A 72,089-nucleotide genomic window follows, 5' to 3' on the forward strand; every position below is an offset into this window, starting at 1 on the left:
AAGGAGACAATATTCAGGGCACAACTGCAAAGTATCCTAAGGCAAAGGAAAGCTAGGAAGAATAGTAATAGGCCAATATGGCTCCATTGGGAGCTATTTAATGCAGCTATGGAAAAAGCTAATATTCTGGGATGTATTAACAGGAAGAGGTTATATGTAAGTCATGAGAGGTCCCACTCCGCTTGGCACTGGAATACTAAGTCCAGTTCTGGGCACTACACTTTAGGAAAGATGTGGACAAATTGCAGAGCAATAAAAAAGGTTTAGAAAACTTGACCTATGAAGAAAGGTTCCAAAGACATCTGATAACAGTCTTCAAATATGTTAAGGGCTGTTTTAAAAAGGATGGTGATCAATTGTTCTCCACGTCCACTGAAGGGAAGACAAGAAGTAATGGGCTTAATCTGCAGCAAGTGAGATTTAGGATAAATAAAAGGAAAAACTTTCAAACTATAAGGGTAGTTAAACTCTGGAACAGGCTTCCAAAAGAGGTTGTGGACTCCCCCTCACTGGAGGTTTTTAAGAACAGGTTGAACAAACACCTGTCAGGGATGGTTTAGGTCTACTTGGTCATGCCACAGTACAGGGGACTGGACTTGATGACTTCTCAAAGTCTCTTCTAGCCCTACTTTTCTGTGATTCTATAATGCTATGATCTAATCAAGTCAACAAATTAGCATCGATATTGGATTGGAATGAATGAATTAGTTAAATCATCAGATTAACACGACAAATAATTAATCCTTATAAATCCTAAGGTATCTAAGAGTGTGGCTGTCCATTTGGGTGTAAACCCCAACTAATGTATTTTATCCAAGTCAGTCTAATTTGTAACTTACAGCTGGTTAAATATTTTGATACCAAAACCAAATTACTATTATGTCTGAACCCAGGGCCGGTGCAACCATTAAGGCAAACTAGGCGGTTGCCTAGGGCGCAAAGATTGGGGAGCGCCAAAAAGCAGTGCCCCCAATTTTTTTTTACAGCGTTCCTGGGCTGGGCTGCCGGCGGCGCGCTGACACCTGCGGCTCAGACTCCCTCTCCCAGCGCAGTGGCTGCTCCACTTCTCCCGCCTCCCAGGCTTGCGGCGCCAATCAGCTGTTTGGCGCCGCAAGCCTGGGAGGGGAGGAGAATTAGAGCAGGAGCAGCGTGCTCGGGGAGGAGGAGGAGCAGAGGTGAGCTGGGGTGGGGAGCTGCCGCATGGCTCCCCGGGCCGGGGGGGTAGGGAGCTGCCGCAGGGCTCCCCACCCCAACTCACTTCTGCTACACCCCCTCCCCAAGCATGCCGTCGCTGCTCCACTTCTCTTGCCTCCCAGGCTTGCGGCGCCAATCAGCTGTTTGGTGCTGCAAGCCTGGGAGGGGAGGAGAATTAGAGTGGGGGTGGCGTGCTCGGGGAGGAGGCAGAGCAGAGGTGAGCTGGGGTGGGGAGCTGCCGCACGGCTCCCCGGGGGAGGGAGCTGCCGCGGGGGGGAACGCCTCAGGGCGGAGGGGTGGGTGGGGAGCTGCCGCAGGGCTGGGGAGGTGGCGCAAGGTGGAAGTTTCGCCTAGGGCATGAAACTTCCTTGCACCAGCCCTATCTGAATCACAACTCAGAGTCAATTATAAAGCTTCCGCCTTAGATTTCAATTCTTGTGTAGTGGCTACTAACCCTTTCCTCCCCTCTCCCAATAGCAATATTATGATATAGGCCTTGAAATCCTAAGCAGAAGTTTGACAACTCTTGTGTAGCAATTTACAGCTGACAGCTTTACATTTCTTAGGATCTGAAACACAGAACACACTTTAATGAGTATGTTTATGAGAAATATTCAGGGCCGTTTAAACCTGGGAAACTTCCTTTCCTGGAGCCTTCCCCATGAGGACTCTACAGCTATATCTACACTGCAGCTAGGAGATATGATTCCCATCAAGCTAGCATGCTAAAAATAGCAGTGTGGGCTTTGTGACATGGGCGACGGCTTGGGCTAGCCATTCAAGCTTGGAGTCAGGTGGCTAACCCGAGTCACTGCCTTTGCTGCAATATCCATGCTACTATTTTTAGTGCTCTAGCTCAGTGGTTCCCAAACTGGGGTTCGTGAACCCCTGGGGGTTCATGAAATGTTACAGGGGGTTCTCGAGAAAAAATTCCCTAATGGCGGACAGAGCTGTCCCTAGGGACCCTGGGCAACATGGGGCCAGCAGCTTGAAGCCCCTGGACTTCCAAGAGCTAAGCAGATCAAGGCAAGCACATCTATCACACTGAGGAGATTTAAACTTCAAGACTCCTTACAAGAAATGGAAAGGGAAGTGGATATTTTTTGCTGTTTTTAAAATTAAATAGGCAGCTAGTGTTGTTTTTAAAATTATTATGAAAAACAAGCTTAAGCTTTGTTGTAACGTGCGTTGTTTGCCTGGACTGCGCAAGACCTGAATGCTTATGTAGAAGGAACTGTTTGAGTTGGCTTCTTAAATACCTTTATGCTGTTTCACATCTGATACTCCTTGATGAAACATAGGACCCTTGTCTTATAACAGGCTTATTCAAAGTGATACAAGCTACAAAAGTGAGATCTTGGAAGAGTGTTGCCGTTTTCATAATGTAATAAAAATATTGTAATGATAAATAATAATTAATAATAAATAGTGTGTAATAAGCATGTCATCAAAACAAATTTTATATTTCCAAAATCACTGCTTTTTATAATTTATACTCAGGTAAAGGAGAAAATCCCTGGTTCACGAGACTTGTCATTTTAGTGAAAAGGGTTCACAAGTTGTTAAAGTTTGGGAACCACTGCTCTAGCTGAAGCAGGGCTTGCGCAAATCTGTCTACCTCCCAACTGCTTTTAAAATCCACCTCCTATGTAAAAGGAAGTAAACAGAACACTAATGAAATTTTCAGATGATACTAAAGTGAGTTGCACACACCACCAGTGAGGATAAGGAAATGCTATAAGGGCAACATAGTAAAGTATGAAGGTCCTATCTGTGCAGCAGTAGCAGAGGGCTATGGAAAGATTTTTTTCAAATGCTCAACACCCATAACTGACTCAGCTCTCCTGCAGGTATAAAGGGTCAGATAATTGAGTAGGTATTTAAGCAAGACTTGGTGCTGAAGATCCAATGAGGAAAGTCATGTCACACTATAAAAAGAGCTTCCTGAGCACCGGGGGGGAATGCTTCCAAGGAGTTGAGTTTAATGCAAGGGGGGGAAAGCCCCAGTATTCACCTACCTACCTAAATCTTGACAGGCAAGTTTTCTTGGGTACAGGGTTTTTGTTTGTTTGTTGTTGGATCAGGTGCCCCGCACCTAGCTGAGGGAAACAAGTATAGAGAGAAAATGACTTAGAAAATGTAGCTAATACATAGGGCAGAGGCTGCAGGGGAGGTGACGGGGAAGTCACCTGAAATATAAATATAAAGTGGAAAGGAAAAATAGAGGAAGCAGTAATGTTGAAAGAAGTTGAGGGGCAATAGGGGACAGCACATAAGATGGGCATTTGCAATATGAGATACTTCTAAAAAAAATGTTGGCATACACAGAGGCCTCAAATCAGGGAGATAATAGAGTCCCTCCATGTGATTATGGTGTGCCCACATCTGGAATAGTGAATTCACTTTTTGAGACCTCATTACCAGCAAAGTATTAACTAACTGGTGAGAGTTCAGAGAAGAAAATTAATTAGGGGCTTGAAGAGACTGACTGGACTAGGAAAGAGCTCAATGTTTACAATTTGATCAAGAAATGACTAAATGTACAAAACCTTTGTAAGGTGTAAAAAGCAAGAAGGGAGAATTATGATTCATGATCATACTTTTGTTTAATAGGGAACAACGTATTGAAACTCTGACCTTACATTTCTGTCCTGACAGCTAAAACACAGCTTGCCCATGCTCCAGTCCCGTCCTGTCTCAATTACTGAAACTTCTTATCCAACCTTCTTGATTCCCATCTCTCTCTGCTCCAGTCTGTTCAAATTGCAGCTGCTAAGATTATCCTCTGCATCTGTCAAGCTGACTGAGTTGCTCTCCTCTTTGAATCCTTGGCTCCCCCTTGCCTACTAGATCGGAGTTCAATTTGTCCTTACCTTTAAAAGCCCTGCAAGCTTCAGATCTGTCTTTGTCTTGGATCTTGGTTCCAAGGGTGTCCCCTCCATCTGCTTTCTTCTGCCAACAATTCCAGCCTCACCATTCCATTGCCTCTTCTCTGTCTTTGATTCCCATGCTTCCCTCCAGGATACATGGAATTACCACCAGGCTACTGCCCCCTCCTAATTCAAGTGTCTCCAGATTCTCTTACTGTATGAGGCCCATAAAGGAGGTTACAGCGGTGAAATGCCCTCGTGACCGAAACATTTGAGAAAGACTGAGAGAGAGAATGTTTAATATCCTATGTTAACATCTTCTGATGAGTTTTATAAGATTTCTACAGATGGGGAACTCCTCAGGCAGGGCTGTCTTTATTTGTGTTGTCTACAGAGCCAAGCACATCAACAGCACTTAATACAGTGGGCTAGAATATGGCCCAAACTATGGTGCTTTGTGCTGCAACATCAGCATTCCGGGTTCCATAAAGTTACCTCAGGAGGGCAAATGAAGATTCTCCCAAGGTAGGGAATCTCAAGGTGCTGTAGAGCTGGCACAGCCAGCCTATGCCCCTGTAGCCCACCTTCCTCCCAACCCCTACTGTAAGGAACATGCTGGGGGTATGAGTCATATGGGTCTTTTGGGACTTTTCCCCTCTAGTTCAGCACCCTCAAAGGAGTGAAACTTGCCCACAGTTATCGGTTCACTTTGGCACACGCAATTTGCACAGCAGAGACCATTTTTTCCCCTCTCTTTCTCTGACTATGGTAGCTCATGGTTATTCAGAACTGGGCCAGGGGGAGGGAATTCCTTCTTGACTTGATGGCCGGAGCATCTCAATATCTTCCCATTAACTGTAATGTTCCTTTTGTCTTTTCCTGGGTTGTATCATGGATCATTACTTGCATTTGGCTTTGTGTAAATACCTAGCTTTGGAGGAGCCGCAATCTGCTCTGAGGTATATTTGAAATTGTAGTACAGGTCACAAGCATATTACAGGTATTCCATATACACAGATACATAGATTCATAACCATAGTCTCTACATATTTATAAAGACCATCAAATTCAGAACCTTATTACAAGCTTTCATAAAAGACCTTACTCAACCTATTTTTATACACAATAACATTGTATACAACCAGTTGATTCAATTACTTACTCTTTGGGGTTCAGATCTGTGTTCTCCCCTTAGGAGATTGTCCCACTGATAGTCTCAGGATCAAGAAAAGGAAAGAGAATAGCCACAGAACACTGAGCTTTGTCCATCCGTAGCCTCTGCAACACTCCCTTTTGTCTCCCAGCCCACCCTTAGTTCCTGTGCCAAGCAGAGCATGGCTGGATTCAAGGATTGGCATCACTACTTTGCAACAATTCTGCGGGGGAAAACTTCACTGTTTGAATGTATCCTTTTTGGGGATATGTCTGTATTGTTCACAGATACAGTCCCATGTTATGAAGCCCACATGTAGACCTGAAGAATAGGCTGTTTACATCCCAAAGTTTTTAGTATAGTTTTAGAGTAACTGAGAGTGTATGGCACCTTCCAGCAGAGAAGGACAAAAATGGTGTCAGCAGGTGTAGCTGCCCTCCTGCTCTAAATGGAATCCACAAGCACACTCCTTTCCGGGGGTTTGGCTTTACTGTTGTTAATACCATTAACAACCATCTTGAAGGGGCTGCAGCTATGGTTGGAGAGCTGCAGACCAGGCAGTTGTTTCTGATGTTCTGGCATGTGTTTTACAACCACTTCCATTTCTCCCCTTTGTCCAGGGGAAGCTTTTATCCCATACCTTGTTCAAACTGGTGTAGTTGCCACTTCATTCCAAATTGCATACAGTTGCAATTTACTCCCTTTCTGGAGTTGGATTTATTATTAAATAGCAGTAAACCAAACATACATCTAAGCTGTTCCTATGGTTTTTCCTGCATGACTTTCCTCCCGCTCAGTCCCTTCTACCAAGATTGAGACCAACTCCTCTGACACACTGTTTGGAACTGAAAAGATCCACCTGCTACTAATAATCAGCAGTAATTATACTGCACTTTCCTGCAGGCTTCAAGCCTTTGTCATCAGGATGACTCAACAAAAGAGCCCAAGGCCCTTCATAAGGATGCAGGAATCTACAGCCCTCTGGTAGATGGTAATAACCACCTTCCGGATAAACCCTGGAGTGAGGTGAGTATGGTTTGTAATGAACAAATTGTTTGCCAAGTTTCACCTCTCTTACTGTTCTCGAATTGTCCATGAGCAGATCATGTTTCCCACATGTTCCTATATTATTTTAAAGTTATTCACTGAATAATGTCTGTGAATAATGCTTAGTCGGTAGCTTGCTCTTAAACAGTCCATTGCAAGTTTTCAGAATTAGAGCTAGGTTTGTTACATGGATCCCAAATCACAACCCAGGACTGCTTGCCTCCCACTAGGACGGCTCATCTCCCATGAATCCCAGTCTCTGCTATGTTGATGGTGCCTGTCCCAGTGGCCATGCTGGTCAGAACTCCTCTCCTGTGGCTGAGCCACTCTCTCAGCTTGGCTGCAAACATGTTCTATGCAGCTTCCCCAGGAGTGGCACCAGGGTTTTTGGTGCCCTAGGCGGGGGTCCTTCCGCGCTCCTGGTCGTTGTCGTCAATTCTGCGGCAGGGGGGTCCTTCCGCGCTCCCAGTCTTTGGGGCACTTCGGCGGCGGGTCCCGGAGCAAGTGAAGGACCCGCCGCAGAATTGCTGCCGAAGACCCGGGGCACAGAAGGACCCCACCCCCGCCACCGAATTGCCGCCCCCTCCCCCAAATCCTGGTGCCCTAGGCGACCACCTAGGTCGCCTAAATGGAAGCACCGGCCCTGAGCTTCCCTAGAGATCAGGCTCCATTTAGGTTCAGGCTTCATTTAGGCTTCCTCCTCCTCCTCTGCTCAAGGTCAGCAACAGCAGCAGTCTGTGGTTTGACCTAAGCCATATACCTCCTTTCTCCAGCCACACCCCATGCCAGCTAATTGGCCCAGAGGGCCTTGTGCTTGTGGAGTGGGGACCCCACAGCAATTTTGATTGGTCACATGATATTATTTCTGTTCTGTGGTTGGATGAGAATAATTCCTAGAATTATGTTCCCAGTGTGAATATTTATGAAGGAGAATTCAAAATTCCCTTCCCACAAGTATTCTGCAATATTCCCTTCAGATCCACAATTGTGGGGGACATTTCTACCAGGAAACTAATTTGTTTGCTATAAGATTTGTGGAAAACAAAAATATAAAGTGGTTCCAATACTGTCACAGAAAATTTATCAGAGAGACAAGATGGGTGAGGTATTATCTTATATTGGACTAACATCTGTTGGTGAGATACAGAAGTTGGTCCAATAAAAGATATTATCCCATTCACCTTGTTTCTCTAATATCCTGGGATCAACATGGCTACAACACTGCATACAGAAAATGTATGTCAAATTTACAGACTTTTTTTATTTAGGTAGTATTTACCCAACTCTGGGGAGGAAGGAGGGTCTTATAAAGACACTGACCATAGAGTAAAAACACCCAAGTTCAATTCCCGATTCTGACATATGCTTCTTGTATGACCTTCAGTCGGTCTTTCTGTGCCTCACTTCCATACCTATAAAATGAGGGATAAAAGCACTGACCTACCTCACAGTGGTGTTGAGAGGATAGATACATTAATGATTGGGAGGTGAGCAAAGATAGCAAAAAGTTGGAACTGAAATCATAAGAAAACACCAATCATAATTCACTCAGCCATGCACATAAAGGGACAGTTCCTATGCTATAGAAACATGCTTAATTTTCCCTTCATATTTTGGTACTCAGCGGCTCAGCTTTGAACAGCATTTTGGTGCTGGGTGAAAGGTTAGACTTTTTTTGTCAGAACAAAAAATCTTTCTTCTTAAAAACCATGTTTTTGGGGTTCAGTTTTTATAAAAAGGCCTCTATCTGCCTCTTAGCGCAGTACAACACCTAGCACGATGGGGCCTGATCCTCATTAGAACCTCTGGATGCTACTTTTATAAAAATGTTTATTTAAAAATAAATATTTACACTAATGGCTGTTGTGTTGCAGTCAATAGCTGAGTAGGGTTGCCAACTTTCTACTTCCACAATCCCCGCCCCTTATCTGAGCCCACCCCCCCCACCCTGCCCCTTCTCCGAGGCCCTGCCCCCTCTCACTCCATCCCTCCCTCCCTCTGTCACTCACTCTTCCCACCTTCACTCACTCTCTCATTTTAACTGGGCTGGCTCAGGGGGTTGGCATGCGGGAGGGGAGGAGGTCTCTGCCTGGGGGGCAGGCTCTGGAGTGGGGCCATAAATGAGGAGTTTGGGTGTGGGGGGGATAGGGCTGGGGGAGTGAGCTCTTGGGTGGGGCCAGGGATGAGGGATTTGGGGTGCAGGAGGATGCTCCAGGCTGGGGCCGAGGGGTTTGGTGGGTGGGAGGGGGATCAGGGCTGGGGCAGGGGGTTGGGGCGAAGGAGGAGGTCAGAGGTGCAGGCTCTAGGCGGTGCTTACCTCAGGCAGCTCCTGGAAGCAGCAGCATGTCCCCCCTCCGGCTCCTATGTGGAGGTGTGGCCAGGAGGCTCTGCGCACTTTCCTGTCCGCAGGTGCCACCCCCGCAGGTCCCAGGGGCCGTAGTTCCTGGCCAATGGGAGCTGCAGAACTGGACTTGGGGCAGGGACAGCATGCAGAGCCCCCTGGCTGCCCCTTTGAGTAGGAGCCAGAGTGGGGACATGCTTCTGCTTCCGGGAGCTGTGCGGAGCCATGGCAGGTAGGGAGCCTGCCTTAGCACCGCTGTGCCACTGACAGGACTTTTAACAGCCCAGTCAATTGTGCTGAATGGAGCCGCCAGGGTCCCTTTTTGACTGGCTGTTTCGGTCAAAAACTGGACACCTGGCAACCCGATAGCCAGGCCTTTAGAAGCAAGTGGCAGTATCTGTGAATATTCCTGCAGAAAGCCCCTTGGAGCTCTTCCTATCCCTTCTTCATGTGGCACAAGCCCAGCCCACAGCAGAACAGAGCAAACCAGCATGGGTAGATTGGGTAGATTCAGCTGAAGAGCTGAGACGTTTCTGCCTATGTCACTCAGTGTAAGCAAGGTAAGACTAGACAGAAAAATATTGAGAGGCACAGAAAATCCTCTGCGGTGCAGACCTATAGAGACTTGGGCAGTAGAGATGGGGCAAGAAGGGGTGTGGATAACACATAAAGATCATCTGCATTTGTCTTAGTGGTGATGAAAATGGACTGTGGTAATCAAAAGCCAGAGCCTGTGTCCTTATTCTATATCTTAACCAGAATACAGCCATGCCCTGGGAAGTGCTCTGTATAGTGTTTTCCCCAGTGATATCTCTAGCTTGTTCTCCTGTTACCTGCTGCCCTTGGCAGCGGAGTGTCTCGAATTGCTGATTTTCTTGTCAGGTGAAACTGTGTGAGATTGATTGTAAGGCTGGTTAGGTTCCTCCCTCTTCCCCCACCTTGGAAATACTTGTCCGCCAGAGGCAGGCCCCTTCCTGCATGCTGGACAGCTCCTGATTGACGGGTTTGGCAGAAGGTGTAATTTGTAACATGTAGGAAGGCTGACACGGATAACCAAGCAGTTTGATTTTTAGCTTTGCAGCTTTGTTAAAGGCAAATTGTTCTGGCTTTCCCATTGTTTCAGCTATGTGGTTAGGGAAGAAGAGTTGGGGGTTTCCGCAGCATGTACTGAGGAAAAGCAGAGTGAATGCCATTAGCCAGCAGGTTAAGAGGTATTAGATCTCTATGGACAAGGAAAGCAGACATATAAATAGTAAATCCCTTTTCAAATGAGACTTTAACATGACAAGGGCATGTATATTTATGCCAATCCACAGCCAGTGCTTTCCCCTTTGGCTGGTATCTGTATGGCTCAGTTTGTAGTGCTTACCTCTGGACTAGAAGGTTACAAGTTCAGGTTGAACCCAAAGCCAAGAGAGGCAGAATTATTCTGTATTTAGAGCACATGACTGAGACTTCAGGGTTCTAGTCCCAGCTCTGCCACTGACTTACTTTAACTTTTGGCAAATCATTTGACCCCAAGTATCAGAGGGGTAGCCGTGTCAGTCTGAATCTGTAAAAAGCAACAGAGGGTCCTGTGGCACCTTTGAGACTAACAGAAGTATTGGGAGCATAAGCTTTCGTGGGTAAGAACCTCACTTCTTCAGATGCAAGTCTGACCCCACTTCACCCATCTGTAAAATAACTCATCACCTGCAATCATTGATGTGTAATTACTGGAATATTGTGTCCAGTTCTGGTGTCCACACTTCCAAAAGGATGTTGAAAAATTGGAAAGGGTTCAAAGAAGAGTTCCCAGAATGACTTAAGGTCTGGAAAACCTGTCTTATAAAGCCTGCTCAAACATAGAACATCACATTCTTGAAACACCTGCGAGGCAACCTGTGACTGTATTTTAGTGCTGGAGCCCTGGATGCTCCATCTAAGTGACCCACCATTTGAGTAGCAACTATGTCTGTCCTTTAGTGGTAACCCGCTCCACTCAGTCTGGAGTAACCCCTTGTTGTCTGCTCCCTTTGTTCTTTCATTTTCTCTTTTTCACTGTTTCTGTGATGCTAATAAAAGCTGTTACTTTTCATGATTGACTGAAACCAACTTTCATCTGCCCTGTGCCACTCCAGCTCTGTTGAATCCTATTTCCTTTGATCTAGAGTGGAATCTCTCTCTCTCTCACTCTCTCTCTCTCTCTCTCTGCACCATCTAGCAGTTTTTAAAAACATTTTGACAACAGGGAACCTTTAGGCTGAAGTGTGTGTGTGTGTGTGTGTGTGTGTGTGTGTGTGTGTGTGTGTGTGCACGTGCGCACACAGGTGTGTTTTTCAACTGAGTTACACCACATTCCTCTTTCAAAGTACTGATTAGGACTGTGCATCCAGCCATTCAACTTCTCCTTTCCAAGAGGACTGGAACATTTATATTGCTTGTCCTTACACTGGAGAAAGAAAGAAACAGATGGCTAGATACCATTTTAACCAAACAAGGTTTCTGGATTGCATTTTGGCGATGGTGGGGTTTTGGATTCATATGAGGCAGCAAAAAGGATTCTTGATAAGTCAAACCCCTGATGAATAAACGCCATTATTTCTAACTAACAATGATGCCTAACCTCTTATGTAACGCCATGCCCACTCAGTGTGATGCTCTGTCCTCCTCTGGTGGTGCTTGGCCAACTAGAGATTGATGAGCCTGTCATAGCCATGGCTAACTGAGCCAGATCTTTTAGGCACTAGAGCAGGGATTGGCAACCTTTGGTACTTGGCCCATCAGGGAAATCCGCTGGTGGGCCGGGATGGTTTGTTTACCTGCAGCATCTGCAGGTTCGGACGATCACAGCTCTGACTGGCCACGGTTCACCGTTCCAGGCCAATGGGGACTGTGGGAAGCAGCGTGGGCTGAGGGATGTGCTGGCCGCTGCTTCCCGTAGCTCCCATTGGCCTGGAACGGCAAACCGCAGCCAGTGGGAGCTGTGATCGGCCGAACCTGCGGACACTGCAGGTAAACAAACCGTCCTGGCCCACCAGCAGATTTCCCTGATGGGCTGCGTGCCAAAGGTTCCGATTCCTGCACTAGAGGTTTGTGTTTGAAGATCTAGAAGTTCTATGTTCAGTCCCTGCTGCCAACAGCCGAAACAGGGGCACCGACATTACACTGATGTCACATCTCTTCTTGCTCTTCTCCTTCCAAACTACAGTCAATGCTGATCTTGCAACTCTTAAATAGGGCCAGATTTTAATACATGGACACTCTGGGTGTGGATCCCCTCTCTTGTTTTCTGTACAGAGTGAGGGTGTGTTGCCTCCATAAAGATGGATCTCCACAGAGTTCAGAAGGTGGGATGGAGGGAGCAGGAGAAGTGCTGCTCTCTGCAGTACCATCCCTTCCAGAGCTCAGCGGCTTCCATATAGAAATCTAGGTGGGAGTTGTGTTACTTCCTTCTGGACCCTTTCTGCAGTGGCTACTGATCACACTGGGGGACCCAGCGAATAGCAGTGCAGCTTCTGCAGGAGCCAGCAGGGCAAGCCTCCTTGTAGGACTCCACAGAGCCCTGATATCCATGGGGCTTGGAGGGGGAACCACCACCATCTGTGCTGCCCAAACTCCTCCCTCCAGAAGGAATGGTTCAAAGGAAACTCTGGGGTTCACCTTGGGGAGTTCTCCCCTCAGCTACCACACATTTGGCCTCCTCCCATAAATGTTCCTCCAGGAGAAACCGAACTGGGCCCACCCATCCACCTGCTATGTAAACCCACCCATCCACCTGCTTCTAATCAGCTTTGTTTCCCTTTTCAGGATCAAAGATTTGTCAGGTCCTGACACAAAATCAGTTTCTTGATTGTCTTTCCTGGTGTATTTTTTTTCCTTGGCCCTGTCATATATCACCAGTCAATCTCAGGACCACTGGAGTGCAGTGAGAAGGGAAACCACATGCACCTCTTGTTAGCATGCTCCACAGAGAGCTCTGCAGTTCTTGTCCGCTTCTCCTTGGATAGAAGAATGGTTGCCACAGCATTAAGACTTGAGGGTGAATAGGTTTAAACTTGGGAGCAGTTGGGTGGGGGGGGTTAGTGGGTCCAGCAGTGGATTCTCTCTCTCTCCCCTACCTAAACAACCAAGAAAGTACCCATGCAAATAGCTCTGAATGATCATTACAAAATTTTTAAATCATAATTATCTAGGTATTCAAACTACACTCATCACCAACTGGTAGGAATGTCCCAGTCTCTAATGGAGGGTTGGAATATTTATATAGGCACTGGCAATTCTCTTCCTGTATACACAGCAATCAGAGGTGTGACTGCAGCACATGTAGATATACCTGAGTTAGCTTTGATCTAACTAGCTCAAATAACAGTGACTCCCTGGCAGCATAGACAGCGACATGGGCTGGCCACCCCAATATGTACCCAAAGACTTGCATGCAGGCACTGAGCCCAAGCCACCATCCATTCTGTTATTTAAAACATGTTTAAAACAACCTCAAAATAGGAAGAAAAACAACATGGTTCGGAAGAGGATAGGCAGAGAAAAAGACCAATGCAATGAAGAGGAAAACTGATAGAGAAAGAAAGGAGAGAAGAGAATGAAGTGGTGGAGGATCAGTAGGGTGAGGTGAAGAATGAAGGAATGGGGCAGATCACTGTACCCTTCCAGAAGGCTTCTGCACATATATTATCTCTGTGCCAGGCTCTGAATGTTTATACCATTACCATTGCATTGATTTCCATTCAAGAAGGAAATCAGGCAGCAGAGTTTAAAAGAAATGGAGTCCTGCTGTTTCCATGGAAATCTCCCCTCTCTGCTGAATTAATGGAGGGTGCATCATGCTTATGCATAAAAGAAAAACAAATAAGGCTGCAGCAAAGGGAGCAGGTTACCTTTTCTATTCTGACTAAAACAAAGTTCTGTTTGCTTCCCTCATGTTCTTTCTCCTCCTCCCCTTCTCTCAGGAAGGAGCCCTTCTGCCCAACATACATCACTATTCAGTTGGCCAGTGACATGGACTGTTTCACCTACTTCAGGAATACCCAGTATAAACCATGGCTAGAGGCAAATTACAGGACCAATAGTCTAATCCTAAATAGCAAATCTTATGTTCCTTTGATGTATTCAGTCTTTCACCTCAGTTTTCAGGTTTGCATCTCTTCTATAACTGGACTCATCCTTTAGCTCTGGGCAATCTACACAGCTAATTTAGGGTAATCACTTTGATTCCAAATTTTCAGCCAGACAAGGACATATTAGTATGCCCCTGAAACTTTCATCCCCTTCAGATGTAAGCAGTCACCATGACCAACTGATTGCCACCTTAGAATCTAGTTCCCTCTTTCACTGTGGTGTAGCCTATTGGCAGAACCAGGCAAACTATGTCTGACAGACCTATGTCTAAGCTTCCGTTGGGCAACCACTCAAAGAAGAACTCCCATTTTGTTTTTGTTGTTTGAATCAGCACCAGCTGCCTAGTCTGACAGAAAGACACAGTGTCCACAAAGTTCTAGCAGCCCAAACAGTAGCAATGTATTACTATGTAAGCATTTGAAATATTTACATAAATAGCTGTATATACCATGGTGAGGGTCTTTGTCCTCCTGTAGTGGCTAGATGACTGATAGATATTTATGAGTCTGCAACTGCTTCCAACCCAATGAATCTGGTCCTTGAGGTCAAATAGTGAAGTCTCATTCTTAGAACCAGAGCCCTGGGTTCAAACCTTGAAGATGGCCCCCAGTGTGGCGGAGGAGAGGGCAGATGTTATGGCTTATGAATTATTAGATGTTATTACTTCCTGCACCCCATGGCTAGTGCTAAACTCTGGGGTGGTTTCACAGTCTAAAACTAAATTACTCCCTAATCACATGAGAGGCAAACCTCCTATTGTATTAACTTAAGGATGCAGAAAAAATATAATTTATAAAATCAGTTGTTTTTTCTTAATCCTTTTCTTAAATGATGGAAACATTAATTAGCATACAACAAAACACTGTCATCTTACTCACTAAGGTCTTAATTTGTCAAGTCCATTTCCCTAACCAGAAAGAGACTGACAGAAAAATGTAGATGAAAGATAAAATGCAGCAGAAGGGGGGAAATAATAGGTATGCTTTTTTATGGTCTGGTGGTGGGTGATCACATGATCACACCCATAGACCTTAAACGCATTACAATTTCACTGTGGTGGGGTATGCAAACCCCACACTAGACAACCAGGTGTTAAGGAGCTGCTCTGGGCTCATTCCGCTCTACCTCGCCACACGTTCAAGGCATGTACAGCCTGGAGAAGGAGATTAAAAAGGGAGAAGAACAGCTCCCTTGTGGGCAGAACAGGGAAGAGAACAGACCTTCAACCCTCAGCTCCAGAGGAAAGGGCTGATCGAAGGCAGGAGCTTCCCAGACAACCACTGTCTGAAGCACCCTCCTTGAGGGAAGGGAGGGCCAGATCCTGTTGCACCCTGCGAGGGAGTCATTCCCCTCCATCTCTTATTAATTCCGTTTATTGGCATTAATTCCCCTTGCTTTTTGTTCACAGACTACGCTGGAAGGGGAGAGACTTTGAAGTGACCTGGCTGGAAGGCCAAGTCACAGGAAGAGGCAGGCCACTGCAGAGGCAGAGCAGATCAGTGGAGAGAGAGCTGCTCTGCCATACCTGGCCAGAAAGAACCATCAACAGTGAGTCAACTACTTCATAACTCCTATCAGTAGGAAGCTGCTGATCCCATTATCACAAGGAATGAGTGAGCCCATTAGGGCTAGCTGGAAAACAAGAATTTTGTGTTATGACAAATTTCAAGGTGTCAACATTTTGTTTTCATTCCACCTCAGAACAATAACTAGACCTTTTAAAATTTTTCATCGAGAGAGTAAGAAAGAGAACCATCCAAAAATAGCCAAGGTCACTCAGTTGGAAGAAGGACTTGAACCTGCATCTCTTACATACCAAGAGAATACCTGTAACCAGTGGGCTATTGGCTAGTTCTAAGGTAGGTACCTCTTGTTTGCACCAGAAATTCCATCGTGGATCTGAGACCTTCCCCACATTTTTTTTGTTGAAACTGATATGGTTCTGAAAAAAGTTTCGGTTTTGACGAAACTACCTTTTTGCAGTGCAAAACCATTTTGTTAATAAATTCCCCACTGGCTCTCGTTCCCATTTCTGAGACAAAATTAAATGCAGCTTTTATGAGCATCTCCAGAAAGCTTTCCCTACTCTTCAGGGACATTTTAAAAATGGAAAGGTACTGCAGTTTTTCCCTTTGTTCTCAAGAAAGTCAAGCTGCTTGAACTTCTTGATGTCTCTGGCAAATTTTCAGAGGCGCAAGGAAAGGGAGGTGGGGAATTAGGGCCAAATGAAAGTTTAATAAACTCCCAAGGGGGATGGGGGGAAATGTTAATGCAATTACTGCTGATAAAATTTTGAGAGAGAGAAATTAGTACATAATCTTGGAATCTTTAATTATTGGCATGTTAATTACACAAAGCTATCCTCTTCTAATGAAAGGAAGAACAAATATGAGAAGTGTTGTTCCATTTAATCCAGAAAATGAGTATTGGAGGCCAAAAATTCTGATCTTACCCTTGTGTAAATCTGGAAGAACTTCAGTCAGTAGAGTCAGTAGAGTTACCTTTGATTTACACCAGAGTAACTGACAACAGATAGCAAAAATGCAATGCTGTAACAGAGCCTCAGAAGTAATGTCTGATACATCTCCCTGGGGAAAGCAGAAGTGAGCACAGAGGTGGGAGAGGTTGAGTCCCTTCATCCCCTGCCAGAAGTAAAGAACAATTAAATTGTAATGTACAATTTAACTCGTGCCTTTTCCTTGTTTGTTTCATTGTCTCCTTTCTGCACTGGAGCAGGAGAGGGCTTTGTTTCCTTGTCACACTATACAGATGTTGTTACCCTGCTGTTAATTGGAAACCAGAGGTAATTATGGGGATGAGGCCATTTCAGTGGTTTTTTTAGTGATGTATACAAAACATTCTAGTGTACACTTCACTCAGACACAAATTAGGCTGCTAATTAGGCGGCTGTTCAACCAGACAGGTCTGGTTACACTTAACCTGCTTACAAAGGCACAGAAATTAGAACTGACTGCAGAAATAGCATAGTTCACCTCTAGAAACGACTGCAACCCATTGAACAGCAAGTTGCCCTATCCTCTTAGGGTGGAGGCCTTAGACCTCTCCTCCTGTGATGGTTTCTCTTCTGCCCTTTGGGGACCACAAGCATACATTTTCTCCTTCAGGAAATTTCCTTGGCTTTTCCCATATGGGAGGTCCTGTGCTTGTTTTTTTTCCTGCAGTGGTTCTTCAGCACCATCCTTCTCTGAATAAGTCTTCATCCCCTTTTCTATCTTCACTATTGCACTAGGTCTCTTGGTGGTGCTTTCAATTGATCTGAATTAATTTTAATGGCAGATCTACAGTTTGGACTCTCAACTAGAGCTGGTGAATAACAGATTTTTCAGTTCATTGGCAATTTTGAAAAGTAAAAAACTGTTCTATTGAATGAAACATTTTTTGTTTCTATTTTGACATTTTAATGTTTTTGGATTTTTAAACAAAAATAAAGGAATTTTAAAATTAAAAGTAGTTTCAAATCAAAATGTTTCATTTGGAAAATGCTGAAATGGAAAGTTTTGATTATTTTTAAATGGGGTGGTCCTAAATGAACAAAACCAAAATGAACAAAACCAAAATGAAAGTGAAATGGTTCAGTGTCAATTACTCTGCATTTTTACCAAAAAAATGTTTGATCAAAAAATTTTACCCGGCTCTGCTCTCAATCCTTTTCTCCAAATTTCAGGAACATCCTGATTTTATTGGATAAAAATTCATGAAGACATGACTTGATACAACCCCTGAAATCCAGTACCTGTTTGATGATTCTTGGACCTTTCTTGCCGATACAATTTCAGATTCTCCATTTGGGAGTTCTGGCTTCTGTTCACGTGCAATGCCTTCTTTTCTACTGAAGGGAGCGGCAAGTTCCAAGTATGCTACAGTTTTGGCCATTCCTCTATGGAATATAAGCCATTCCTATATAGGAATATATAGCTGCAGTGGTGCAGAGGCATTTGTTTGAGAGTCTTCAGTTAGCACACCCTGTCAGTCACTGGTAGAACCCTGCAAACATCTGCTGATTCCTGCTGACACAGTGGGGCCAGCTGACACCACCCTGGATACAAAGGTAGATGGAAGTGGCTCACTGGGCAGAAAAAAGTAAGATCAAGGACAGAGGTCTTACAGGAGTAACCCTAAGAACAGCCAAACCTAGCAAAGTGGCTTGGATCTGGATTTAGACTGTTATTCATATTTTATCTTGTTAATAAACTAAACCCCTGGAAGGAGGTGAGTTGGATCTTGTATGGCATATGCAGACTTTCTCTGGAGCAGGGTAAGGACCCCATTTCTCTGGGCAATGCTGTATCCTAACTGGCCTCTTACCTGAACTGTTCAAATACAAACCCTAGACAACAAAACCGGGACGTTGCTCCAGAGAGATTCTTGGGCAGATATAGACCCCACTCTTTTTAGATTAGACAGCTTGGGATTCATACAAAGCCTTAGCATGAGGTGACTGTATTCCTGGAACAGGTTCATTCCCTAAGGGTTCATTCAACCTTTGATAAGTGTTTGTGACTACCCCAGACGCTAACAGGAAGTAATGCAGGCCTGGAGGACAGCACTGGACCCCCTCCCCCTTAGTGAGATACAGGAGAGTGAGCATAGAGAAAATGGAATATCAAGCCTTTGAAAGATGCCTAATTATCGTTTGGCTCGGTTAACTGCTCCATCAGTCAGTGTGTGGCGCTTCAGCGTTTGGCATAGGGAGGTTTTGTTTTTCTTGATTACAGATCATCATTTTAAGAAAACTATGAGAAAGGGGAAAAAACCACCAGTGAAATGTAGATTGGGGCTGCTGAACTGAATCCAATGCTATATTAATAATAATGAAATATATCCTGCAAATCTTTACATGGGTGGCTAAGCACTGCTTATGCAAGTAGTACTGCTGACTTCAACTGAATTACCTGGGCGAGTAAGGACTGCTCCTGTGAGTAAAAGCTTCCAGGGTCAGACTCCCAGGCTGGTAAATGGATTAATGTTCCTCACATTCCCATGGAGTGTGGGTCGCTGTCCCCTCTAGAGCAATGGTTCTCAACCAGGGGTATGCAGAGGTCTTCCACAGAGTATTTAACTCATCTAGATCAGTGTTTCTCAAACTGGGGGTTGTGACCCTCGGGAGGGTCACAGGATGGGTTTAGGGGGGGGTCCCAAGTGTAGGGCTGGCATTAGGGGTGGCAAGCAGGGCAATTGCCAAGGGCCCCATGCCACAGGAGGCCCCGGGAAGTTAAGTTACATACTTCAGCTCTGGGCGGCAGGGCTCGGGTTCAGTCCCACTACCTGGGGCTCCGGCTTCACACAAGTGAAAAACTGGCTCAAGTAGCACACTGAAATGCAAGTACAATATTTGTATTCCAATCGATTTATTTTATAATTATATGGTAAAAATGAGAAAGTGAGCCATTTTTCAGTAATAGTGGCTGTGACACTTTTGTATTTTTATGTCTGATTTTGTAAGCAAATTGATTTTAAGTGAGGTGAAACTTGGGGGCATGCAAGACAAAGCAGACTCCTGAAAGGGGTACCGTAGTCTGGAAAGGTTGAGAGCCACTGGACTAAGGGGCTGGTCGACATAGGAGGCTAATGTGCACACTAGCAACTACTCAGAAAGGAGAAGCTTATGCTTTTATGCTGAGAGATCCCAGGTTCAGTCCACATTGGAGACCCAATCAGGGGGATGGAAACTAAGATTTACAAAGAAAAATGAACAAAACAAGACCTGACAGTACAAAGCCCCCACCCCACACACAGAGCAGCAATGTTATGATTATCTGCTCCTCTAGGACATGACTGAGTTCTAGTGATAGCTAGGTTGTGTCTTCTCCCCACAGACCACTTTCCAGAGGGATTCTGTTTTAGGGGCAATGCCTGGGTGCCAGAACTAAAGAGGTGGTAGAAGAATAAAAGGGGACTCTGCAGATGTGTCTCTTATACTGTCAGGAAAAATAAATAAATGCCTCCTCTCTGCCCCCTGTCCTGCTCCCTTGCAAGAGCTGGTAGTGACCGAAGCTTGGCTAACCTGCCCATCAATTTAAACAATACATGCCCCTTGCAACAAGAGAGAAGGTTGAAGGTGGCAACTTAAAATAGATTTTGCTTGCACTTCAGTCATTTGTGCGGACACTGCTCACTTGTCTGTGCCTGCTCCTCCTGCGGCCTCAGAATTGTTTTCAGATTGGGCTGCTCTGTCCTAGCTTGTTGTCCAATCTCTCCACTGCTGCAGCAGCTATTGTTGTAGCTGTGCTAACGAAGAGTCTTTGGCGCACATGTCGGGGATTTTATCCAGCAGGGAAGAGGTGAGCAAGGTGGCCATCTAAGTGGCTCCAATTACATTTCAAAGTCAACACCCCCTTACAACGGCCTGGGAGGAAAGCCAAAAATTCACACCTTTGGAGGGGTGATTATCGGAGTCTGTCTGGCCACAATCTCAGGGAGTTACTGTCAGTGGTGCACTAATGTAGACTGTTGAGGCAGAAGAGCAGGAAAGCGGTGGGTTTACAATAAACACTGCAGCCGAGACAGTGAGAGGCCCCTCAGGCCAGGTCTATACTACACAGACCTATATCGGTATAACTACGTCACTCAGGGGGTGTGAAAAATCCACACGCCTGAGCGACGTAGTTATACTGACCTAAGCACCTGTGTAGACAGCATTGTGTTGACAGGAGAGCTTCTCCTGTTGCCATAGCTACTGCCTCTCAGGGAGGTGGATTAGCTACGCCAACGGGAGAAGCTCTCCCATCAGCATAGGAGCGTCTTCCCTTAACTGCTACAGTGGCGCAGATGCCCTAAGTTCACATGTTCTACCTGGCACAGGTTTATATATTTGGACTTCCAAAGAGATGGTCAACAACAGAAAAGTTGGCCGTGAGCCCTGTGAGGGGGTGGATCTCTGAGTGTCAGGGCAGGGGGCTGGTTTAATGAGCACTGGATCCCACCGACAATACTATATTGTAAAGTTGCCATGTGCTCCGCAACACGGTTCTTCAATTCCTTCTTCAGGAAGACATCAATGCCTTCTTGTCTTCATGGTGTCACATTTGCGGGGAGATGGTCCCCCTTGAGAATTCCTCTTTTCTCCCCTTCCTCACCCTGCCCTTTTTCTCACATAAACACTCCCCTGTGGCTGAGGAGGGCTGCATGCCTCAAGACCTCGCACGGGCAGTCTCTAGTGACCTGGCCATGCGCACCCTTTCCCCTTGGGATTGAGCATGCTGTTCCCCACTGCTTTCAGGCCCCACCAGCCAGTGGAGCTAGTTCCTGAGCCCAGCCTCTTAAACCCCCCTGTGTTAATTGTCTGTCCCCCCTGCTCCCCTCCCCCCACACATTCTCTTAACACAGTTAGTTCTTTCATGTTGCAGGGATGTAGCGATGGGGGAGGTGGGCCTCCAGGGAAAGGATCCTCTCATGACACTGCATTCTTAAGGTGAGGTGGGGGAGGGGGAAGGAGGCTTTCACCAGTTTCTGAGGAGACGGGAGAGTTTGGGCTGGGCTGATGGCTCTAGTGAATATGTGCCTGCAGTTAATGATACAAACTGTATTTGTATCTCCTTCTCCGTGCAGTGCCGCTTCTAAATTGGCCATGAAATGTATTAACTTTCTGACAGAGCAAATTATGAATGCATTCCTGGTGAAAGGTGATGGATTGACAGCCTTAGAGAATTAGGGCCATTTAGCTGCAGATCAGGTACAGCACATGAATGCAATAAAATCTTCCCCACATATCATCTCCCCTGCTCTACCCAAAACCTGGAAAAGATACAACCTCAAAGGCTGAGAGGGAAGTGAAGTCTCTCTGGCCTATTCAATCCTGGGCCTCTTTGTTTGTATTCCAGTAGCATCTAGAGGCTGCAACCAAGATCAGAGCCCACGGTATTAGGTGCTGTATGCAGGCATAATAAAAGACAGCCCTTTCCCTGATTTCATGACTGGGGTGTGGGCCCTCTGACCTAGTGGTAGAGCAGGAGTCTGGTCAGCTACCAGGAGGTCAGTTCAAGGCAAGCCAGACAGCAAAAACCAAGAGTCAGGTGTCAGGGTCAGATTATCAGGAGACGGTATTACAGGGAAAGCAGTCCTAAACAGGGAGATCCCCACTTCATGGACCACTTCTTGTTCCTGAGCTGGGTTTCTATAGAAGTTGTGAACCAATCTGAGCCCCTAGCATTCTGCCAGTTGGAGTCCAGGACTGGAGTCCTTTGTCAGGGTTCAGTTTCAGTTCTAGCAAATGTTAGCAGGGCAATGGGTAGCAGGTTGGAATTTACTCGTGACTTATCACCCTGTGGACCATGGTGCAAGGACACACACACACACACATACCGCCATCCCTGGTAGTGAAGCACTTCTGATCTAGACCAGTGGCTCTCAACCTGTGGTCTATGGACATCTGGGGATCTTCAGACTATGTCTAAGGAGTCCATAAAAGGCTTAGACTGACAACTGACTGAACAGAATTCAGCTATATAGACAGACAATAGATTTCTAAAGGGGTCCACACCTCCATTCAAAGTTTTTTAGGGGTTCGCACATGAAAAAAGGTTGAGAACCACTGATCTAGACAAGACAGTCAAAGGATGGGTGCTATAGCACCTAGACAAATTGCTCAGAATTATGACTGGCATATGTTATTTCTACAGGTTTTTATATTGTTGATGTACAGGTTTTGTTTGTGGTACATGTATGGTTTCTGCTGAAACTTCCAACCGGGAGATGTGGTTCATTTGGTGTAGACCAGAGGTTCTCAAACTGTGGTCTGCGAGCTCCGTTTAAGTGATCCGCAGATAGTTCCCTCTAAGGTGCGCACCTGAGTGGCCTCACATGAGAGAATGAAGGGCCACCCACCTAATTAGTGGAGCCGCACAGGTGTGGCTCCATTAATTAGGTGCCTGGACCCTGGAGAAGATGCACATGTAAGGTGAGGTGGTGGCCTTGGGGTGAATAGGGAGTAGGTGGGAGGGGGCAGTGGAGTGAGAAAAGGGGGAATTTGGGACGTGCGGCGCTGCTGTGGCCAGAGAAGGAGGCAACTTTCCCCAGCTCCAGGGCTGCGGCTGCCAGGGAGAAATGGCCCTCCTTCCCAGCTTCAGATCTGTGGCTGCTGTGGTGGGGAAGAGAATCCCCTTTTTCCCAGCCCCTGCTCAGGGGCTGCTGCGGCAGGGGAGAGAGGGCACATCCATCACATTAAAAAGGTAAGGCTACTGATATTAAAATATGAGTTGTGTGCTTTTATTTGTAGAACAAAAAAAGTTAATTATTATTAAGGTTTTATATATATATCCAAAGCACTTTACAATAGTTAGCTAACGGTACAAACAAGTGGTCTGCTGAGACCCTCAGCAATTTTCAAATGGTCCGCGGAAAAAAAAGTTTGAGAACCACTGGTGTAGACATTTGCCTATTACGCAATTGACTGAGGCCCACCAGCTCATTCCATACAGATTTGGATTCACTCCAGTGGCCTCGATGTAAAAATGCTCCATAAGTCACAATCCAGTCTCCATTTTTCGAGTCATCCACTGCCCACTTCACAATGTATGTATTCATTCATTAATGACTGATAAGAACTGTAGCACAGTACCCGTTAAACAGTTTTGTGACAAGCTGGGTTATATGCTGGAAACAGAACTCCCACTGCCCACCATTAAGGCATTGTGAGTGAGAGATATCTATCTGTCTAATAGCAGCTAGTGGAATTCCACTTCCCTCCTAAAGAAATGTCACCTTTGAAATTCAGAAGAGATTCTTTTATTTTGCTTTTATGGCAGTAGAGAGGCTTTCCACTCCTTTCCTCTCGGCTGCTATTGCTCAGTAGAGATTTCAGCCTCTTACCCTTTTCCCCCCTTCCCACAGGGGAGGGCAACGCCAGCTGGGTCTGTCTGTGTGAACACAGGCTATGTCTTGCTACTGATGGCAGAGCTCTCTGTGCACCAGTCTGGGGCTGGCAGGAGTCAGCTTGCATTGTTTCCAGCCCATCTCTTCCCAGCAGGGCTCTCTGAGGAGAGAGGATTGCCGGAGGAACTGGGGAATTTATGGGAGAGAGTGTAGTTATTAAAGTAGATGACAGATCAAGTCTTTTCTTTTAAAGTGTTGTCCCCTGAAGGGTTTTTGTCCTCAAGACTAAATAGTTTAATTTTTAAGGGCCCTTTTCCTTTCTTTACTTCAGTTCTCATTTTCTGTTTGTGTGTGCACAGAGAGGGACGGGGGGGGGGGGTGTCTTATGTTTTTCTAAATTTGTAAATGTAATGCTCATAAAAGGTCCTCACACCTGTTATAGCCAGTGCTATAGCACAGGCAGCTGCTATGCAAACTTCCTCCACATACACCCCTGCCACTGCACCTCTGTCTTTCTGTCCTGCATCACTCTCTGCTCTCTCCATGCTAGAGGGCTACACAGTTGTGCCTTGGTCCTGATCTGCAGCACCCTGTGCTATTCCAGTATTTTGGGGTTTTCAGAAATGGACTAGCCAGGTATAGCACTAAAGAGCTTGCTGCCCTGCTAAAGGCAGAGAATAGCTGAGGTAGTAGTAATTTCGCTGAGTCAAAACAGTTGCGAAGTTACCAGGGGCATTTTACCCATCATTTGATCAGCTACAAAGGCAGATATCCTAGTGTCCAGTCTTCTACTGCAAAAATCCGTTTTCTGGTCTCTGGGAGTGCAGCCCTTCTGGTGTCTGGCCTGATTCTTTAACCTGTCCCTCTCCTAGACCAGGCTCTGGGTTACACTACCCCATGTATCAACTGTGCTTACCCAGCAGGTCCAACAGGATTCAGCAGCTGGATTTCTTCCTTCAGGGACTGTGACCAATGGTGAATACAGTGACCAAGCTGCCTTCTTAAACCAAAGTATTGTTTTAGCAGTAGGAACAAAGCATTCAGAGAAAGAAAAGGATTTTCAAACAACAAGCAGTCTATGTGTCTATCTTAACTAAAGGCTTACCATCCCCTGATGGTAACCTGGGCAGGCCTAACTTCTTCAGACACCGCCAGCGGGGTGTCTTGTGTCTCAGCCTGGTTACCCCAAACAACTCCCTCTTTCTTTCACACCCCTTTTACACCCAGCAATAGTTATTTTGATCTCTTGCTTTCCCCAGGTCTTTTCCTGCCCTGGCATTGTCTCTTAACAAACCCCAAGTGTTTGCAGATAAGTGGTTTATCTTGAGTCAGTTTTTCTTTTCCTGCCTGTTTTTCCCAACAGTTCCAGCAAAGAAACAAGCAACAGGGCTTGGACATTGTTTGGATGAGTGGGAAGAAGCAGAAAGAGAGAAGATGGTGGTATTGTATCTTCAGCAGTGAGGGAAGGTTGAAGAAGAGAAGGCTTTGGAAGGGAAATAAAGAGCTTGTTTTTGTTATGTTGAGCTTGATCTGAAGGTGAGTTACACAGGATGGTATTACAGAGCAACCGTCAGATACATGGGACTGGATGGAGGGAACAGGTCAGATCTGGAGATGTAAATCCATGTGCCATGCACATGGAGATGGTAAGGAGTCTGTGCTAACTCAGAGGAGGTCACCCAAGGATAATGTGAGGAGGGAGGAGATTAAGGACAGAGGCCTACTGGACATCAGCACAGAGGGAGAGAGAAGGTACTCAGGTACCATTACAAGGGGCATGGTATAAAAACCTAGACAGACAGGACAGGAGCAGGAGCTGCCCAAGGAGGTGTTAGAGCAATTGGAGAGGGAGAAGAACCAAGAAAGGACTAAATTCACAGAAGCTGAAGGTGGAGAGTGTTGCAAGTAGATCAGTGTGACCTACAGTACTGGAGGCTGCAGACAGATCAAGAAGAATGAGGAAAGAATAGCGGTCCCGAGACTTGGCCAGGGACCTTGATAAGAGTGGATTTGGTGGACTGGACAAGGCAGAAGCCAGACTGACAGGGAGTCAGAAGAGAGGAAGTCAATTCAGCAGCTGTGAAGAGGTGTAAAGAACAGTAAATATGGCAGGCGACCAGCTTGGCTAAACAGTGAAATCCTTGCTGATCTTAAACGCAAAAAAGAAGCTTACAAGAAGTGGCAGATTGGACAAATGACCAGGGAGGAGTATAAAAATATTGCTCAGGCATGCAGGGGTGAAATCAGGAAGGCCAAATCACACTTGGAGTTGCAGCTAGCAAGAGATGTTAAGAGTAACAAGAAGGGTTTCTTCAGGTATGTTAGCAACAAGAAGAAAGTCAAGGAAAGTGTGGGCCCCTTACTGAATGAGGGAGGCAACCTAGTGACCGAGGATGTGGAAAAAGCTAATGTACTCAATGATTTTTTTGCCTCTGTCTTCACGAACAAGGTCAGCTCCCAGACTGCTGCACTGGGCAACACAATATGGGGAGAAGGTGACCAGCCCTCTGTGGAGAAAGAAGTGGTTCGGGACTATTTAGAAAAACTGGACGTGCACAAGTCCATGGGGCCGGATGCGAGGGTGCTAAAGGAGTTGGCGGATGAGATTGCAGAGCCATTAGCCATTATTTTTGAAAACTCATGGCGATCGGGGGAGGTCCCAGATGACTGGAAAAAGGCTAATGTAGTACCCATCTTTAAAAAAGTGAAGAAGGAGGATCCGGGGAACTACAGGCCAGTCAGTCTCACCTCAGTCCCTGGAAAAATCATGGAGCAGGTCCTCAAGGAATCAATTCTGAAACACTTAGAGGAGAGGAAAGTGATCAGGAACAGTCAGCATGGATTCACCAAGGGGAAGTCGTGCCTGACTAACCTAAGTGCCTTCTATGATGAGATAACTGGCTCTGTGGATGAGGGGAAAGCAGTGGATGTGTTATTCCTTGATTTTAGCAAAGCTTTTGATACGGTCTCCCACAGTATTCTTGCCGCCAAGTTAAAGAAGTATGGGCTGGATGAATGGACAGTAAGGTGGATAGAAAGCTGGCTAGATCGTCGGGCTCAACGGGTAGTGATCAATGGCTCCATGTCTAGTTGGCAGTCGGTTTCAAGCGGAGTGCCCCAAGGGTCGGTCCTGGGGCCGGTTTTGTTTAATATCTTTATTAATTATCTGGAGGATGGTGTGGACTGCACTCTCAGCAAGTTTGCAGCTGACACTAAACTAGGAGGCGTGGTAGATACAGTAGAGGGTAGGGATCGGATACAGAGGGACCTAGACAAATTAGAGGATTGGGCCAAAAAAAACCTGATGAGGTTCAACAAGGACAAGTGCAGAATCCTGCACTTAGGACGGAAGAATCCCATGCACTGCTACAGACTAGGGACCGAATGGCTAGGTAGCAGTTCTGCAGAAAAGGACCTAGGGGTCACAGTGGACAAGAAGCTGGATATGAGTCAACAGTGTGCTCTTGTTGCCACGAAGGCTAATGGCATTTTGGGCTGTATAAGTTGGGACATTGCCAGCAGACCGAGGAACGTGATCGTTCCCCTTTATTCGACATTGGTGAGGCCTCATCTGGAGTACTGTGTCCAGTTTTGGGCCCCACACTACAAGAAGGATGTGGAAAAATCGGAAAGAGTCCAGCGGAGGGCAACAAAAATGATTAGGGGGCTGGAGCACATGACTTATGAGGAGAGGCTGAGGGAATTAGGATTGTTTAGTCTGCAGAAGAGAAGAATGAGGGAGGATTTGATAGCAGCCTTCAACTACCTGAAGGGGGGTTCCAAAGAGGATGGAGCTCGGCTGTTCCCAGTGGTGGCAGATGACAGAACAAGGAGCAATGGTCTCAAGTTGCAGTGGGGGAGGTCCAGGTTGGATATTAGGAAACACTATTTCACTAGGAGGGTGGTGAAGCACTGGAATGCATTACCTAGGGAGGTGGTGGAGTCTCCTTCCTTGGAGGTTTTTAAGGCCCGGCTTGACAAAGCCCTGGCTGGGATGATTTAGTTGGGAATTGGTCCTGCTTTGAGCAGGGAGTTGGACTAGATGACCTCTTGAGGTCCCTTCCAACCCTGATATTCTATGATTCTATGGTTCTATGATTCTAAAGGAGTTAAGAAGGGAAGAGAAGAAAGGAGATGGGATGCTGGCTGGAGATCAGGTGGGCTTAAGAGTAGTTTTGAAGATGGGGTTATTCTAAAGCATGCTTATATGCTGAGGAGAAGAAGCCAGGAGAAAGGGAGAGGGAGGGGTTGTATCAGAGGCAAAATAGGTCTGTAGTTGGAAGGGAATGGGGTTATGGGGTCAGGTGAACAGGCTGGAGGTAAAGAGTGAGCATCATCAGAGTCAGATGCTGGGGTAAAGGGCAAAAGAGTATTCAAGGATGGGAGGGGAGAAGAAGAGGAGACAGTGGAAGAAGCTTATGCCAGAACCGATCACTCCTTGAAGGACAGAGAGCGCCTATGAACTATGCATACAAGGTTGCTGGGTGTCAGAGGGAATATTTTTCCAGAACCTTGAAGGAAATTGGACAAATATACTTTAAACAGATTCTGTTCCTGGTCACCTGTGTTTTAGATGTCTGAGCAAGGTTTGTTAGCTAATGTCAGACAGAAACAGTGAATGGATTATTTATTTTCCTGCAGGGAAAAGACTCAACTCCCTGAGTGTGTCCATCAAAAAGGGACAAGAGAGACTCAGCAGTCCCGTGCCAGTGGCTGTGGAGTTTAGGAATGAAACCCTCCTGTTGCTTTAGATCACATCAGTCAGTATTTGGGAGAAGGATGGTCTGGAGTTTAAAGAATCAGAATGGGTGTCAAGAAATCTGGGTTTTATTCCTGGCTATGCCACAGACTCCTTGTGTGACCTTGGAAAAGTCACATAATTTCTTTGTGACTCGGTTTCCCTATCTGTAAGATGGGACTAATGATCCTTACCTGCCTCAGGAAGGTGTTCTGAAGCTAAGCTACTTAATATTTGTGAAGCGCTTTGATATTCTTTGATGGAAGGTGGTATATTAATTATCAATTAACCTCAGTCCTTCATGGTGAGATAAAACTGAAAGAACATAGGGAATTTGCAGGCAAAAATCAGGGACATTTAAGTCTAGCCAGGATCTTCTGAAATAAAATTGCTGCATCCTGGGATGCAAACATAGTATTTGCCACTTTGTACCCCTTTCTTTTGTCTCAAGAGGAAAAGAAACTGGGAGGGAGCCTAGAGAATGCATTTTCCTGCTCCCTTCTCCATCCCACAAGACAAGTGAACATACAGTAGCCTACTTTAAAACATGCAGTTTCTCTATAGGGGGAGATGCAACCAATTGGGCTGAGACATGGGAGCCCTATGAAGTAGGGTAACCAGGTGTCCCAATTTTATAGGGACAGTCCCGATATTTGGGGCTTTTTCTTATATAGGTACCTATTACCCCCCACCTCCTGTTCCGATTTCTCACATTTGCTATCTGGTCACTCTACTATGAAGCAATCAGAGATCTCCTGCCCAGAGCCAGGAGGTGGCGGGCATAACTGTAGCCACTAGAGGCTGTAGAAACTGACCCTAGTCATGTAACATGAACCAGATCATGTGACTGAAACCAGGCACTAAAGTCCTGTTTCCTCACTAGCATTCCTAGGAGATAGGGTGGCCAGGTATCTGTTTTTTTTACCAGAAATTCCAGTCGAAAAGGAGACCTGACAGTGTCTGGTCTGATCTACTGATCGGACACCTGAATTCCGGCTACTGTGGATGGGGGAGGAAGGGAGGCGCCGGGTCATCACTCATGCCAGCCCCTACTCAGCGAGGGCCACTTCCTACATGTGTTGGGTGGCTGCAGCTCCCAGCCCCAGCTTTTCAGGCGAGTCCCTCCTGACCCAGGCAGAGTTGGGGAGAGGGGAAAAGCAGCAAGTGATGGGGGGAGGAGTGGAGCGAATGGGGCGGGGCCTTGGGGAAAGAGGTGGGATCTCGGGGGTGATAGAGGCAGGCAGGGCCAGCATTAGTGAAAATGGCACCCTGGGTGAACTTATATTTTGGTGACACCACCCCCCCCATCACTCCTGGCCTCCACGAGCTCCTTGGGCTTCCCCTACCCGCATTACCTCTGGGCCCCGCTGCCTCCCCCAGTGTTTAATTTGTATTAAAAGAGATGCCAGAGCTCAGACCCGGCACAAATTAGGTACTGGCAGGGCGGCCTGATACTGGCGGGTAGGGTGACCAGGTGTCCAGTTTTCGACAGAAACACCCGGTCAAAAAATGACCATGACAGCTCCAGTCAGCACCGGCAATGGGGCCGTTAAAAGTCCCGTCGGCAGTGCTGCCCGGCTAAGGCAGGCTAGTCCCTACCTGTTCCGACACCATGCTGCGCCTTGGAAGTGGCCAGCAGGTCTGGCTCCTAGGTGGGGGAGCTTCGTGCGCTGCTCCCTCCCTGAGCACCAGTGCCGCACTCCCATTGGCCAGGAACCGGGAGGGAGGTGCCTGTGGGCGAGAGCCACGTGGAGCCACTTGCGCGCCTCCGCCTAGGAGCCGGACCTGCTGCTGGCCGCTTCCAGGATGCAGCACAGTCCATGGTGCCAGGACAGGCAGGAAGCCTGCCTTAGCACCCCAGCTGCACCACTGACTGGGAGCCACCGGAGGCAAGCCCATGCCCCAACCTCCCTGCCCCAGCCCTGAGCCTCCCCCCCACACACAAATCCAGAGCCTCCTCCTGCACCCCAAACCCCTCATCCCCAGCCCCACCCCAGAGCCCTCACCCCTCCCGCACCCCAACCCCTTGCCCCAGCCCAGAGTCCCCTCCCACACCCTGTACCCCTCATCCCCGGCCCCACCCCAGTGCCAGCACTCCCAGCCCAGAGCCTCACCCTGTCCCACAGTCCAACCCCCTATCTGGTGCTGGTTGGATGCACAGCTCTGAAGGCAATGCCACTGCTAGCAGCAGTACACAAGTCAGGGTGGCATGGTATATGGTGTACTGCCACCCTGACTTCTGTGCTGCTGTTGTGGCTTGTGGTGCCTGATGCTCAGCATGGGGCTCAAGGTGGACTTTGCCCTGTCACACGGGGGGTCCATTTTGCGAGAGCTCACGGCCCTCCTGCAGCCCTCTGGCAACTCCTGGCTCACCAGGGCACCATTTCAGATTTTGGGAGGAAACTTTAACCATGATTCCAGGGACTACTTAGGCACCTGAAAACTCTAGGGTTTTTGCAGATAATAACTTAGGAATTTGCTGACAGTTGCTCTCTAAAGAAAAAAAATATGTACAAACTCCAATTAAAGCCACGTTTAAAGTTTATATGTAAATTTAAAACAATCAGGAGATAATACAGCAAGATATTTCCAATCCCAAACCTTGAGGTATCAATTCTGGAGCTTTAACAGATATTAGAAACACACGTTTGATACTTTGTACACGATATTTAGTAGAGATAAATAAAATCTGCTTACTTTCTCTAGCAGACACACTCTGTGTTACTGCCATTATCTACTCTATTTTAGGCAATTGTTTTTCAATAAAAAACATAATTTTAACATATATGATTAAGGTTTTTTTCAGAAAGGGAGTTTATTTTTCTAATTATTTTGACATTTAAGTTTACTGATCACAATCATGTATGTGACTCACTAACATTTGACTCCATCATTGCTATTAGTATCATAGTTGGAACTGCATTTGTTTTACAGATACAACTAAAAATACAATTTGAAAATAAGCAACCTTCATCTGCCCAGTGTCTAAAGTTATGTGTTTAGCTAATGTTTTTTAAACTGGCACTGCTAAGGTTAGTACAAGCTAAAGTTACATTTGATTGTACCACTTTAAATAATGAATGACAAAGCACAATATGATAATAAAAGTAATAATTATAATTACTTCGGCCAGGCCAGGTTAGGTATTTTAGAACTCACTACTCAAAGAACTAAATTTAAGCATAGGAGAGAAATAAAATTATGAAATGCATAGACCAGTCAAAAAACTAAAATAACAACACTTTAAAAGAATAAAATTACAGAGAATATATGTGTATTGCAGGAAGTACCAACAAGTAACAACAACAGAAAAAAGGACATAGGGGTTACAGTGGATGAGAAGTCGACAGTGTGCCCTTGTTGCCAAGAAGGCTAACGGCATTTTGGGCTGTATAAGTAGGGGCACTGCCAGCAGATCGAGGGACGTGATCATTCCCCTCTATTCAACATTGGTGAGGCCTCATCTGGAGTACTGTGTCCAGTTTTGGGCCCCACACTACAAGAAGGATGTGGAAAAATTGGAAAGAGTCCAGCGGAGGGCAACAAAAATGATTAGGGGGCTGGAGCACATGACTTATGAGGAGAGGCTGAGGGAACTGCGATTGTTTAGTCTGAGAAGAGAAGAATGAGGGGGGATTTGATAGCTGCTTTCAACTACCTGAAAGGGGGTTCCAAAGAGGATGGATCTAGACTGTTCTCAGTGGTACCAGATGACAGAACAAGGAGTAATGTTCTCAAGTTGCAGTGGGGGAGGTTTAGGTTGGATATTAAGAAAAACTTTTTCACTAGGAGGGTGATGAAGCACTGGAATGCGTTACCTAGGGAGGTGGTGGAATCTCCTTCCTTAGAGGTTTTTAAGGTCAGGCTTGACAAAGCCCTGGCTGGGATGATTTAGTTGGGGATTGGTCCTGCTTTGAGCAGGGGGTGGACTAGATGACCTCCTGAGGTCCCTTCCAACCCTAATATTCTATGATTCTATGAAAAATAATATAAGTATGTGTTGAGGGGTGAGTGTGAAAGAGACAGAATGTGTGAGCTGGGGGAGTGTGTGAGAGACCGTGCATTTCCCCTTTAAGAGAGCAGCACTCACCACTCTGAAGGAAAGCTCCTTCAGACACAGCAACAGCTCTGTCCCACTCTTGATGAGCCCTGTCCCCCCACCACACCCTGCTCTGTGGAGATCGGGTACATGGGGGGAGGCAGGGGATACCCTGTTATCAGTGCCCCTCCTATTTCTCCCCCTCCCCCATACATAAAATAGGAAGCTCCCACGAGCAGCTGGCCGGGGTGGCTCCAAAGCAGGGGGCAGGAGCCACAGGGCTGCAGACACCAGCAGAGCAGCAGGGGGAGGGGCACCCCTACTCTGGAGGTGCCCCGTTTATAATATAGGGTTACCATATTTGACAAATAAAAAAAGAGGACCCTCCATGGGGCCCTGGCCCCGCCCATTTCCCACCCCAGCCCCGCCCCAACTCCGCCCTAACTCCGCCCCCTCCTCCCTCCCACTCCCAGCCATGCAAAAAGGGCTGCCTGAGCGCTACCGGCTTCACGGTTTGCCGGGCAGCCCCCAGACCCTGCGCCCCCGGCTGGCGCTTCCCCAGCACAGCTGGAGCCCAGGAGGGGAAGCGCCCAGCCGGGGGCGCAGGGTCTGGAGGCTGCCCGGCAAACCGTGAAGCTGGTAGCGCTTGGGCTTTGGGCAGCCCCTATGCCTCCGGACTCTGCGCTCCCGGCTGGGCACTTCCCCTCCCGGGCTCCGGCGGCGCAGGGTCCGGAGGCATGGGGGCTACCCGCAGCCCATAGTGCTCGGCTTGTAAACAGAGCTGAAGAGTCAGGGGAGGAGCTGAGCCGCTGCGGCCGGAGGCTCTGCTCCTCCCTGACTCTTCGGCTCTGTTTAAGAGCCGAGCTGCCCGAGCGCTACCGGCTTCGGGCAGCCCCCATGCCTCCGGACCCTGCGCCGCCGGAGCCCGGGAGGGGAAGTGCCGGGCCGGCGGCTGGGGTCTGGAGGCAAGGGGGCTGCCTGAAGCGCTCGGGCAGCTCGGCTCTTAAACAGAGCCGAAGAGTCAGGGGAGGAGCAGAGCCGCCATTTTCCCGGACATGTTCGGCTTTTTGGCAATTCCCCCCGGACGGGGGTTTGATTGCCAAAAAGCTGGACATGTCCGGGAAAAACCGGATGTATGATAACCCTATATAACAGCGCCCTGGGCTTTTGCCCAGTGTGCCCATGCCTAAGGCTGCCCTGGGGGCATGGGTGATTCCGGCATTCCTGCTGAAGTATCCGTTTTTTAAATATTACAAAGTTGGCAACCCTACTAGGAGACATTATTACAGAAGGGATAGTACTGAGACTGGAGTACAATGTGCCTTATGGGCTAACCAGCACAGCACTGGTCTACAGCATGCCAGGCTCTGGCTGGCAGTAAGCTCCCTCAATCAGGCTGGCACTGAATTGAATCCAAGGGAAATTGGGACCTTTTCTACTACACCATCATGTCAGAAAGGTGCTAAGTCATTATTGTCATGGTTGGCTTTGAGTTGTACAGTCTGTCTAAGGGACCTCAGTGCTTAAAGACCAAACCAGCCCTAGCTCACGATTCTCTCCCCTATGGAGGGCTAATTCTGGCCTCTAACCTGACTACAGCCAGGGTGAACTCAGGAGGTTTGTGAATGCAATGGAAACCTGACAGCCCTGAAGCTTTGCATTCAATCGGAGCTTGACATTTTAAGTTCCCCTCGACTACCTGGGAACAAAGAGACCAGAAATATTCAGATCTACAGTGCTCTCCTTGATGTGCAGTGAAATAAAAGGAAGCATGAAAAGTCCTCTGCAGGGGTGCATGCTTGAGTGTGTGTGTGTGTGTGTTTTGTTCCAACATTAATGCCTATTGTGGGAATGGATAGAAAAGGATTAACGATGGCTATGATGAGCCAGCACTTTGTTTAAATCCGATCTCCGATCTAATCTCCTATTGACTGAGAAACATCACATAGGGACGTCTTGGAGGAATTAGCACAAATCCTTTTAAAACTCTTCAGTGACATCCCCCCCCCCCCCTTCATCCCCCTGCGCCTGTTGATGCTCTATTTGTAGCAGAGGACTTGGCCAGGGAGCATCATGGGTAATCAATTAAGATGCAAACTTTTACCATTTGAGATGCATTATGCTGGTCCCACTGACAGATCCTTAAACACAAACTAGATCTATCGCATTGTAAATGAATTCAAAAGAGGAAGATTAAAGAGGCAGAGATGCACAGTCTCAACACAATTCAACAAAAAATAAAAGCAAGCAGGAAGCAATGAAAAAAGAGGCAAACTCATTTGTAGCTAAACTTTACTCGTAGGCCTGCAGTTCCTCCCAAGGACTGGGTTGGGAGATAGGAGTTTGTGCTTGCATGAGCTAGAGTTTAGCCTAGGGGTCGGCAACCTTTCAGAAGTGCTGTGCCGAGTCTTCATTTATTCACTCTAATGTAAGGTTTTGCGTACCGGTAATACATTTTAATGTTTTTAGAAGGTCTCTTTCTATAAGTCTATAATATATAACTAAACTATTGTTGTATGTAAAGTAAATAAGGTTTTAAAAATGTTTAAGAAGCTTCATTTAAAATTAAATTAAAATGCAGAGTCCCCCGGACCAGTGGCCAGGACCTGGGCAGTGTGAGTGCCACTGAAAATCAGCTCACGTGCCGCCTTCGGCACGCGTGCCATAGGTTGCCTACCCCTGTTTTAGCCTTAAATTGAAACAATTAGGTCAATTTGGGGTGGGGTGAAGGCATTAAGACTTATCTACACATCTGTTGATTTTTACTTTGGGGCAGTTCCCTTTAAAATTTGTTTCCTTCATTTTCACTCTCCCAGAAAGAAATGCCGCAAGACAGGATGAATTAAACACAGTTGCATCTTTTTAGCATTTGGCATCTTTCTGGGGGCTCGAAGCACTTTACAGATGCTACACCACTGAGTCAAGGGATAACCACTAAAGTACTACCCTCTAGGGGTGAACTGCACATCCATTCTCCATATGCCAATGCACCTCACATTCCATTCCACTGTACTCACTCCATTCTTCGAGGAGATGGGCTGACCTCCATCTGAACTCAGCTCACACAGGCTTTGAAACAGGTATCAAACCCATTCACAGAGGTGAAAGTAAAGCATTGATAGCAATAGGTGCAGTTGTAGTAATTCATGGAATTTCTCCAATAATGGCAATTTCCCCCCCTCCCCCCATCTCCTTGTTTTTGTTCTCAGTACCTCTTTTCTCTCCTGCTGGGCAAAGGTGAGACCCACCTAGCACTCTGGCAAAAGGCTACAGGCGTGGGGGAAGAGAATAATACAGGAAGAAATTTTTAAATGATTCACATTCTTTTCTTTACCCTCTCTAACATTGGCCTTAACTTCAGTTTTAAGAGTTTTGTATTTTTGATGTCAATAAGTTGGAGGAACAAAAGTTTTGGTTGAAAAAGAAAATTAATTTGGCTCTGAAATCTGTGTTGTAGCTCAGCTGAGGCGCAGTAAGAGATATGTAGCCAACCACTGCTGCTCAGTAAGCGAGAGACCATCAATCAGACTCAAGGTTTCCACATGGATGTATGGCAGAATATCTATTAGAGTGCTGGGCCAGCCTCCGGGGCATTCCCAAATTCAGGAACAGGGAATCAAGTGTCACCTTCTAGGGCATATCGAAATGCAAAGCATGGGACTCAAGGGCCAGACCCTAAAGCATTTCCAAGCTGAGGGAGTGACAATCAGTTCTACAGCTATGTCTTCACAGCAATGAGAGGTGTGATTGCAGCCTGGCTTGGCATATCCATACTAACTATAATCTAACTAGCTCACTAAAAATTGCAGTGAACACATGGTGGCGTAGGCTGTACAAGCCCACCTGGAACCCTGGATACATACTCCCATTCCTAGCCCACGCTGAAGAGTCTTCTGTGCTATTTTTAGCCATGCTAGCTAAATTAAAGCTAGCTCAGGTATGTGTACACAAGCTGCAAATAACACCTCTCATTGCAGTGTAGATCTACCTTCAGTCTCCTTCATGGCACTGCAGTGGGCTAATCTCAATGGTACCCCCTCCCTGCCCTTTCGGGAGCAGCCGAAGATCTATCCCTATATCTGTATACATAAAGTTGGCATCTGCTAAAATACGTCTGTCATGTCTCACTTCCTTAGCTCTCACTATAAAAAGCACGAGTAACAATGGCTCATCTGCTGAGAAACTGCACTAAATACACAACTGCTAGAAACATACGTGGCCCCATTCCTTAAACTGAAATTGTCATGTAAGCCCCACCGGTGGGCTCCTCCATGTGTCACAGTTTAGAGCAGTTGAGGCACCAGAGGGAAAGGAGATCACTGGATTCAGTCACTTCCCATCTGTCTGCACACAGAGAGCTGGTTAAGGAGCATTTCCAGCAGAGACAAGAGACAGACGCACGTATGGGGGAATAAGAACATGCTTTGGATTCTTTAGTGGTTATAGTTTGATTTGAGTTTAATTTTAATAGTGGGATTAATTAGATGCTTATGAAACAGGCGGACTGTCAGCACTGACAAGACCCCGTCAGAGGGCAGGAAAATACTGTTCAAGCTTTCCTTCCGCTGCCAACACCCCTCACTCCTGATCCGTGGCACCCGCTGCTATTCCACCCTTGGGCCGTCATGCAGCTTTGCTGTTACACTTCAATCCTGCTCTGCAGCGCCCCCCACTATTCCAGGCCTGGGGGCCTACAGGGGTCAGCCAAGGAGCCTCAAAACTCAATGCTGAACTGTCATTCCAATCTTGGCTCCCCATCCAGCTCTGCTAAATACACTTCTATACCAATGCGCAGCAACCCTGATTTTTATAGTTCTCAATACACACTCTTAGAAAGCTTCTAAAGGCGGACTCAACACATCACCTGGAGTCACCCATTACCTGAAGCATTAAGGAGTGCAACACATGCAGAGTAACATAACAACAAGTGCTCCGCTTGTTTGCTGTCCAGGTTCAACAGTAGGGAAGATATAGCGGGGAAATCACTCTCATCACCACTACCATGTAGTGAGTTCTTGGGACAAACCCTCCAAAAAGAACACTGAGCAAAATCAACTAAACTTGGCAGCTTTCAGTTGTGAAATTATTTTCATTTTCCCCCTTCATGTGATAAGTAAATATTTCTACACTATGTTTCGGAGGATTTTTTTTTTTAAACCAAAACATTTTTATTGAGTTCTTAGCTATTTCCTATGCAAATCTTTTGCACAAAGCACTAACTGCTTCATCAAACAGCTACAGCTTAAACATTTGGGAGAAGATTTAAGTAGTTTGCAAGCCTCCAAACTAAACAAAATGATCAAAACAGGCCTGAAATATTGTTCTGCATCTAATCCACTTTGGAAAGCTCAATAGTCATTACAAAGAATGGTAGATTCATGCAGCCTCCAGGCGTTTGAACAAAGTATAAACTGATGCATATAATATAATGGCAAATACTTTACTTAACTAGACTCCAATCCAAATATCAGCTCTTATTCCCCACAACTACCATCTTGCATCCACTTCCATGGTAGTCCAGTGTTGCTACCTTCACTCATGGTCAGTAATACCGTACTCCATGTGTGGTCCCATGGAAGTTACAGAGGCTGCTTATGGACTAAGGTTCAAACAAATATTTCTGTTTTTAATAAAATATTCAAAAATCAATTTTTTTTCTATATATTTGGAATCTTTTGAAATTTTAGGAAAATGCCCACTTTTTCATATTTTTTTACTCCTCCGCCTCCATTTGCTCCTTCCTCCCATTTATTCAGTGGAAAAAAAGAAAATGAGTAAAAAAACAAAAAAGAGCCCAAGAGAAAGTGACTTGCATGCCTACATTTTCCAACAATTGCAAAACATTTTTTTTTTCAAAAATACTGACAAAAAATTGTTCAGAATTTCTTAAAGATAAAACATTTTGTCAAACAGGTTTTAGGTTTTTTTAAAGGCCATTTTAGATGAAATCCTATTTTTCAACAACAAAAGCTCACCATTAATAAAATTTCAACCAACTCTATTAAATGCGTTCTTACATTCTTTGCTTAATCGAAGACTTGGGTGTGAATTCAGGTGGAGATTGTCAATTTAGGAGCACAAGTCCACTGACTTTCCCTTAAGGACTTTTGAAAATTGTGTCTGCCATCCACGTGTTCTCTGCAACAATACTGGCTGAATTGTGGGGATCAGTGAGTGAGTTCGGTTAAAATGGGAGCAATTCTCTGGCTTCCAGCCAGGATATTAGAGGACCCCTGCAACCTTGAAAGAAACATCCCCAGGAAAACACAAAAGCAAAACATTTCAAAATAAAACTGCATTAAAGTCAGATGACAACCTTGAAATACATCAGAACTCTATCCTGCTGGCACACAACAACATCCAGCGTGAAGAGCTCTGTTTTCTGTCAGAGCTAGGGAGCTCAATCTCCACCTGCAGCTAGGTTCATTTCCATTTCAAAAACAAGTCCCAGTTTTTTTGGGGGGGTGTTTTGTTTTAAAGGATGCCATCTTTCTCCTCTCAAACCCTCCAATCACCACCGAAAACTGGAGAGACGAGAAATTATTGTAGGATACAATTTTGTACCAGTCTGAGTCCAAATATGTAGACTGATAGTTACACAGACACATGAATGCATGAGACATAAAGCTGGACACACACATACACATGCGTAGAAGCTAGTGATGTATCCATTTAGTTTCCTTCTTCTTTATAGATGTGTCTCCTGTTAGTCGTCTGTCACAGCCTGATGAAAGCAGGTGTGTAAGAAGTATTTCAATGCTACTGAGGCTTGTTTGTATTACATTAAGGCATCTGCTGGTTTAAAAAATGATGTTCCATGCTGGTTTGGATCTATCATTCCCCTCAGTATGCAGGACTTTTCTCCGTTTTTGAGACCTGGCTGGCTACGTAGCTTAGTGACTGATCTTAAGAAACTATCCTAAAAATTCAAAATGTTAGAGAAATTTAATTTGCGTTTTTTAAAAAAACAAAACAAAAAGTAGGCCATTGGTTTCACCGAGGCTGGGAATAATGCCAGCCACACACAAACTCACATACACGTATGTATTACACTGAGATGTTCAGTCACTCAAGTGTCTTGATATGCCTGTTTCTAACTTAATTTTGAACAGAAAGTGCTTTAAATCGAACGGCTTCTATTCCAGATTGTGCTGCTGTGACTGGGTAATTACTTTTCCTTCAAAAATGTTAAGAGCTCTTTGTAATGCAGAGAATAATGGATGGTCTGCAGCAAGACACAAGTAAATAAATCCATAAAAAGCTCCCCACACCCTTCCTTCCTCTTTCTTGCCATGTCACCTCCCAATCCTTGTTTTGAGTCTTCCCCTTCCTCGCTCCTATCTTCCTCTACATGTCTGAAAAAGAACCTTAGTCTAGATTCAATTTCAACCATCCCAGCTGCCAGCCAGTTCAAGGATAGCACTAGTAGATGACAACTGATGCCCTGACAAGACTAGAAAAGCCACATTCAAAAAGTTGTTAGTTAAAATATCAAGGCTTGTTGACATAAAAAGAAATGGGAAACATAAATAATAGAGCATTGAGTTGCTAAATGCAAAATCTAAATAAAGATAAAATCCAACAATTCTTCTCTCTTGCTAAGAGTCAAGCATCAGTAAAAATGTTTTAAACACTAGGGTAAATAGGGTTTAACACCTTTAAAAATGTTTGAGCAGATCATTTTCAAACCGAGGCTCCCTGCTAGCATCCACCATGAACCAACTAACCCATTTGTAAGCACAACCTTTTTTCTAGTCTAGACATGGCCTCAGAGTCATGGGAGAACTGCTGAAGCAGCTCGCTGAGTCTACTGAAGAAGCCTGCTGACTAGAAAAATCATCCATCCTGAATTAAATCTTCCAACACAGACTTCTGTTTACTAGGGGGTCTATCAATTCTCTCCTCTGTATGCAAATGTAACTCCCACTTAATTTAATAGAGGTTGCTCTTGCAGATCCATGGGAGAATAGACTGTATTCTCAAATGTTGATTGCAAAAGGATTCTGAGTGAAAGTCAGTTTGGATAGGTTTCTAGTTCAGAATCTTTCATTATACAAACTGAGCAGAGGGTATGTTTGTATGGTGGGCCTGCCCTCGCTTTAAATAAATATATAAATAAAAACTACACCACACCACAGCTGCTAGCCAACCAGGCCATTTCTCACAAAGCCATTCTTAATCAGAGCTTTGGAAGTTTAAAAATTTGAACTGGTTGGAAAATGCCAATTTTTCACTGGAATTTTTTTTAATTTGTTGTAAATGTCTGATGAAAATGTATCTGGTTTTTCAATTAAAATAAAAAATGAAACATTTAATTACTGAAAACAGTAAAAGTTAAAAAGAAAAGTATTTTGGTAAAAGTTTTCCGTTTTCAAAAATCAAAAATTGAGTATTTTTACCAAAAAGTGGACATTTTTACTGAAAAGTTTCCAGGTTTTGGTTTCTAGGATTTTTTGTTTGCTTTTGTTTTGTTTTGTTTTTTACTGAGAAACCAAAAATTTCAACCAAAATGAATTTTTTGTGCAAAAAAAATTGTTTTAGTTGAAATACCATTTTTATTAAAAAAAAAAAACTTTGGATGAAAAATTGTGAACAAGCTCTATTCAAAATGCAGTTGTGAATTTCTCAGGGTTAATCCGCTCTGCTACTCATAGATTGTGGGCCAGATTTAACCCTGCTGTATATTAAAGTTTAACTTAATTATACTAAGGATATTGAGCCATTTTCTTTATGTTTACATTTTTACTGCTGCTTGACGCTCAGCAAGAGAGAAGAGCTGGATTTTATCTTTGTTTAGATTTTGCATTTAGCTACTCACTGCTCTATTATTAATAATGTTTCATTCGTATTTCTTTCCTGTTTCTTTTTATTTCAATAAGCCTTGCTATTTTAGACAACACCCCTTTATCCTTCTACATGCAGGGCTGGAACCGGATGACAAGAATTTACATATTTTGAGGCTTTTCAGTAGGGTGACCATTTTTTCCCAAAGGGAAAAAGGGACAGCACAGAGAACTGGCCTGAGGCCCCTCATCTCCGCAGGGCCCCGAGCCCCCCCGCCTCCTGCCCTGCATGGGGCCGGCCCAAGGCCCCCCTCTTCTCCTTGCGTGCTAGTCTGTCCCTAGCCCCCCTGCAGCCTGCCCGCATGGGCCCAACCTGAAACCGCCCTCTCCCCTCCTGCACATGGGGCTAGCCCGAGGCCCTCCTCTGCCACCCACCCACACGGGGCTGGCATTGCCACTCATCCCCCTTCCCCTCGCATTTTCCTCCATGCCTCACTAGGGGGGTCATACCCCACGTTTTTGGCAAAACTGCATTTGTCCTGTTTGCTCTTGCCAACTGATCATCCGTTGGGAAGAGCAATTTACGTGACAAATGCCCAGTTTTGCCAAAAAGATCAGGACGACCGGGACAGGGCTTAAAAATGGGACTGTCCTGGCCAAAACGGGATGTATGGTCACCCCACTTTTCAGGAAGTTCATTGCTGCTCTTACATCATTCCACTGCCACAACACATTTAAAAAGTAAGTATAAAACCTCTCAGAATCCAGCTAGGTCTGATAATTCAGCACCTCAGACTATCCAGGGATGCAGGCTCTTCAGCATTCACAAGTGTGGGGCTTTGAGTGGAAGTGGCTTTTCTGATTTTCCACAAACACCCACACTCCCTCCTCCCCTAGGTTTACCCAAGAGAACATCTTATTTATAGTTCTATCTATGTAACTCACAGGTCAGTGTGAGTGATGCATCCCCCTCTGTGCCTGATTCACAGAGGATGTGTCTGAAACAGCCCCCAGCTATAGAGCCTACTCCTTTAGCTCAAGATGTCGAGACTCCAGTGTCAAGCTGTGGAGATCCCTGGTTCACTTTCTGGTCTGTTGGTCATGATGGCTGCTGTCACATAAGTAGGGTGACCAGATGTCCTGATTTTATAGCGACAGTCCCGATATTTGGGGCTTTTTCTTATGTAGGTGCCTATTACCCCCCCACTCCCTGTCCCGATTTTTCACACTTCTATCTGGTCACCCTACACATAAGTGGTGATTTGCCCTGATTTCAGGCAACAGTGGGCAGCCATTGGTAGAGCAGCACTGCTGCAATCCATGTAGGTGAGATAAGCAGCTGTGACATGCAGGGGTTCAGCTTCCCTCCGGATTGAAGCAGAGGCAGGCTCTGCTGGCACCAATAGTGACTATCTATGTCGGGAGTCTTCACTGGTGGCTGATATAATTGTCATAACACTCAACTTTCAAACTTGCCAGTGTGGGAGACCTGCCACCAAAATGTGTATTTTGTTGCATGTCGGTCCATAACTGACAGGAGTATAAATATTCTAACTATAAAACCTTTTTGAAAGAACGTTTTCTCACAGTGTGAATTAAATCAATCGGGTTCTTTTTAACGGAAAACTGGAAAAACTAATTCTTGTATCATGCAACTGCAAGGGTACCTGTAGTGTCTAGCAATTGGATAATATCCCTTTAAATAGTTTGGGAGCCCTCTAGTGGACTCCCTGCCCTTTATGACACAAGCCATTAGAACTCTGGCTGACTGTGTGAGGAAAATGGACTTGTTTGATAGATCAGTCGAGGACTGGGCAACTCATACCAAGCGACTGGAACAGTATGCGGTAGCTAATGATATCAGCGATGAGAAAAAGATGGCAGATTTACTGAGTGTAATGGGTGCAAAAACCTGTAACTTGCTGCACCGCCTAATAACTATTAAATCAGCAGACAAAACATTTGCTGAGCTAGTGGAAATTCTAGAAAAATCACCTCTCCCCAAAACCACTGGTGATTGCAGAATGTCTCCACTTTTATAGAGAAACTCAAGAAGAAAAAGAAACAATACTGAATATGTGGCTGGGTTAAGAACATTAACAGAGCTTTGCCAATTTGGAGACAGTTTACACGATTCAGTAAGGGACTGGTTAGTGTGTGGTATGCAGAATAAAGTAACCCAAAAATGGTTGGGTTGAGGCTCATTTGACCCTAAAAAGTGCACTAGCAATTAGATGGCTATGACAGATCCAGAGAGTTGTAACAGCATCATGAAATCTGTGCAACAAATACACTGGCAGGGAAGGAGTCAAGGCAGACAGCACAACTTGGCAAAGACTGTGTGATTTCATTGTGGGAAACAGTCTCTCAATACAAATGATTGTAGGTTCCGAGACAAACCCTGTAGAAACTGTAATAAATTAGGACACACACATAAAATGTGCAGGTCAGTCCAAAAAGCAAAACCATCACTTTCTAAGGCCAATACCAGCAGATTTTCAGATTCATCAACTTCCAGAAGACAACATCGACTCTTCTGAGAATGCTGTAGCCTTTTAAATCTGTTTAATTAACAAGAAATAAACAAAGTATTACTTGGAATCCTTTACGAGTGGCAGAAGTGAGACATAAAATGGAGCTTGAGAGGATCTGCTGTTTCTGTAATTTCACAGCAGGATTATCAGAGAGTATTTAAAAAGGTGAAGTTGCAGAAAATCTCAATGCTTCTAAAAAAATGCTTCTCATATACAGGGAAACCTTGCTCCTATGGGGATTTTTACAGTAAAGCCAACAGCATATGTAAACAGCACATGTTCAACCTCTAAGTTGTGAAGTGAGTGGGTCATGCATTACTTGATAGAGAATGGCTGAGCAAGATCTGGAACAAAAGACCACACAGAAAAAAACTTTTGCCCGAAATATCAGGTTTTTCAAAGTTCTTCCAAAAGCTTGCAACAAAACCATGAATTGGTCATCCAGGCAACTGCTGAAGCAGTGAAATGGTAAGATTTGCCACCAAACAGTCCACAAAGCATTCAGACTGTTAGTGTTGAAAAAGTGTGTTTAGATCATGTTATTGCCCATTATACTGCTGAAGAATCAAGTACTGCAGAAAAACAAGGTGGCTGAATGCTCACTGACTTTAAAACCTCTTATAGGGATACTAAAGACCTAGATGAAGAGAAGAGTATTGCATTCTTTTGAGATGAATTGGACACTCTAAGGACCCACAATAAAAAGCTTCAAGGTAAGTTGGTAGAAAAGAACAAGGAGCTGAAGACAATAGAGGTGGACTTAGAACTGCAAGAGAGAGCTCTAGAAGTTAAGATTGCAAAAAAGACAGCAGTTCTGGTGGAAGAAGTGTATCCTGCTCAGGGTGAATGTGATGTCATGTCTAGAATCACCTGGTCTACAGTAGAAAATTAGGTCAGTTTAACTATAACGGTCTGGGGTGTAAAAAAATCCAGATGCCTGAGCTGCCTAGTTAAGCCAATCTAAGTCTCCATGTAGACAGTGCTAGGTTGATAGAAGAATCCATCAGCCTCGCTACTGCCTCTCAGGGAGGTGAATTATCTATACTGACAGCAGAACCCCTCCCATCTGCATAGGTAGTGTCTACACTGAAGCACTACAGCAGCACAGCTGTGGCATTTTAAGTGTAGACAAGCCCTTAGAAAAGGCTCACCAACACAGTTACACAGAATTGAAAAAGGTGATGCTTACAGATTCATTTGAGGACTTTTGTAGGGAACTCAGTGTTCTTGATGTGAGCTCTGAAATCTTAGAGCAAAGAACCACAGTCAGTTCCAGATGCAGTTGTGACGCCTATGAGATGTTATCCTGAAAGAAGTAGTAAACCACCTCTCAGCCTTAATTTGTAACATGTTGTGTATTATTCATAGTTGTTATGATACTAATACATTTATAATATTTTGTATTCCCTTTCACGATAAAGAGGGAAGAATATGTAGTGTATGGGAATTGGCTAATAGCCCTTTAAATAACTCCTCTAGTCCGCCTCCCCATCTTCTATGGCAGAAGCCACTAGAACCCTGCCCAAGAAGCAGTGTACATCAATACCTAGACCTTATATATTTATACATAATTAATAAACACAGTTATATGGAATCCAGCTGCGCCTGTGTGGCTTCCCGTTATTCTTAAAGTTACGTAGAGAGCAAGGACACAACAATACCCATTAGAGTCTTCAGAAGGATTTGAACTATGATCTATTGTTATTTTTGTATTGGCTGTACATTTTATGAAAATGTCACTGAAATCATTTTTAAGTTTGGTCCAAATCTGAGTTGACAAGACTCCTTTAAAAAAAACAAAAATACCTAATCCATACTCAAATATCATATTTATGTTCTCTCTCCCATCCCTACCTACTCATATGAGAAACAAAAAACCAACTGTCAGGACTCGTCTGTTAGGTTGTAAGCCCTTTGGGATAGGGACTGTCATGTATTATAGATCTGTGTAATGCCCCGCACAATGGGGCCCTGTAGAAGGGCTCGGCCGAGGCTCGTCCCTCCGCGGGGCTGTGGGGTATCCCACCGCCTCACAATAGTTCGCTATGGGCCCATGCCCTGGGTCAGGGCGGGGCAGCAAACAGTCAGGAGCTCAGACCCTCAGGCAGGGCTGAGCCAATAGTTCAGTATGATCCCAGGCCCTAGGTCAGGGCCGGGCAACAAACACACAGTCAGGAGCTCAGGCTTCTGAGCGTCGGGTGCGAGGGGGAGACTGCCACCTGTGAGTGGGGTGGCAGGGGGGATGCAGGCCCACCCACTGCACTGCATCCCAGCCCAGGGTCCTAACAGCAGCCGAAGACTCACTGCTGCGTCAGTGGGGATCTTGATTGCAACACACTGACATTGGTTCTGGCCCTGCTGCGGCCAGGCCAGGGTCGGCTGTCGCCGGGCTACTTCCAGACTCCCCCTCGTAAGGTACCTGAGTTTGGCCGGTGTCCTCGGAGGTTTCCAGCACCATCGGTTCCTTCGGGTAACTAGCGAAGGGTAGGCTCGGCTACTCCTCGGGATAGCTGGCGAGGGGTAAGCTTGGCTGGCCCGGCCAGTCCTCGGGTCGACCGCAGCCTCCCAGCGTTTCCCAACCCGGAGCTAGGCCACGGGCATCTGGCCTCTCCAGTGGCTGGCTTTCAAGTGAGCTCTGCAGCGGGGCTTTTCTACTTCCTGTCCTGCGCCATGACCTCCGGGGGGCAGGCGCAGGACCCACTGGCTCCGCCCACGTCGGTGCTAGGGTAGACTCGTCCCTCTGCGGGGCTGTGGGGTAATCCCACCACCTCGCTACAGGCCCCCAGCCTGGATAATATCTCTAGGTGTTACTGCAACATAAATGTTTAATAGTAACAGTAGGCAAGCAAAGTTCAGCTCACAGAATCAAGTCTCTATCCTTCCCTGAAATGAAAATCTCCAGGCCATCTGTAATTGAAAAGGAATCTCATAAGAAAGCATGTTTTCTCACAAGATTTTGAATACCTTCAGGTCCCCCATACAGACCTCTGTCTCTTGAGGTTTGGGAGAAATTGTCATCTTCTCTGTGGAACAGCCAGTAGATGGAGAGTTGATGCTCTCTTTGACAGTGAATTATATAATTATTTGTTAGATAGCTGAAGGATACTGGAGATCAGCAATCCTGACTTCTGTCCTTGGCTTTGGGAGGGGAATGTGGTGTGACAGTTATAGATGGATAACCACATCATACATAATCCAAAAGGCAGTGTGTGTCTGAGTGGTTAAGACTTGTGTCTACCACTTAAGGACCTGCCTTCTAGTCTCAGCTCAGCCTGCAGTGATCTTGTTCAACCTCTCTGTAAACTTATTTGTAAAATTGAGGTCAGAGAAGTGGCTCATATCTGACTGTTTTGCTGGGATGGGAACTGTAGGCTTTGGTCAGTCATTAAGGCTGTGGCGTGCATACTCACAACCAAAAAGTGCTGGCTGCCCTCAATGTTTTTTTAAAAAAATGCAACGAACAGAACTCTTTTGAACCTGCAAAAACATTCTGTTGGAGTAGCATTGATCTACATTTTTCAGACAAAATTTTGTTGTTGTTGTTGAAGTAATGGCCCTTTTTTAAAAAAGTATACAATTTTTTCCCCACAAAAAATGACTCAGAAGTTTTTAGGGTATTTAAAGAAATTATTTTTGACATTTTCGCTTTAATTTTTTTTATTGAAAATATCATCAGAAGATTTTTGTTTACAAAGAAATCAGGGTTTCAGTACACAACATTTTGATTTTTGTAAACCAAAAAGTAAAATGATGATTTCTAGAACATTTGTGATGAAAATTTCAAGAAAAAAAAGGCTTGTGAAAAATTTCAGAAGACTGAAGAATAGGTTTGCTTCGAACTTTGTGAAATGAAAACAACTTTAAAAATTTTTTAGAATTCCCCGCCCCCCCCCCCCCCTTTTTCCAACCAACTCAAGGTTTGAGGGAAAGGTGACAATTTGAGAAGGGGGTGGGGGAAAGGAGGATCTTAGTTCACCCACCCGTAGTTTAAACACAAAGAATTCTTAAGAAGGCCTCACATAAGCAGAAGAGATGGTGCTCAATCATCCTTTCTCCCTAGTGCAGATATGAAAGCCCTGATTTTCAGAAGCGCTGAGCACCCACAACTCATTTAAAATCAGATGCCCGGGGCTAAATTTGATTCCATTGTTTGAATTTTTCCATTGACTTCAGTGGGGCTAAGATTTAGCCCGAACTATTTAGCTTCCCTTTCTTTTCCTAAGCAGGGAGAATGCCCTATGTCTCCTTACCCTTGCACTTAAAACCCTGGCAAGTGGGAAGGAAGAGGAGTTCATTGACAGTTTTCGAGAGCTGTCTTGATTCATTGGGCTAATGCAACCGAAACACGTGGAGACCTAGGTTAATATTCACATCGGGGGAGAGTCAAATGAGCTTGGTGACCTCAGCTTAGTTCCTAACTCATGCACATTTGTTCACATCAGGAAACCACCAGCCTATTCAGGAAGATTTGCAGTGTCTACTCATCAGATGCCAATAATCAGGGTTCAAGCTGAAGGGAAAGGTCAGGGAGCAATGAAGGCTAGCGAACAGTGATAACTGCAGTTCTGTCACTTGATCTATCCATGGAGAATGCAGAAAGGAAGACGAATGAATCATGTTAAAAGTCTGTCATTTATGTCTTGCCATGGACTGGACTAGCGGAGGATGCTGCAGGCCAGGACTGAGGAATATTGGCAGAGGGAGTGAGAGAAGCTTGTCCAGTGCTCGTTTATATTATGCCTGATACTAGCCAGCAATGTTTGCTCCTTGCTTTCATGAGCACCCAAAAGTTCAAAGCACCATATCTAGTTGACGTTCACAGCAAGGGGACATAAGTGGGACATTCCCACAGCTGTGGCCTGGGCATCAGCAAACCAGCCCTTGCCCCAGGTTATTAAAGTGACAGCTCATCACCCTCCTGTTCTTAACACTGAGTTGTGGGGGTGCACGCCAGGTAACTGCTTGAAAACTGGGTTTTCAAAATAGCTTTTTAATTGTCATTAACAGCCCTCCAGAAAATCTCCATTGGCAGCAGCAGAAGCACTGGAAACTCTGCAGAACAAGTCCTGCATGCATCGAAAGAGGCCATTCGCTACTGCTTGCCTCCCTGATTAAAGAGCCCACGTGCAGGAGTCACTTGAGGGCCAGCAAAGGTTTTGGGAGTAAAGTGAAAGGACGTTTAAATGGAAACCCAAAAGCAACAAGAAAGCCACACAGATATCCCCGCAGCCATTCTGAATTGACAATAAAAGGCAAGTGTCAGGTTTAATATTTTTCTGCTTTCAAGGTGGGACGCCAGTTTAAGCCAACTTAAGAAAAATATCAGCATGAAATACTGAATGGTCTCCACTAGGTAAGATTTCAGCACTGGAAATGTTCAGCACCCTCTGCATGAACTTGAGCATGGCTGGTTCACACTCACTTTCTTTTCCTTTGCAATGGCAATGGTGTTACTTTACCCATGGGCAAATTTTCAAAGGGGGTTCTTTTCTCTGCTTAATTCCCCTCAATGCAAACTTAAAATATACAAATGAATGGGTCTTATTTTCACATTTTTTGATGTGGTTTTGAGGGTCTAATATCTCTGGCTAGAGCCAGAGCATGCAGAGCTATGCAAGCTTCCCCATGCATATCTCTGCAAATTCACCTCAGTTCTGACCAGTACTTCCATTGGCATAGCTATTTCACTCAGGGCCTGAAAAATCCACACCTCTGAGTGATATGGTTAATCCAACCAAACTCCTAGTATAGACAGCGCTAGGCCAATGGGAGAATTCTTCTGTCGACCTAGCTACTGCCTCTCGGGGAGGTGGATCACCTAGGCCGATGGGAGAACCTCTCTAAATTTTCCCACCCACGTGCGGAATGAATTTTATTATGTGCACCAATATGGAGGTGATGTGTGACACATCACCTTCATATTGGTGCACATAACAAAATTCGTGTGGTGGGGGTGGGGCCAACAAGTTTGGAGTGTGGGAGGGGGCTCAAGGCTGGGGCAGAGGGTTGGAGTGCAGGGGTGTGAGGGCTCCAGCTTGAGGTGCAGGCTCTGGGGTGGGGCCAGGGATTGTCACAACCCAGTGGCCCCCTCCCTCAGGGGGTCCCCTGGGGAGGCAGATCAGCATTGTATGTTGCTAAAGCTGTTGCAAGCATCGCAAGGCATTTTGGGAAGGGTTAAAAGGTGTGAGTGTGGAGTGGAAAATTCCTTTGCAGGTTGCGAAAGGCTGAAGGGGGACGAAGGGAAAAAAGAATGGGTTAATGCAACGCCTCAGCTCAGTCTGAAGATAAGACACCGGCTCCTGTCCGAGGTCACTGCGCTCGAACAGACTCTATGCAGCCAAGAAGCCCGCAGCTGTATCTGGATCTTACCCAATCCCAGCCAACTGTAAAAAAAGAGAAGTAAGCTAAACAAGACTGTAGGGGGATTAGGAAAATGTTGAAGGCCAGCGAGGGGAAAAACAACTGTTTCACGTCCCTGAAGCCGGTGTGTTTTGGGAACGCTAAGGAGGCCACAGAAAGCTGGTTTGGACTGCTACAAAGAGCACAGGGGACAGACGTCTCTGAACAAAACGCCCCCCAAAGACCCCAGGACTTAAAACCCTCATAAGAGCTGAAGCAAATCGGAGTTCAACAGCAGACCCCAGATGGCCTGGGCACAGGACAAAACTCTCGCCCACTCTTCCCCCTCTTCTTCTTACATTACACGCAGCCTTGGCCAGCCTCGGGTCGTGTGTGTGTGAATATGAAAGTGGGTTAGGGCTAGGGGTGAAAGTAACTGAGGCCACTTACTGGTACGGGGGGATGGCTCTGGCCCCGGGAAGGGGCAGGGCCTCGGGAGGAAGGGGCAGGGCTGGGGGTCATCATCCCCCAGTCAGCCCTTGCCCCGTGCCGCCTGGGGCTCCTGTGTTGATTTAAAGGGCCTGGAGCTCCAGACGCCACTGCTGCAGAAGCATCTGGAGCCCCGGCCCCTTTTAAATCGCCAGCCCCAGAGCAGCTGCTCCCTTTGCCCCTCCCCCATCAGCGGCCAGGGGGAGCAAAAGGGGCAGGGGTTAAAGCACTGCAGGGTCCTTTGCCGCAGCAGTGCTTTAACGTTGCTGTGCCCACCTCCCCCCCGGTTGGCGGCCCCGTCGACGGGGGGGGGGGTGCAGCAACATTAAAGCGCTGCTGCAGCTAAGGACCATCCTTAAAGCGCTGTTTAATGTCCCTGGCCCCTTTTGCCTCCCCTGTTGGCGGCTCTGCCGGTACAGACCCTACCATCAGGGCCGCCGACGGGGGGAAGAGGCAGCACTAAAAGCGCAAATCACTAACCAGGTGGCAACCCAAGCCTACGCCCAAAACAAGTTGCAGATTCCTGAAATACTGTAGTACTTGGAATGGTGAACTCTGAGTTGATGAAGGTGTCATTTTGGGAGATAAGGAAGTAATTTAAGAAAAAAAAGTGAGAAGTTCATTCTGCAGAGGCTGGAGGGAATTAAGCAGTTAAACCTTGTAAAAATGTTAAAAAGGAAAAGTGTTATAAAAAGAGAATTCTTGGTTTCTTTGCAGCCATTCTGAAGGGAAAATGGGCCCTTTTCCAAAGGAATGTCTGTAAATAATCCCCCCCAAACCCCTATCTAATTAAAATATACTAAAAAAAACATAAGGGGGTTCTAGTAAAATTAAACTGCCCCAAACGTACAAAGGAAATGTAATCTATATACAGCTATGTAAAAACAGAGCAGTGTAGAAGAAATGTGTATTTTCCCCAGGGCATGTGCAGTCTATATTGTAGAAGGGGTAAAAAAAATGCAAACCTACCATGCTATTTAATTAAAATCTTATAAGGGCTCCAAAGTGAGCCACAATAGGTTGTGTTTTCCTTTTCCAAATCACTGTGTGTTTTGGAAGCAGGAGTTAAAAGTTAAAGGTAATCAGAACTCGGGTAAAAGTTAATTGTGTTCCTTTAAAACAAAGTCTCTAAGCTGCTAATGGCTTTAAATCTAAAAGCAAGCCAAAAAGCGTCTGTATTAATGCAAATTACCTAACTAATAAAGGTAAAAGCCATTAAAACCTGGCCTGCCTATAAAACAAACACAGGAAAATATGGGGGTAATTCCTTTCTTTTGCCTGCAATCAGCAAGGGTTTTAAAAAAAAAAAAATATTTTAAGCAAAAATCTGCCACCCCCAAAGGGGTAAAAACATGTTCTTTTTGTCTTTCAAAAAAATCAGAAAAAGCTAATACCAGCTAAAAAGCAATCCAAAATACCATAAATCTACTGTCACAATAGAAATTGTGTTTTGTGTTCTATATTTTGTCTTGTGTTGTTTGTCTTGTTGCTAGCACTGTTGTGTATCAAATGCTGCAAAAAAAACATCTTCAGGTAGCAAACACCATATTAAAAAAGATTGGTTTTGAAGCAGGAATTATAAATATTGTAAACCTGGAGGTAATTAAAAATAAATTTACAGAACAGATATACAAAAACAAATAAAAACAAAACCATATTGCTATAGCTATAAAATGTACTAAAATGCAAATACTTGCTTTGTCCACCTTAAAACACAAAATGTTTTGGGTAATATCAAAAAACACTCAGGTTTTAATACACTTGCTAAAGCAAAGCAAGAAATCACTGTTTAATATTTATCAATACAAATAAATGCAGTATGTATCTAGTATAGTAAGGCCAAACCTTTTATTTGGAAAAATTGTTGTTAAAAACGCACACCAACAAGCTCTGAAAACAAAAATATGAAAAGTTAGCCCACTCCTCATATGGCACATAAAATCCTTCTGGCTTCCCCAAACCTCGAGCCAGTGGGCTGGAGAGGCGGGGAAGCTATTGAACACCAGAGGTTGTACCAAGTGGACTCCTCCAAAATGGGTGTGATTGTCCTTGCCTGCTCCAAAGCCCTATAGTAAAAACATTTCACTAAAATTCTCTATGTAAAATAAATTAAATAATAAAACCATGGTACTGTATAATGGGCAATGTGTATGTGTTAATTCCTGGAAAAAAAGTGTTTTAAAAGGATGAAAGTGTTAGCAACCCGCTAGTAAAAAAAATGTAAATGCAATGTAAGTGCTGTGTTTACCAATAATCACATTTACTGTTTGCCACAACCAAAAAAGTCTCCGCTTTGCCCAGTTAAGGGAGAAGCTATGTAAACCCGCGAAGCCGTGAAGGCCGCTTTACCTCCCAGTGAGTTTGCCTGGGAGTTCGCCTGCAGAGAGCCCACTGAGGCTTACGTCTTGCGGGCTTCTGTGAGTTGCTGCAACAGCTGAGGAAGCTCTTAGAAGGACGGGGATATGGAAGGTGAGCGTTCAGTTGTTGTAACCGGCACAGGTGGTGCCATGTTTGTCTTTCTTCCACAGGACAGAAACGACTTTGTCTGTACAAAGTGCAAGCTGGTCTCCATATTGGAAGAGAAGGTTCGAGGGCTGGAGCAACAAGTATCGACCCTGCGTTGCATAAGGGAAAATGAAGATTTCCTGGACAGACGTCAGGCGATGCGTCTACAGGCACAACGTTCTGAAGAATCGGAGCAGGTTGCGCAGAAGGTACTGAGGGACGGTGAAGAAAATTGGTAGCATGTGACCTCTAGAAGAAGAAAGAGGAGCGTCCATGTACCAGCAATGGAGATACAGGTGAGCAACCGTTTTCATGTTCTCTCCACAGGTACTAATGTGGAGAGTGGACTAGATGATACATGTGAGGGAAGGGAGCAGAAGGAGACTCCACCGATTGGAAGGCATGAGATGCACTGTCCTAGGGATGGGGGTTCCACGACCACCGCTCCCAAAAGAAGGAGGAAGGTGGTGGTGGTCAGGGACTCCCTCCTCAGGGGGACTGAGTCATCTATCTGCTGCCCCGACCGAGAAAACCAAGAGGTCTGCTGCTTGCCAGGAGCTAGGATTCACGATGTAATGGAGAGACTGCCGAGACTCATCAAGCCCTTGGATCGCTACCCTTTCCTGCTTCTCCATCTGGGCACCAATGATACTGCCAAGAATGACCTTGAGCGGATTACTGCAGACTACGTGGCTCTGGGAAGAAGGATAAAGGAGTTTGAGGTGCAAGTGGTGTTCTCGTCCACCCTCCCTGTGCAGGGAAAAGGCCTGGGTAGAGACCGTCGAATTGTGGAAGTCAACGAATGGCTACGGAGGTGGTGTCGGAGAGAAGGCTTTGGATTCTTCGACCATGGGATGGTGTTCCAAGAAGGAGGAGTGATAGGCAGAGACGGGCTCCACCTAACGAAGAGAGGGAAGAACATCTTCGCAAGCAGGCTGGCTAACCTAGTGAGGAGGGCTTTAAACTAGGTTCACCAGGGGAAGGAGTCCAAAGCCCTGAGGTAAGTGGAGAAATGGGATACCGGGAGGAAGCACGAGCAGGAGAGAGCAAGAGGGGAGGACTCCCGTCTCAGACTGAGAAAGCGGGATAATCAGCAAGTTATCTAAAGTGCCTATACACAAATGCAAGAAGCCTGGAAAACAAGCAGGGAGAACTGGAAGTCCTGGCACAGTCAAGGAACTATGATGTCATTGGAATAACAGAGACTTGGTGGGATAACTCACATGACTGGAGTACTGTCATGGATGGATATAAACTGTTCAGGAAGGACAGGCAGGGCAGAAAAGGTTGGGGAGTTGCATTGTATGTAAGAGAGGAGTATGACTGCTCAGAGCGCCAGTATGAAACTGCAGAAAAACCTGAAAGTCTCTGAATTAAGTTTAGAAGTGTGAGCAACAAGGGTGATGTTGTGGTGGGAGTCTGCTATAGACCACCAGACCAGGGGGATGAGGTGGACGAGGCTTTCTTCTGGCAACTAGCAGAAGTTAGTAGATCACAGGCCCTGGTTCTCATGGGAGACTTTAATCACCCTGATATCTGCTGGGAGAGCAATACAGCGGTGCACAGACAATCCAGGAAGTTTTTGGAAAGTGTAGGGGACAATTCCCTGGTGCAAGTGCTGGAGGAACCAACTAGGGGCAGAGCTCTTCTAGACCTGCTACTCACAAACCGGGAAGAATTAATAGGGGAAGCAAAACTGGATGGGAACCTGGGAGGCAGTGACCATGAGATGGTCGAGTTCAGGATCCGGACACAAGGAAGAAAGGAGAGCAGCAGAATACGGACCCTGGACTTCAGAAAAGCAGACTTTGACTCCCTCAGGGAACTGATGGGCTGGATCCCCTGGGAGAATAACATGAGGGGGAAAGGAGTCCAGGAGAGCTGGCTATATTTTAAAGAATCCTTATTGAGGTTGCAGGAAAAAAACATCCCAATGTGTAGAAAGATCAGTAAATATGGCAGGCGACCAGCTTGGCTTAACAGTGAAATCCTTGCTGACCTTAAATGCAAAAAAGAAGCTTACAAGAAGTAGAAGATTGGACAAATGACCAGGGAGGAGTATAAAAATATTGCTCAGGCATGCAGGTGTGAAATCAGGAAGGCCAAATCACACGTGGAGTTGCAGCTAGCAAGAGATGTTAAGAGTAACAAGAAGGGTTTCTTCAGGTATGTTAGCAACAAGAAGAAAGTCAAGGAAAGTGTGGGCCCCTTACTGAATGAGGGAGGCAACCTAGTAACAGAGGATGTGGAAAAAGCTAATGTACTCAATGATTTTTTTGCCTCTGTCTTCACGAACAAGGTCAGCTCCCAGTCTGCTGCACTGGGCAGCACACTAAAGGGAGAAGGTGACCAGCCCTCTGTGGAGAAATAAGTGGTTCGGGACTATTTAGAAAAACTGGACGAGCACAAGTCCATGGGGCGGGATGCACTGCATCTGAGGGTGCTAAAGGAGCTGGCGGATGTGATTGCAGAGCCATTAGCCATTATCTTTGAAAACTCATGGTGATCGGGGGAGGTCCTGGATGACTGGAAAAAGGCTAATGTAGTGCCCATCTTTAAAAAAGGGAAGAAGGAGGATCCGGGGAACTACAGGCCAGTCAGCCTCACCTCAGTCCCTGGAAAAATCATGGAGCGGGTCCTCAAGGAATCAATTCTGAAGCAGTTAGAGGAGAGGAAAGTGATCAAGAACAGTCAGCATGGATTCACCAAGGGCAAGTCATGCCTGACTAACCTAATTGCCTTCTATGAGGAGATAACTGGCTCTGTGGATGAGGGGAAAGCAGTGGATGTGTTATTCCTTGTCTTTAGCAAAGCTTTTGATACAGTCTCCTACAGTATTCTTGCCAGCAAGTTAAAGAAGTATGTGCTGGATGAATGGACTATAAGGTGGATAGAAAGCTGGCTAGATCGTCGGGCTCAATGGGTAGTAATCAACAGCTCCATGTCTAGTTGGCAGCCGGTTTCAAATGGAGTGCCCCAGTGGTTGGTCCTGGGACTGGTTTTGTTCAATATCTTCATTAATGATCTGGAGGATGGCGTGGACTGCACTCTCAGCAAGTTTGCAGATGACACTAAACTCTGAGGAGTGGTAGATACGCTGGAGGGTAGGGACAGGATACAGAGTGACCTAGACAAATTAAAGGATTGGGCCAAAAGAAACCTGATGAGGTTCAACAAGGACAAGTGCAGAGTCCTGCACTTAGGACGGAAGAATCCCATGCACTGTTACAGACTAGGGACCGAATGGCTAGGAAGCAGTTCTGCAGAAAAGGACCTAGGGGTTAGAGTGGACGAGAAGCTGGATATGAGTCAACAGTGTGCCCTTGTTGCCAAGAAGGCTAACGGCATTCTGGGCTGTATAAGTAGGGGCATTGCCAGCATCGAGGGATGTGATCATTCCCCTCTATTCAACATTGGTGAGGCCTCATCTGGAGTACTGTGTCCAATTTTGGGCCCCACACTACAAGAAGGATGTGGAAAAATTGGAAAGAGTCCAGCCAATGGCAACAAAAATGATTAGGGGCCTGGAGCACATGACTTATGAGGAGAGGCTGAGGGAACTGGGATTGTTTAGTCTGCAGAAGAGAAGAATGAGGGGGGATTTGATAGCTGCTTTCAACTACCTGAAAGGGGGTTCCAAAGAGGATGGATCTAGACTGTTCTCAGTGGTACCTGATGACAGAACAAGGAGTAATGGTCTCAAGTTGCAGTTGGGGAGGTTTAGGTTGGATATTAGGAAAAACTTTTTCACTAGGAGGGTGGTGAAGCACTGGAATGGGTTACCTAGGGAGGTGGTGGAATCTCCTTCCTTAGAGGTTTTTAAGGTCAGGCTTGACAAAGCCCTGGCTGGGATGATTTAGTTGGGAATTGGTCCTGCTTTGGGCAGGGGGTTGGACTAGATGATCTCCTGAGGTCCCTTCCAACCCTGATATTCTATGATTCTAGGATTCTATGAAATTTAAAAAAGGCCAAGCGTAAGGAAATCATCAGTAAAGACATCCAGGAATGGCAAATTAAAAACAAGGTAATGTTGCAAAAGCTGGGGAAGGCGACTCATACTCTAAACACCAAGTGGGTGGGTCCGTACCCCATTGTAAATCGCATCTCCCCGGTAGTGTACCAGCTTCAGCTACCCTGTAAACTAAAATGGGGGCATGCCAATCAGCTCAAAACATATGTTTCTCCCTAGGTTTCTGGTCATGGCATCATGGACCTCGGTCGTGGACCAGCCACCTGCCTGGACCATCCAGGTTTCCATCTATCCATGGAATGATCTGAATAATTACAATTATGAGGAGGGAAAGTACCTCCAAAGGCTCTCCATGGTACAAGCCACCAATGGGGCCGAAGCCACAGTGTGGCGCAAGGCTGGAGGGGAGGTGCCTTAAAAACAGTGCATAGTCTGAATAAACACAGCAGGGCCACAGCAAAATATCTGGTGGGTGGCCCCAAATCTCCCATGGACTCCATCGGAACAAACCCTGTTCCTCATGTGGTGGCCTAAAACAAAATAAAAAGCCCTTTGGCAAGCAATAGCAGTCCCTAATCCCTGGACGCAATATTGTTCTTGTAACCTCCTAAACCACGCAAACGACATCCACGACGAAAACCAGGAAGGCTGTAATGGGACAACTAAAAACTTTAAAAGTTTTTGTATGTGCCTCAGTTTCCCCAATAGGTGCATTTATGTTGTTCTTTTTCTTTCCCTTTTGTGTTGTTAACAGGACAGGCAATAATAGCAAAAGCCTCAAAACACCCCAAACAAAAATGGTAAAACCATTCTTGCTGCTTCAGGCCTGCAAAATCCTTCATTGTAATACAATCCCCCAGTCTCCAGGAAATGGCCCTAGAAAAGCACCTCCATGTCTCCCCAGATTTTACCAGCCACCAAATAAAAGGCAGCCACTCAACGCTGGATCCTCCTAAATGCCACCTTAAAAGCTTTAAACATTTATTTGCCTCTAAAACACTTCCAAATCCCAGCCTTCCTTCCCAATTATACTGGGAACGGGGCACTTGCCCTCCTTACCCAAATGTTGTCTCCCCCGCAAAAAAGGCAAATCCTCCTCATAAGTTCCTTGTGGGATGGGGCCAATACAGCAGCTAGTATTTAAAATATTCAGCAAAAGGCCATAAAAAACAAATATTTGAAACAATTAAAAAAGGCCATAAAACTGGTCAGAAGTGCAAATCTCACCCACCTTGCATATCTGCATATATAAATTGCACAGGGCTGGCAATTGTGGCCTATAAAGCCCCCTCAAATAATGTGTAAAAAAAAGGCAATGCCAGTTTAGTTATGTATTATAGACTTATAGAAAGAGACCTTCTAAAAACGTTAAAATGTATGACTGGCACGCGAAACCTTAAATTAGAGTGAATAAATGAAGACTCGGCACACCACTTCTGAAAGGTTGCCAACCCCTGCTGTAGAGGTACAACCTATGATGGGGAAAAGCTACTCTTTTTTAAATTGGAACAAATGTATTTTCTTAGGTTCTCATTACTCAACAGCTATAGGGGTGTCCATCAAACTTTCAAAACAAGCAAACAAACCTCAAACACATCATTGGGCTAAGACTAAGTGTAACACTGAGAAACACCAGTTGTCGGCAGGTAGGATCAAACCTGGGACCTGTGAAGCTTAGTGCATGAGTTTCTACTGCATGAGCTAAAAGCCACATCGTCCCTAGCTAAGGCTGTAGCAGACTCATTAATCTCTAAGTGGTCTCGGTGCCACTAGAGAGGACAGAACACCACACCCAGGAGCATGAAAAGTTTCAGCCGCAAAGGCAAATTTTTCTAAAAGTTATAAGCAAGTGAAAACAAGGGGCTATGCCTGAAATCCATCTGTAACTTTAACTATGGTGTTAACTGTGAGTTCGGTAATGCTTTGTTCCTAACAAAAAAACTAAACATGTGCTAGTAATACTGATAGAAAGCCTCCTTAATGTACCATTTTAAGGTCCTGGTTCAGCAAAGCAGTTAAGTCCACCCTGTTCAGCAAAACTTTTAAGCACATGCTTAAGTCCCACTGACTGATGGCATACACATTTGTCCATAATACAAAGCTATGTGAGCAGATCCAGAATTTGTGGTCTGATTCAAAGTCCATTGAAGTCAATGGAAAGACTAATTAACTTCACTGGGCTTTGGACAAAGCCCTCTGTGTCTCACATCCAAAAACAAGCAGAAGGGGAAAGAGAAGGAGCTCCTTAAGAAGGGAGTGATCCTATAGTGGGTAACAGGCCAATAGGGAGATATGTCAAAATGACCCAGAGAGGAAAAAGACAAAATAATTCTATGCTGTCATGTACGTCTCTTTGGGTGCTAACAATTCTAGGTTCTTAATGCAATAGATTAAAAAAAAATTGCCCTAGAGCAATTAACATCTAGAAACCAGAACAACTCCAATTAACAACAGAATCAAAATAAATGTAATTATGTTATCCAGCGCATATGCACAGCCAATTAATTTAGCTTAAGTACAGAGCAGACAGCATCCAAAAAGACCCAGATGTCAGCAAACTAAAGACTTCTTTGCCCTTGCTTTTCTGTGCCGTGGATCTGAATACGCTAGAAAGAGATGTCACTGGCTGACTGACATCCTTTGCTGCCTAGAGGAGCAGAAAGTCTCTTTCTAGGCTTCCTGTTGTGGAAAGCAAAATTGTCTTTTACTTAAGGCACAGGTTTATGACTTAACAGATGTGGGTTATACTCCAAAATCTGCACAGATTTCCTATGTAGCCTTTAGGTAAGTTATATTTGCTAGATCTTTTATGAATGCCTCAGTGTTTGGGTGCCCATAAGTAGTGAGCACTTTTGGAAATTTGGCCTAAGCCTCTCTCTACTTCAGATTTTGCATCAGGTTATATATATATATATATATATAACTTACACACACACACACACAGACAGACTAGCCACTTTCCACCAGTAGCGTTAGGCTAAATTCATTAATACTTCCATCTCAAATCCTGCTTCGCAACTCTCCTTTGCCAGGAGGCCTAGAAAAACTGACAACAGTTACGTTGTTGGTATGCAGAGACCACTGACTATCATACTGACCCATTGTTTCCTTGTACTCCCCATCTGTATTCATCTGCTGTCTGTTGACGTATACTTAGATTGTAAGCTCCTTGGAGCAGGAACTGCCTTTTTGTTCTGGGTTTGTACAGCACCTGGCACAATGGGGTTCTGGTCCATGACTAAGCTCCTAGGTACTATGGTCATATAAATAGTAATATTTGCAGTTATTGTGAGCCCCAAGTGTTCAAAAAAAATGAGTCAGCTCTAAAAAATTCATTAGATTTATTTTTTTTAACAATAAATGTAGGGTTCTTCTTCTTTGTCTTTTGATTTGTTTCTGAGCCTCCAGGGTGCACTCAAAACAATTTTTTCAGCTTTGCTGCACAACCATGAGGTCTAGAAACTTTTGTTGTTTTTAAATAAAAGCTGAGAGTCTCACATCTTCACATGACTCCAGGAGCTGGAGCTTTGACAAAAAACACTGACTATCACAAGACTCACCGGAAATGCTGCATTTGAATACCACTTTTGGAACCTAGATGGATGGTGCCATATAAGTACAAATGATTGTTAAATTGGCAGCCATCACTCCTCCATTTTTGTTCCTTATTTCTCCCCTTCCCTCTCTTTAATTCTCCGTTCCCCTAAACTCCATCCTGCTTTACAAAATAACAACAACAACAAATTCAATGAAAAATCTAGGAGCATCTTTTCTTCAGTAACAAGTGAGGTCTCTCCACCCTCCCCACCCGCCTCCGACCTCCTTGTACTCTCCCCAGTCACCTTCTGAAGCTACTGGGAAGCCAGTCAATTCCTTATATGGCTGTTTTTCTGATCCTGGCCATGTTGCAGGGATATGGTCACAGAGGTGAAGGTGAAAAATGCGACAAGTCAGAGCTTCAAAATGTGGCCTCTATTTGTGCTCTCGCTGCTTTTGGTGCATTATCACTTGAGTGCACAAATAACAAAAACTGTCAAATAGTACAGTACTCCACCTAGCCCAGTAGTCTATCAATGACAGCGGCCAATCACAGCTTCAGAGGCAATGTACAGAACAGGGCAATTTTGGAGAGATCCGCCCCGCCTTCCTTTCCTGGCTTCTGCCAGTCAGAGGTTTAGGGTTGCCCTGAACATAGGTTACATCCCTGACCATCTTGGCTAATAGCCGTTGATGAACCTATCCTCCATGAAGTTATCTAGTTCTTTTTTGAACCTAATTATATTTTTGCCCTTCACAACATCCCCTGGCAATGAATTCCATAGCTTAATTGTGCATTGTGTGAAGAAGTACTTCCTCTTGTTTGCATTAAACCTGCTGCCTATTAACTTCATCAGGTGATCCCTGGGTTTTGTATTGTGGGAAAGAGTAAATAACACTTCTCTATTCACTTTTTTCCACGTCGTTCATGATTTTATAGACCTCTATCATATCCCCAATTTGTCATCTCTTTTTTTTAGCTGAACAGCCCTAATCTTTTTAGTCTCTCCTCATATGGAAGCCGTTCCATATTGATCATTTTTGTAGCCCTTCTCTGAATGTTTTACAGTTCCACTATCCCCTTTTGAGATGGATCAACCAGAACTGGACACAGTATTCAAGGTGTGGGCACCATGGATTTATATAGTGGTATTTTATTCTCTGTCCCTTTCCTAAAAGTTCCTAACATTCTGTTAGCCTTTTTGATCACTGCTGTGCATTGAGCTGAAGTTTCCAGAGAACTACCCACAATGATGCTAAGATCTCTTTCTTCAGTGGTAACGGTTAATTTAGAACCCATCATTATACACATATAGTTAGAATTATCTTTCCCAATGTGCATTACTTTGCACATATCAATGTTGAATTTCATTTGCCATTTTGTCACCCAATTTTGTGAGGTCCCCCGGATCTTTGCAGTCAGCTTTGGATTTAACTAGCTTTAATAATTTGGTATCTGCAAACTTTGCTACTTCACTATTCAATCCCTTTTCCAGATCATTAATTAATATGTTGAACAGCACTGATCCCGGTACAGATCCTTGGGAGACGCAGCTATTTACCTCTCTCCATTGTGAAAACTGACCATTTATTCCAAACTTTTATTCCCATCTTTTATCCAGTTACTGATCCATGAGATGACCTTCTCTCTTATCCCATGGCTGCTTACTTTGCTTAAGAGTCTTTGGTGAGGGACCTTGTCAAAGACTTTCTGAAAGTCCAAGTACACTGTATCCACTGGATTACCCCTATCCATTTGTTTGTAGACACCCTCAAAGAATTCTAATAAATTGGTGAGGCATGATTTCCCTTTACAAAAGCCATGTTGACTCTTCCTCAACCTATGTGTCTGATCATTCTGTTTTTTACTATAGTTTCCTCCAATTTGCCTGATACTCAGGTTAGGCTCACCAGCTCAGAGGATATACATGCATATGGACACATACTCATTTGCAAGTGCAAGCTGATGACTTGCATGGATTGCGTGTGTGTCTATATTCTATCGTCTGCACACACAAAAGATGACACAAAAGTTAAGGGACTGCGTGCTAACAAATAGAGATCAAGGTTGTCCTCCTCCAAACCGGGCAGACAAAAGATATGAATCCACATCTCCTACATCACCTTGAGTATCTTAAACACCAGGCCATCCAGTCATTATCACTCTGACCTAGTAAATATTTCAGTATTTCTACAAAGTGAAATGGCTTCAATAGGCGAGACTGAGAGCAACCTACTGATCCCAGAATAGCTTAGCCTGGTGGTTAGAGGACTCAGCTCTGGGTGGGGAGACCTGTCTCCAAGTCCTTAATCCAGATTGGGGATTGAAACCTGTGTGTCTCACCTGGCAAGTGTCCTGGACTAAAGGTTATAAAGGGGAGCCCAGACATAGCATTTGCTGGCCCTGAACAACTTTTCCCCATCCAAAACTATCAGGTCAAATTCACGCATAATTTCAGATCGACTGAAATTGCATTTTTAGGCAAATAAACTATTCACTCAAAAAAAATTTGCCCAACTCTGCTGTGCACCGGGAAGGTTTGGTAGCTAAAGAAGGGCAGAGAACTAATCTGTTACTGAAGGGAAAGTTTGCTGTGTTGGAGGGAATTGGGTCAGTGCAGGAGCGTTCCAGTTGAGGAGTGATGGGACTCTTGTAACTAGGGGATTGTCAGATTGGAAGAGAGTGGGCCATGAGTCTGCCTATTTGCCTGCACTTCCCCTCCCACTCTCGGGAGGGGGGCAGGATTCTGTGTGTCTCCACAGACAGCGCTGTCTGATACTAAACCTCAGAAAGGGGCCTTTCCTTAAACAATGAACAAATTAGTTAGGAACAGCCTGAAGGGAAAGTTGGGCTATTAAAATGCATAGAAGCTGCATGGAGGCTGTTTAGGAATATCTTATTAGAATCCCAGACCGTCTATGGTATACTTCTGAGCAAGAAGGGGGAAAAATATGATTAAATGGTAAGGTATGAGAATGTATTTGAACCATAAAGTTACCCCTTCAAAAACAGAAATCTAGTCCTGCTGAGGGAGATGGAATTGAGGATAAATGCTGCCAGGGGTAAAATGGAGAGTAAGGCCTCGATTCAGGAAAGCATCCTTCTTCAGGACAAATCTTCAGTTAAGCATGTGCTTCCCAGTGGGTTTCTTGAGAAATCACTCTTAGATGCCTTAAACCTACATACCACAGAAAGTCATGAAGAAAGAGTAACACGTCCTCCTCAGATGTTGAAATAATTCCACCCTTCAAGTAAGCAGCGTGAATGTGAGAGTCGGACATAAGGGATGTGGTGTATGCAACACCTATAAATAACGTTTTTTAAGGCTTGGCCATATGGTGGATTAGTGCCCAGCAAGCTGGGATATATCTGTACACAGCACCAGCGTGCTGGGCACTAAAGTGTCCATATGGACTCTGCTGTTGCACACTAAAAGTTCCCTAAGTGCACATTGATTTACGGCAGTTTGAAACAGCAGTACACAAAATGCATGAGGGAACTTTTAGTATGCGGCAGTAGGGTCCACAGGGATGCTTAGTGCATGGCACAACAGAGCATGGTAGATTTTCACCCCAGCTTGCCACGCACTAACTCACCGTATAGTCACGCCCTAACTTTTTTGTGACATCTACAGTTTACAGAAGTTCCTGTATTCCAGAACAAGCTAGAACTTTCCTTCTCTACTTTGGCCATGTTGAGGGTTGAATTAAAGCACTTAGTAAAACCTGTTTGCTTGTTTTTTTAAACCCACCTCCATAGTTGTAAAAATGATTGGTCCCGGGGGGGAAGGTGGTACTAGCTTATGGCTTGGGAGATCTGTCTTCAATTCCCTGCTCCGCTACAGATTGCCTGTGAGACTCTGGGCAAGTCTCTGCCTCAGTTCCACCTCTGTCAAATGTGGATAGGAGCCCTGCCCTACCTCACACCCAGGAGCGGCGCCAGGATTTTTGCTGCCCTAGGTGGCAGCACTCCTCCTCTGAGCATTCAGGGAGCCTGGGGTCTTCGGCGGCGTCTTTGGGGCACTTCGGTGGCGGGTCCTGGAACGAGTGAAGGACCCACCACCAGATTTCCACCGAAGACCCGGAGCGGAAGGACCCCCCACTGCCGAATTTCCGCCAAGGGCGGCAAAATGCCGCCCCCCAAATCCTGCCACCCTAGGCGACTGCCTAGGGTCGCCTAGTGGAAGCGCCGGCCCTGCTCACACCACTGTGGGGAGGATAAATACATTGATGACTGTGAGGTGCTTAGAAAGTATGGTAATAGGGCCTATGTAAGTACCTGACAGCTATTCAGCAAGGCCAGGTTTATGGCAGCAAGAAGGCAATACATTACATCAAGAAAATAGTATTTCCCTGTATCTGAATGTCAGCACTGAATGCCAGGCAAAAAGGAGAGAATTGGCTCTACTGAGTGCTCTTATGGCACTGGGCTCAGTAGTTTCCCTTCATTACCTGTCAGAACTATGTGGGAGAGACTGAGAGAGAGAGAAACAAAATATATATTTGAGGGTTCTGCATTCACACACAAGCTTCTACCCAAAGTGACAACAAATATTACATGGGTAGTTGCGAATGTAGAAGGGGAAGCAGCATCCAAGAGGAGTTACTGAACAGGAGAAAACAAGAAGGAAGGAAAGTGCATGTGGTTTAAAAGAAAATTATAACTGCGCTGAGCCACAAGCCAAAGAGCAGCCAAATCAAATACACAGTAGTGGCTACAAAAAGAAAAGAATAAAGAAATCTGATACCTACCTCTTATACAGTACTTTGCATTAGTAGACCTCAGAGCACTTTACAAAGGTGGTAAAGTATCAGCATCCCTTTTTCCAGGTGGGGAAACTGAGGCACAAAGCAGTGCTGTTACTTGCCCAAGGTTATCCAGCAGGCCTGGGACAGAGCTGGGACTAGAACCTAGGTCTCCCTGAGTCCAGTGCTCTAGTGAGGTGTACTTAGTTTTAATGTACTCCTCTGATGTTCAGCATGAGGTGAACATCAGCACTGGGGGGAGGGTTAGTTCAGTTGGGGGAGGGATAGCTCAGTTGTTTGAGCATTGGCCTGCTAAACCCAAGGTTGTGAGTTCCATCCTTAAGAGGGCCATTTAGGATCTGGGGCAAAAATCTGTCAGGGATGGTACTTGGTTCTGCTGTGAAGGTGGGGACTGGACTCGATGACCTTTCAAGGTCCCTTCCAGCTCTATGACATAGGTATATCTCCATATATATATATATATATATATATATGTGTAATTTAACTCAATGCTAGGTGTGCCTGAGCTGACCTTGGCCTACCTGAGAGGTAGGAAGTTGCATTACCCCATCTCTGCAATATGGGGTCAATATGGTCTCTGGCATAAATTAGAACAGCCCCAGGGACTTTCTAATCTGTGCAGGCAGTGATGGCTGCCTGTAAATCATTCTGCAGGCTAGGAGTCAGCCAGATGCTGTTTCTCCCGGGGGCCACTCCTGGTACAATTCCCTTTATCAAAGGTAGGGAGTGGATGGTATAAAGTGCTTTATAGCAGCTCAGGATTCTCCCACCCTTTAAAGGTGATACAAGGTCACGTTGCCATGGGCCCCAGATCAGGCCTAGATGGGCAGTGTTGACAACTCTCTTGATTTTATCAAGCGCCTCGTGAAATTTGGTATTTTGCTTACAGCTCTCACTCCTGAAGGCATGTGATTATGTGAGAATCTCACTTTGCATTAAAAATAGTCATTTTCTAGTGCTCCTAGTTGCAGAGAAAAGCCTGAAAACATAACTCTGAACCTTACAGGCCCATAAACCAGAAGGCACACACAAAAATAATCCCCTCAAATTAATCATCATTTAAAAAAAAAAAACCCTCATGATTTGTAAGCAAATGCCATGATTCTGGGGCCTTGACTCTTGACATTTGAACCCATGGGGTTGACAGTACTGGGCGCTCTGCATTTGCTAGATATAATTGTGGGGGTTGGCAGTTAGCATTTCATTTGACTGGCTATATTGGGTCACAGCTGCAGCTGGTATAAATCTGCCCCATTCTTGCTGATTTGTTTCAGAGATTTTTCCTATACCCACCTTTTCATTTTTAATCTAACACACAGTATGTGATGGCCACTAGTCCCTAACTGATCAGCCACCTGTGCAATGCAATTTTACTCCTCTCAACAGAGGGTAAAATAAATTAGGTTTTCGCTGCCTCCCAATTACCCTTATTTTAAGGCTTACCGTTTTCAGGGCTAAAGGCTGTGTAACTATGTCCCTCTTACAATATTGAGCGGTGTACTTGGGTGACAGTCATGCGAGGCTCCATTCCCCCATTTAGACATTAGTGCTGATATTTTAAATAATGCAAGTAGCAGAAAGCTGCCCTAGAGCAGTGATTCTCAAACTTTTGTACTGGTGACCCCCAGGAGCGCTGCCAGCTTTTCTGCTGCCCTAGGCAGCAGAAGGTCCTGCCCTGAAATGCCGCCCCCCACAGAGGCAGCAGCAGGTCCCGCCGCCGAAATACCGCCACGGTCACCGCCCCCCAAATTGTAGTGCCCTAGGCGACTGCCTAGGTCGCCTAATGGGTTGCGCCAGCCCTGGTGACCCCTTTTCACATAGCAAGCCTCTCAGTATGACCCCCCCTTATAAATTAAAAACACTTTTTTATATATTTAACACCATTATAAATGCTGGAGGCAAAGCGGGATTTAGGGTGGAGGTTGACAGCTCGCGACCCCTCACATAATAACCTCATGACCCCCTGAGGGGCCCTGACCCCCAGTTTGAGAACCCCTGTTCTAGAGGGACCACCAAGCATTGCCTCGATGCAGCAGATGGAATACCACACGCTATCCTGATTCAATCCACACAGGGGGCATTACAGGAGTGGAGAGATGGTAAAGTGGGAGATGGTGGGGCAGACATGCACAGTTCCCTTTAGGCTGCTCTAAGTTATATCAGGGCCATTTGGGTCCCAGATCAGGGGAATGTGAAGAAGGCACATGGCTGCCTTTCTCCTCACACCTCCTCAGGTGCATAGTTGCAAGTTGAGCCCTAGGATTTTGCTTTCACTCCCAGCAAAGCCTCCTTTCATGTTCCCTAAAACAGACTTCTCTTTCCCCTCATGAAAAGTTCTAGAATCTGCATTGTGTGAAATCCCTGGCAGCTGGCATGTAGCCAGCCTGACATTCTTTGGCCACACTGTGTGCTAACCCACAAGATTAACCATAAGTGACTATTTGAAACTTGATCGTACAGAACAAACAGTCTGTCCTTAAAGGGACAGGGACAGCTTGAAATCTTGTAAATATAGCAATAAAAAGAATTAAAAGTAGATTCAAATCCTGCAGTCCACTGTTTGGGGTTTTTACAGTCATATTTTCCTGTTTTCATAAAGAATTTTTCTCTCTTCATTTGATATGAAAAGCACCCATTTGATTAGGGAAATTGAGGGTTGCAGTCAGGCATGGTCTGCCAGCACAAACCACTGTGCTCAAGCAGAGTTCCAGTGAAATCAATGGGAATTGGCAAAGGTGGAGGGTTCTGCGTTAGATGCGCCTGACACAAGATCCAGGTCCAGCTGACTATACAGGGAAACTACACAGAAAGTGCTGTCAAATGCACAAAGTAAACAAACTGCAAATAGAACGAAATATATTTCTTTCTAATCTCTATCACTTATAGCCATGACAGAGATACTCAGTATCACTAGTCCCAAATGTTCAAAAATCATGAGTTAAGCTCCCAAAAATTATGATAGTCGCTTAAAAATCCTTTTTAATATAGTATTTTGAGGTCTTTTTTCTGTCTCTTCTGACTTCTGAGCCTTAAAGTTGCACCGAGGTCACATTTTCAAGCTTTTCTCCACCAAGATGAGAGCTCCAAATTCAATTTTTAAAAATGATAGCTGAGATTGTCAAGGAGTTACATCGTTCTAGGAGCGGGGCCTTTAAGAAAAATGTCAAATGTTGCACAACTCATGGCGAAATCACAAGTATTTGTAGTCCTAACAGGTAAAACAATTTCAGACAGAGAAGTACTTTTTAAGTTGACAGTTTGTTTAACTTTGAAGCCCCTTAGAAATGTATTTTCACTTTCTCACCTCCTTCTCCACTCTAAGGACACCCTTCAGCCTGTAATAAAGATGGGACTATCCAGAAAAAACTGTGCTTGAGGCTTGTAGATTTACTGTATGATGTCTATGCAGATGCTTTTAGCATTTGTTTTGACCTGTGTATGTTATAGGTCTGCCTTGAAAAACTAAGAAAAAGAGAAGGGTTTTTAAAAAAAAGAAAAAGAAAATAACACCCTGAGAATATCTGAAGAAAGAAGCTTGTGGGAGAGAGTCAGTGACTTTGCTAAACCATGACAAATCAAAATCAAATCAAAGAGGAGGAAGATATTGCAGAAGAGTGAAATGATTTGTATAATGGACATGTTACAGCTTGATTTCAGTGGTCACCCATGTGTTGTGTTATACTCCTGGGTAACTTGAAGTATCAGAAGCGACATGTTTCTTCCTTTTCTGAATATTTGATTTCCCTGGGGTTGAAAAACAAAACAGTGGGCTGAATTCTCAGTTCCACCCAGACCCTTTTACATGGTGCCAGAACTATCGAGAAGCATTAAAGGGGGTGTAAATTCCAAGTACACTCCCTTACCGGCTCCCTGATACTTCCAGAACAGCGTATTGGGGGGACTCAATATAACTGGGAATCAGGCCCCATGTTAACAGGTGCTATGGCAGCATGTTCCTTTCTCCCAATACACACATGTACTCTTACTCTACATGATTCTCCATGGCCTTGTGTACTATGTACCCATATACAGCTGTGTGAAATGCTACCCGAACAGCATGGGGGCATTTTACATAGGGTTACCATACGTCTGGATTTTCCCGGACATGTCCGGCTTTTTGGGCTCCAAATCCCCGTCCGGGGGGGAATCCCAAAAAGCCGGACATGTCCAGGAAAATCGGGACATGCGGGGCCGGCGGTGCGGGTGCTCGGGGGTCGGGCCGGCGGTGCGGTGCCGGGCCGGCGGCTCGGGGGCTCGGCCGGGCCGGCGGCTCGGGGGCTCGGCCGGCGGTGCCGGGCCGGGGACTCGGGGGCTCAGGGGACGGGCCGGCGGTGCCGGGGGCCGGGACTGCGGTGCGGTGCCGAGGGCCGGCGGTGCGGTGCCGGGGGCTGGGGGTGCTCGGTCGGGGGCCCGGGGGCCGGGCCAGGGACCGGCAGTGCTGGGCGGGCCGGGGGTGCTCGGCCGGGGACCCGGGGGCCAGCAGTGCTGGGCGGGCCGGGGGTGCTCGGCTGGGCCCGGGGCCGGCACCCCAAGGCCCGAGCCGACCCAGGCTGGAAACGCCGGGGGGCCAGCCTGGGCCGCGCCTCCTCCCCCCACAACCCCCCTTACCTGCTTCAGGCTTCCCGCAAATCAAATGTTCGCGGGAAGCAGGGGAGGGGGCGGAGACTTTGGGGAAGGGGCGGAGTTGGGGCGGGAGGGGTGTGGGCGGGGCTGGGGGCGGGTTCCGGGGCCCCGTGGAGTGTCCTCCTTTTGGAGGCACAAAATATGGTAACCCTATTTTACACCTACCTTAGGCTAGGTCTATACTACCCGCCTGAATCGGCGGGTAGAAATCGACCTCTCGGGGATCGATTTATCGTGTCCCCTCGGGACGCGACAATCGATCCCCGAATCGGCGCTCTTACTCCACCAGCGGAGGTGGTAGTAAGCGCCGCCGACAGAAAGCCGCAGAAGTCGATTTTGCCGCCGTCCTCACAATGGGGTAAGTCGGCTGCGATACGTCGAATTCAGCTACGCTATTCACGTAGCTGAATTTGCATATCTTAAATCGACTCCCCCCTGTAGTGTAGATGTACCCTTAGACTCACTTTGCACAGGTGTAAAGGACTATGTAACAAGTATTCTCTTATCTGACACGCCAGGAATAGAACCGGGGACTTCCCCAGTAAACAGGTGAGCTGCTACAACTTGAGCTATAATTCTCAACCTAGTGCTGTAACGGACTAATCTCCTCTGTGGATCAGCCATCGAGGGGGATTAGTAACACACTGACCTGTAGGTTACAACTTACAAACAGCTCAAGGCAGTGGAGAATCAGGCTCTCTGACAGCAGGCACCTATTGTCATAAAGAGCAAAGAAAAGTTTAAAAAGGGAAGAGCGCAATGGTTTTTATTTAATTTTTTATTTTACTACATACATCCATAAAGTCACTTACTGACAATATAGAAATAAAACAAGGAAGCTACAAAACAGTCATTTAAAATATTTGAAACAACCACTGATATCAATTAGGCAGCTGTGTAACCCTTGGGTGCTGCCATTTTAACGATAGGAAGTGTTACAGGAGTACTCTATATGTATATACATACAAATACGTTAATAGGTAAATTGCCAAGCGATGGCACTCAAGACTATGGAGCATATTTCCTGGGGATTTGTAAACAAAACTTGGCTACTGCAAATGGTTTCCTCTGTGCAGCTCTTTGCATCAGCTTTTGACAAGTAGAAACACAACTTGATGTCATATAGCAAGATAGAAAGCTCAGTTTTGAGGCCAGAGACACCAGAAGCTGCCGCCAGAAAGAAAAGGAGCAGTAGGAGATTTCCACAGCTATTTTTTGGTAAATTCTGCATTTTTTTCCTGTGTTGTCTTTGGCTTACTGTGTACTTCCACATAATACTGACTTTGTCAGCTCCAGAGATATCAGAAAAATATGGTATGCCTCTGCAATCCTACAGTGTACACTTCTATTTTACCAGTGCTGGTACATGTCATCAGCCCGGACTGGCAATATGGCTGCTTCTTTCTGCTTTATTTCATATTTCAGGACCTGGTCACGCAGACTTAAACGCATGTAGAACGATGAGCTCTGTCGGGATCAGGGCTTCCGTTTTCAGAAAGGACTGATGATGATTTGGTGATCCTCCATTTTTGGGTGCTCAACTTGAAACCCCTTAAATGGACTGGATTTTTACTGCAGTGGAGCTATTGACATTGCACAAATTAGGTACACATGAAAGTCTTTGCAGGTCTGGGACCTATATTTATAATACTGCAAAGCAATATTTTTTTAGCAATTTAGACCTGGTTTAGAAAAAGTGATTAGAAACTATTTTATATTCCAATGCAGTTTTCTTGCAACTGCTTCCAAAATCTTTTAAACACACCAGGACCTTAGATAATAGACAATAAAATACTGCATACTGGGACATGGAAATAAAAAAACAAATTTGCTAATGTAATAATCCACCTGAGTTAAAGAACCAAAATTCTTCTCTGATGACAAGTCAGTACAAGAAAAATCACATTTGAAGTAAATTCAGTACTTACTCCGCAGGGCAGAGCTATTAACAGGATTGCAGCTGTCCTACACATGCTCCGAGGAATCAATGAAGTGATAGCTTCCATTATTTGTCTACACATGCTCAGGTGCAATAAAGCCACACGAAGTTATGATCAAAATTCGCCAAGGAGAATTTCCCTGATGAAGGTCAAAAGCAGCATTGCTGTCACCTAAAACAAAATCTTCATCTGTAAAGCTTTATCAGTGTTAAAAAAGGAATGAATGTTGTTGTTGTTGTGAGAGAGGCATTTCTGTGTCCTATGGTATCCATCT

This window comes from Malaclemys terrapin, chromosome 1 (assembly GCF_027887155.1).
Source record: "Malaclemys terrapin pileata isolate rMalTer1 chromosome 1, rMalTer1.hap1, whole genome shotgun sequence".
NCBI classification, from domain to species: domain Eukaryota; kingdom Metazoa; phylum Chordata; order Testudines; family Emydidae; genus Malaclemys; species Malaclemys terrapin.